Source organism: Jaculus jaculus, chromosome 1 (genome assembly GCF_020740685.1).
Source record: "Jaculus jaculus isolate mJacJac1 chromosome 1, mJacJac1.mat.Y.cur, whole genome shotgun sequence".
In the NCBI taxonomy this organism is placed as follows: Eukaryota; Metazoa; Chordata; class Mammalia; order Rodentia; family Dipodidae; genus Jaculus; species Jaculus jaculus.
The window spans coordinates 162,283,209-162,353,372 of NC_059102.1; the positions used below are offsets into that span (position 1 = coordinate 162,283,209).

Consider the following 70,164-nt stretch of genomic DNA (forward strand, 5'->3'; position numbering starts at 1 on the left):
GAACTCACAGTGATTCTCCTACCTCTGTCTCCCAAGTGCTGGGATTAAAAGCATGTGCCACCACGCCTGGTTTACCTTATTTAGTTCTTGAGCAAACCCCTGACAGGCTAGTACCCAGTGGGTGCCCAGTAATCTGTGGTGAAGTCTTCACAATGTCTATGGACACAAAGGCAGGTGTACTCATTGGAAGAGCAACCTAAATGTCCAGAAGGCCAGGTACAGAGTTAAACTGTATGGAGCCAGCCACTCCAGCATTTTCATTGGTACAGAGTCACCATGAATAGAGCAAGGGCAGAACTGGCCCTTTGCCCATGCTATCTACTGCTGTAGCATCCACAGCTGTGCCTGACACAATGCAAATTGTCAGTAAATATTTTTAAGATGAATGAATATCCCAGGTTTTTGTTGTTGTTGTTGTTTTGTTTTCGCAGTAGGGTTTCGCTTTAGCCCAGGCTGATCTGGAATTCACTATCTAGTCTCAGGGTGGCCTTGAACTCAATGGCAATCCTCTTACCTATGCCTACCAAACGTCGGGATTAAAGGCGTGCACCACCATGCCCAGCTTCCCAGTTTTAGTTTTTCTTTTTAAAATTTTTTTGTTTATTTTTATTTATCTGAAAATGACAGACAGAGAAAGAGGCAAATATAGAGAGAGAATGGGTGCACCAGGGACTCCAGCCACTGCAAACGAACTCCAGTGGGTCCTGGGGAATCGAGCCTTGAACCAGGGTCCTTAGGCTTCACAGGCAAGCGCTTAACCACTAAGCCATCTCTCCAGCCCCCAGTTTTAGTTTTTGTTGAGACAGGGTCTCATGTTGTTCAGGCTGGCGTGACTTTGAACATGTGATCCTCCTATCTCCATCATCAAGCATGTGCCATCACATCCAGCTTATGTTGTACCAGGGCTTAAACACAGGGCTTTGTGCATGCTAAGCAGGTACTCTACCAACTAAACTACAGCCTCAGTCCAAACTCAGGGCAGCCCTCCTACTTGGCCTCCCAAATGCTGGAATTTAATGTGTGTGCCACCATGCCTGGCTTTCCTTTTTTTTTTTTTTTTTTTGTAAAATTTGCTTTTAAATGTTTTCTTTATTTGTTTGCAACCACAGAGACAGAGAATAGGTGCATGTATCCGGGTCTCCAGCCACTGCAAATGAACTCCAGATGCATTTGCTACATCATGCATCTGACTTTACTTGGTAGTGGTAAAATTGAACCCAGGTCATTAGGCATTACAGGCAAGCATCTTGACTGCTAAACTATCTTTCCAGCCCTTGTTTTTTTTGTTGTTGTTGTTTGTTTTTGTTTTTCAAGATAGTGTCTCACTGTAGCCCAGGCTAACCTGGAATTCACTATGTACTCTCAGAGTGGCCTCGATTTCATGGTGATTCTCCTATCTCTGCCTCCCAAGTGCTGGAATTAAAGGTGTGCACCACCACATTCATTGCTTTTTAAAAAAATATTTTTATTTATTTTTAAGCAGAGAGGGACAGAGAGAGGGACAGAATGGGCACTCCAGGACCTCTAGCCACTGCAAATGAACTCCAGATGCATGCAGCACTTTGTGTATCTGGCTTTATGTGGGCAATGGGGGGTCAAACCTGGACTATTATGCTTTGCAGGCAATAGCCTTAACCACTGAGACATCTCTCCAGACCCTATCTATTTATCTTTATTTATTTTTGGTTTTTCGAGGTAGAGCCCAGGCCGACCTGGAATTCACTGTGTAGTCTCAGGGTGGCCTCGAACTCACGACGATCCTTCTACCTCTGACTCCAGAGTGCACCACCACACCCGGCCTATGCCTGAGTTTTTTTAAACTTGGGTTGTAGGGATTGAGGTCAGGTCCTCATGCTTACAAGGCAAGAACTTTACCTACTGAGCTATCTCCTCAGCCTTAAACTTATTTTTTAAATGTTAGCTCATAGACCAAATCAAACAAAACGCCTTTGCAGATTAAATTTGATTCAGAGTGCCAGTATGTGATCTGTGGGTCACAAGCCACTTTAGAGCTGGACAAGGTATGTGAACTCTGGTAAAGCTAAGCTCTGAATGCCATGAGGAGACACCTCTGCTTCATCACCATTGTTTACTCTACTTGGGATCAGCTAAATACTATCATGTATCCATCCCTTAATTCAGTCAACAGGTATTTCTCCAGTGCTCACCATGTGCTAGACACTGGGGATTCTGTACTGCAAAGCAAAGGAACAGGAAATAGTGCAACATGGAAGGATTAACTAGGGCAGTGTGATGGTGGCAGGTGGACTTCTGGTCCTCCTAGCCTCTACCCCCCAAGTGCCAGGATTCCAGACATGTGCCACCACACCCTGCCAGCAGCAGTTTTTCCAGCCCTGTTTGGCAGTCTGCCATGGAGGCTGAAAAGTCCCTGATGGAGCTATTCAGTGCTGTGGGTGACACTAACTCCTCTATCTTGGTGAATTCCTGCCTCGGGCTTCCCAACTCACTGCGGGAGGAAGAGAGGGAAGGGGGCAGGATCCCTGGAGCCTGTTGGAGGTGCCATGCCCTCCCCTAACCATATGACAGAAGGCTGGGAGCCAAAGAGGAACTGTCTTTTGGCCATCAAGACCTGTACAGTGGAGCTGATTGCTGTTGGCAGGTGCCAAGAAGCGGGGTGCGGCTCTACCAGAGTGGCCACAGGTACTACCTGCCAGGCTTCTGGCCAACCTCACAGTTCCCACAGCTTTCCTGCCTCAGATATTGGAGACATCAGCCTCTATGTGCTTCAGGACTGCAGCTCTGAGCCACAACCTCTCTCCCAAACCTCACTTTCCTCAGTTGCCACTTGGGCCAAGCCATAACTCACCTGCCACTGGCTCCCCAACAGCCCCATAGCCAGCCATGGATGCTATAAAAACTCATGTCCTTCCACTCCATCTTTCCTGGATAGAAAGAACATCCCCAGGCTTGGAGTGTCCCGGCCCTATAGACCTCCACCTCCCTAGCTGCTACTTGCCTGTGTGCTTAATACACGGGCCTCCTCCGTCCCCTGAGCTGACTGCAGCTTCTTCCCAGCCCAGCCCCCTCGTGCTGGGACACTTCTCCCACCTGGTAACCAGCCACCTCTGTTTATTTAGATTTCAGTCAAGTGTCCTCGCTTCCTAGAAGCCTCTGATGACCCAACTAAACTCCTCTCTACACTGTCACCTCCATTCTTTGTTTTGTTTTGTTTTCTTTCTTTTGTTCAAGGTAGGGTCTTGCTCTAACCCAGGGTGACCTGGAATTCTCTGTAGTCCCAGGCTGTCCTCAAAAGTGATCCTCCTACCTCTGCCTCCCGGGTGCTGGGATTAAACGCATGTTCCACCGCACCTGGCCAAGGGAATGTCTTACCAGGCTGACATTAATATTTTTAATAGGTTTCAGTATAACTTACACACCATGAAGTTTATCTTTTTAAAAATTTATTTGATAGAGAAAAATGGGCACTCCAGGACTTCCAGCTGCTGCAAATGAACTCCAGAAACATGCGCCACCTTGTGCATCTGGCTTACATGGGTCCTGGGGAATCGAACCTGGGTCCTTTGGCTTTACAGGCAAATGCCTTAACCACTAAGCAATTCCTCCAGCCCAAAGTTTGTCTTCTTATAAAGTGTACAGTTCAGTGGTTGTTAGTCTTCTTGGAGTGAGTGGCATGACTACCAAGTCCAGATTTTCATCATTCCAAACTAAAACTTTGTTTTCCTTAGTTAACACCCCTCCACTCCCTACCCTGGCACATATCACTGTTTTGTGGCCATGGACTTGTTTTGTAAAGCATCCCTGTATCTCAGTGTCCAGTATCCCTCTTTTTTTTTTTTTTTTAACAGATGAGCAAACTGTGGCTTAAAACCCTTTAGAAAATGGATTTTCCTTTCCCCAGCTTCATTGCTAAGGTCTCCCCAGAACTCAGCTGCATGGGGAGGAGGGAACTCGGCAGGATAGAGGGGTGAGAGAAGGGCATGAGTAGGAACTGCTTGCTCAGCTGACTGGCTGTGGAACTTACCTGGGCCTTTGTAGCAGGCGCGCTGCTTTCTCAGGAGGGCCTGATAGTGGGCTGCGGTCACTTCTCTATGCCCAGCTCGTGGCAAGGATAGAGCCAGAATCACTTCCAATAGAGGAGCAGAGCCAGGCGTGGTGGCTCGTGTTTTTAATCCCAGCTTTCTCTCGGAGGCAGAGGTAGGAGGATCGCCATGAGTTCAAGGCCACTCTGAGACTACATAGTGAATTCCAGGTCAGCCTGAGCTAGAATGAGACTCTACCTCGAAAAAAACAAAACAAAAAACAACAACAAAAAAAGGGGGTGAGCAGACACTTGGGAAGGCAGGTGAGAGCAGTATCCATCCAGGAACTTGGACAGCCAAGAGAGCTAAAAATAGTTGTGTGTGTGTGTGTGTGTGTGTGTGTGTGTGTGTGTATGCGCGCGCGAGGCAGTCAGAGAGGGGTTGCTTGCAAAAGTCCAGTTCCCCTTATGAGGAGCTCTGGAATTTTGCGCCAATGACTGCACCTTTCTGGGCTCTCTTAGTTCCACCAGTGAAGGGTACCCCAGGGCTTCTGTCGGCCCCAGTGAGTCCACTCAGATGCATCCATCATAGTGCTGGAAACCACACATGGGACATCAAAGAGCCAAGGCTCAGGAAGGCTGGAGGTTGGCAGAGGCCACACCATCAGAGGCTTGGGGCAGAGCCAGAGTCGGACTCCCTGACCCCTGGAAGCCTCTCTCCTTGTAACACGGGTTTAATAATCCTTCCTGGCTCCTGGAGAGCGGTGAGACAGGACCTGCAGTTATCAGCGCCCTCTGGGCCTCAGACAGGGAAACCAGACAGGCTCCTCCAAGCTGCCTTCCCTGCCCAGGGCTGCTCTCATCCTGGCCTCTTTCATCTTAGGCTTAATTAGCCAGGCGCCCCACCCTACAGCCCCTTGGGCAGGAGTCATCACTCCCAATTTATAGATGGGGAAACTGAGGCACCTAGAGGGAAGTGGTTTGGGGTTGCCGCCTGTGAGTCAGCTGTGGAGCCAGAGCCCAGAGGAGCCAGGACCAGGCCTTCTAGCTGGACCAGCTCCTCTGGTGGCACCCTGTCTCCATCACCATTCCTCCCCACCAGCGCTGGGCACCCTGGCACCTTTCTTTTCAGCTCCTTAACTCATCACTCCAATCTAGAGCGGGGGCAGGGTGGGGTAGGGAGGAGTTTGGGTTGCCTGGAGGAAAAAGGGAGAGGAGAGTTGGCAGCGACTGGCATAGGGGTTCAGGCTTTTCATCTTCAAAGCGGCTCATTAGAGCCCGAGGCCTTATGAAGGTGGGCGGCAAGGTTTGGATGCCCGCAGTTCTGCGCCCTGGAACCCAGCGTTCAGTAGGGCATCCACATCCTGGGCCTCTGGCATAGTTGAAGCTTCTCAGAGAGCCTAAGTCTCAGGCCCCTTGTACCCTGGAATAGCAGGGATCCAGCCCCCCGGACGCCAGTGAGTGCTTGGCCCCAGGTCTGGGTAGGCTGGACCTCTCTCTTCCAAAGCCTTGACTCTGTGCTAGAAGCGCTGCAAACGCACTGACAGCCCAATGACTCCCTAAGGCCCCGGCAACCCCGCACGTCCCAGGTCTGGATTCCGTTGTTTTCCGACTTCTGGCCCCGCCCCACCCGTCCGCTTACTCCCGCACCCACCCCCCCCCGCCCCAGTCCCCGCCCGACCCCGGTCAGTGATCTGCAAGGTCTCGGACACAGCTGAGCAGGTGCCGCCCGGCTGCGACCCTGGCGCCTGCTCCTCGCCCCCAAGCCGAACGGGTGTGGGGGGGAGGGCGGGCCGGCGTTGGGGACGCCAAGCCAAGCCCTGCGGCCCCGGTTGGACCGGTTCGCCCGCGGCCCACAAGCAAGCTCTTCCTGAAGCGCCCCGGGACCGCTCCGCGCGCACCCCCCAGCGGCCGCCGGAGGACCTGCAGCCCGCCGCAGCCCCGGGCGGCGCGTAGAGGCCCGGGCGGGCGCCGGTAGGGGGCGCGCTTGCGGGCCTGCTGGGAACACCGCCGCCCTGGGAAGCGGGCGCTGGGAGCTCGGCCCACCCGACTCGACCTCACTCCGTGCCTGCGGCAGTTTCGGGGAAGGGGGCCTGCGCGGCGGTACAGTTACTCAGCCCCAGCGAAACCGGCGAGTCGGCACCTGCCGGCCAGGCGGTGCCCCGTTACGCCCCGCCCCCGAGGCCCGCCAGGTCCCGGCCGCCCACGCGCCGCGCACCCCGCCCGGAAGGAGCCGACCGAGCGCCCGCGGCGGCTGACTCAGGCGGTGAGAGCAGCCGGCCCGTTACCACGGGCGCCAGGGGCCCGGGAGACGCCGTGGTTTCGGTGCCGGCCGTAGGCGGGCGGGCGGGCGGCCTGCCTAATGAGCTCTCGGCACGCACCTCCCAAGCGCCCCCGCCCTGATCGCTGGCGTCCCGTCCCGCAGGGGCCATGGCCGCCGCTCCCGGAATCAGCCCGGAAGCCTCTAGCTTCAGCAGAGGACCCAGACGCGGGGTTCCTGCAGTACGACCCTGGGGTGACAGCTGCCCCGGCACGGCTGGCAGAGCACCGGGGCGCCCTCTGGCGGCCGTGGGAAAGCATTGACGTTCCTTCTCCTCTGCAGAGAACTGCGTGACCTGCCTGGCCATGGGGCCCTTGAGCCGGGAAGCATGGGCCCAGCGCCTGGGTGCTTTCCGGATGAGCCCTTCTACATTCATGGCCGGCGCCGAGAGTGAAGATTTGGGTCGCGACCTGCTGAGTGACCTGAGGAATGAAAAGCTGAGCGAGCCAACCAAGGTAGGCCCTCTGAGCTGCCCCTGCCTCCTGCCATAGCCCACGTGGTCCACCCAGCCTACTGAATCATGAACCCTAAATCCCTCATCCCAGGTTTCCTTGCTGGCACTGAGCTTGGAGTACCCCGACAAATTGTGGCCTGATGCTCTTGCTGCGGAGGCTGCTGCCACCTTTCTGTTGGACACTCTCCTCCTTCTACCCCCAAGGCCCTCAGCTCTCCGACGACCCCTGCTGTTAGCAGCCACCACAACCCTGCTGGTCGGAGGTGCCCTGAGCCCCACTTCAGGAGCCTCCTGCCGGCTCCTACCCTTACTGCTTGGCTTGGCTTTAGGTCGTGATGTGGGCAGAGGCTTTGGACCCACCTCGGAACAGCGACTTCTACAGGCCACGGCGTGTGAGTGCCTTCGAGAGCTGGAAAGCTGCAAGCCCGGGCTCCTGAGAGGCTCTCTGGGGCTGCTACGGAGCCTCTCGGGGCAGGCGGGTCCCATCCAGCCACTCAGCATGCTTCTGGCACTCGTTCTGCGCAATACCTTGGTGGTACAGTCCAGGTCTGGAGCTGGCCTGCAGGATTTGCTTGTGGCTGGGGTCTTCTCCCCTGGGGGTGGCTCCTGGGACTGGACATTAGCTGAAGAGGCGGATGACCAGCTTCTGCCCCAGACACCCAGCTGGCCTGCAGCTGAGAAGGAGCCTGGTCTTGCAGGGCTGGAGCCCAGCCCTGAGGAAGCCAGGGAGCTGAGAGCTGCTGTGGCCCAGCTTTTGGATACTTCCTACCTGCTCACTACTGTGGCCCAAGCCCAACTTCTGTGGCTGCTGGGCTGGGCCCTGCGGGGTCTTCGGGGACAATCGCCTGTGATCTTTAAGCCCCAGCTGGCTCGGCTGCTCGGTACAGCGCAAGTGACCCTGCTGCACTCTGTTCTTGCTCTGAAGGCGGCCTTTGGTGAGGCCCTGTTCACCGCCCAGGATGAGGCTCTGCTGCTCCGCAGGCTCACCTTGGCTGCCCAGCACCCAGCCTTGCCCTCACCTACGCACCTCTTTTACCTGCACTGTCTCCTAAGCTTCCCCGAGAATTCACCACTGGGTTTGGAAGGGGAGGAGGCTGCCCCGCTGCTGCTGGGGCACCAGCTATGCCGCAGCCTCATGCCTGATCTCCTGAATGACCCGATGGCCTTCCTGGCCCGCCTGCATTTGCTGTGTCTGCTCTGTGCTGAGGATGAAGAACAGGAGAAAGGTCAGGTTCCAAGTCCACGGCAGTACCTGTTGGAGCTGCTGGCTGGCCTGCGGCAGAGGGCAGCCCTGGATGGTAGTCCTCAGGACTTGGCCACTCTGTGTTTCCAGGCCTCATACCTGGTGGCCAGCTGCCTGGCCATGCAACCCTCAGTTGTAAAGCCCTTGATTCATGGACTGTCCCAGCTGTACCGAGCTCGGCCTTTGCTGGCTCCCCGCTTTGTGGACCTCTTGGATCGGGTGGGCCCTGAGCTGGGGAGACCTCTCAAGGAGGTGCTGTGGCAGGAGGTGGTCACCAGACCAGGCAAGGGTGAAGCTCTTTGCTGTCACCTGCAAATTCTAGAAAAAGTGGCAGAGGGAGGTGCTCACAGGGCCACCCTCAACTTTCTGCAGGCTGCAGCCATCCACTGCACTGACTGGGGTCGACAGCAGGCCTTGCTTCGGGTCTGCCAGGCCCTGCTGCGGACAGGTGGGGGGGACGGCCTAGCAGACTTGCTTCAGGGACTGGCCAGGCAGCTAGAGGACCCTGATGGGCGGGATCATGCCCGTCTCTACTACAGTCTCTTGGTCCACCTGGCAGGGCCCAAGTTGAGAGTTGCCCTGGGCCCTTCACTTGCTACGCCTGCACTGGCCTCATCGCTGGTGGCTGAAAACCAGGGCTTTGTTGCAACACTGATGGTGCAGGAGACCCCGCCTCCCATCCGGTTAAGTGTGGAGCCCCACAGGGCCAAAGGCCCACTGCCCATGCTGCAGCTGCAGGTGGAGGTGCTGGACCCTGCCTACTCTTTGGAGCTGCGCTTCTGTGTGCAAGGACAACTCTATGCACCTTTGAAGGCCATCCACATACCCTGCCTGTGTCCAGGCCGACCTGCCCACCCTCTGTACCTGCCCTTACAGCCCCGACGTCCAGCCCCTGCTCAGCTGCATGTACAGGCCCTTTACACCACCCCCACTGGCCTCACCTGCCATGCCCACCTGCCACCCCTGACTGTCAACTTTGCTAACCTCTTTTTGCCTTTCCCACAGATCCCCAAGGGTTCTGAGAGGGACTTCTTTGAGAGGTTGTGGGACTCTTGCCTCCCAAAGGGTGTAGAAAGTTGTGTGTGGTGCCCCCTTGGGCCACAGGGCCTGGAGGCCTTGGTGTCCCACCACCTGGAGCCTTTTGTGGTGGTGGCTCAACCCCCAACCAGCTATCACATAGCTATCTGCCTGCCCCCTGACTCCATGCTGTTGCTGCGGCTAGAGGCAGCCCAGGTAGATGGAGTGCCAGTGGTCCTGAGGACCAATGATTGGGACTTGCTGCCTCTGGCAGGGGACTATATCCGTGGGCTTGCAGCCTGCTAAATAAAACCTACAAGACCAAATGGGGGCTGGAGAGATGGCTTAGTGGTTAAGCGCTTGCCTGTGAAGCCTAAGGACCCTGGTTCAAGGCTCGATTCCCCAGGACCCACGTTAGCCAGATGCACAAGGGGGTGCATGCATCTGGAGTTCATTTGCAGTGGCTAGAAGCCCTGGCGCTCTCTCTCTCTCTCTCTCTGTTGCTCTCAAATAAATAAATAAAAATAAACAACAAAAAAATTAAAAAAGAAACCTACAAGACTAAATGGGACAGGACTGTGGCTCTTGGGACTAGCCCAAGGGACTGCTAAGGGCATAAAATACTCCTGTAACTTCTGCCCCGGGGGTGGGGGGGGGGGGAGAAGCAATGTTCATCAACTTTCACTGGCTTTTTTTTTCAATTTTTGTTTAGATTTATTTGCAAGTGTGGGGGGGCAGGGTAATGAGCTTGCTGCATAGGAGCTCTAGATGCATGTGCTGCTTTGTACATCTGGCTTTATGTAGGTATTTGAGAATTGAACCCAGGCTGTCAGGCTTTGCATGCAAGCACCTTTAATCACTGAACGATCTCTTCAGCCCTGTCTTGTTTTCTTTTGTACCTAGACTAGGCATAGTCTATAGGCATACTGATGTGGGTCATAAGCCTCAAGAAAGTTCCAGGGACTGGAGAGATGGCTTAGCAGTTAAGGCACTTGCCCTTGAAGCCCAAGGACCCATGTTCAACTATCAGTACCCACATAAGCCAGATGCACAAGGTGGTGCTTGTGTCTGGAATTCGTTTGCAGTGGCAGGAGGCCCTGGTGTGGCCTTTCTTTCTCCCTCTCAAATAAATGAATATTTATATATATATATAAAGAGTTCCAGACTGGGGCTGGGGAGATGGCTTGGTGGATAAAGTGCTTGCTACACAAGAATGAGGAATTTAGATCTGCAGAATCCACACAAATGCTTCAGGGTGTGTGCCCTGCCTGTAATCCCAGCCTCTGGAAGTGGAGACGGGGAAACTGGCTAGCTAGAGTAGCCAAATCCATGAGCTCTAGTTTCAAGTAAGAGACTTCATGAATGGAGAGTGTAAGGGAAGACATCAACTTCTGGCTCCCACCTACATGCACATGCTCCTGCACATGTGTGCTTACATACGTGCATGTACCACACACACACACACACAAACACACACACAAGTTCCAGAGTAAATCCTAACATTGTAGACCTCCATAGTGAAAGAGGGTTCAAGTAAAAGGACTGAGACCACACATTTTTGGGAAACAGGGAGTTTATTAATAGCTGGGGTGGGGGGTGTAGGCTTTAGACAAAGGGAGAAAGGGGAAGGGACAAGGAGCTGGAGAACCAGTGATGATGCAAACTGCCAGCCCAGAAGTGACAGCATTGGTGGGTCAGCAGAGGAAGGGGAAGCTGGTTTGAGCTGACAGAGAAGTAAGAGAAGAGAGGGAGTGTGGCTCATAGCTGCATAGTTTGAAGGAAGAGGTTGGGGGAGGGAACCTGCTGCTAGCTGCACACGCTGGGATGTTTGTGGGTGGTGTAGCAGAGAGGGATGGCTTAGGAGTGGGGGGGGGGTTCAAGAAACTAGGGAAAAGTGCTTACCATAGTGCTCAACCAAGGGATAAAGAAATAGAGGAAGAGAAGGTGTGCATATATGAACAGAATAGGCTGATGTGAGGTTCCAGGAGCTACAGTCCTGTCCCATTTGGTCTTGTAGGTTTTATTTAGCAGGCTGCAAGCCCACGGATATAGTCCCCTGCCAAAGGCAGCAAATCCCAATCTTTGGTCCATAGGACTACTGGCACTCCATCTACCTGGGCTGTCTCTAGCCATAGCAACAGCATGGAGTCAGGGGGCAGGCAGATGGCTATGTGGTAGCTGGTTGGGGGCCGAGCCACCACCACAAAAGGCTCTAGGTGGTGGGACACATATATGTGGGCTCAAAATTTCATCAAACGATTAGACTTAAGATCACAGAGATCATCAAGCTCAATTGTAGTGGATACCTTCAATACCCCACTCTTATCAACTGACAGGTCATCCCAGCAAAAAAATAAACAAATATCTAGGTTGAATGAGTTCATACAACAAATGGACCTAACAGATATCTACATCCATCCAAATGCTGCATAATACACATTATTTTCAGCAGCATATGGAACATTCTCAAATAGACCATATATTAAGACACAAATACAGGAAAATTGAAAGAATTCCTTGCATTCCATATGATCACAATGGGATTAAATTACAAATCAGCAGCAAGAAAAGCTATACACCATGCACAAAATCATGGAAACTAAACAGTATACTACTAAATGATGGAATGAATAAATCAAGAAGGAAATAAAAAAATTCATACAATCAAATGATAATGAGAACACAGCATACCTTTGGGACAAAATGAAGGCAACAGCCCTAATAGGGAAATTTATAGCTTTAAATGCCTATATTAAAAAATTAGAAAGGTCACAAGTAAACAACTTAATGCTTCACCTTAAGGCCTTGGAAAAAGAAGAATAAGGAAAGCCAAAACTCAGTAGATGGGAAGAAAAAGATTAGGGCAGAAATTAATGAAATAGAAACAACAAAAGAAAGAATTAATGAAACAAAGAGTTGGTTCTTTGAAAGGATAAATAAGATTGAAAAACCCTTAACCCTTAGCAAATCTGACCAAAAGAAAGAGGGAAGAGACACAATAAAATTAGAGATGAAAAGGGCACCACTACAACAGATACCAAAGAAATTCAGATAATCATGAGGACATATTTTTTTTAATGTATTTTATTTATTTATTTAAGACAGAAAGAGGCAGAGAGAAAGAGAGAGAGAGAATGGGCACGCCAGGGCCTCCAGCCACTGCAAAGGAACTCTAGATGCATGTGCCCCCTTGTGCATCAGGCTAACATGGGTCCTGGAGAGTTGAACCGGGATCCTTTGGCTTTGCAGACAAACACCTTAACCTCTATGCCATCTCTCCAGCCCATGAGGACATATTTTAAGAACATATACTCCACTGCTTGAAAATCTGAAAGAAATGGATGATTTCCTTGATTTATATGACCTACCAAAATTAAATCAAGATGAGATAAACCATTTAAACAGACCTATAACAAGCATGGAGATCAAAACAGCTATAAAAAAATCTCCCAACTAAAGTTCAGGCACAGATGGCTTCATAAGTGAATTTTACCAGACCTTCACAGAAGAAATAACAACAGTGCTTCTTAAACTTTTCCATCAAATACAAAAGGAAGGAATTCTAACAAACAAGCTCCTTCTCTGAAGCCAGCAACACCCTGATACCAAAACCAAAGACAGAACAAAAAAAAATTACAGATAAATCTCTCTCATGAAAATTGATGTAAAAATTCTTTATAAAATACTGGCAAACAGGGCTGGAGAGATGGCCTAGTGGTTAAGGGGCTTGCCTGTGAAGCCTGAGGACCTAGATTCAATTTCCTAGTACCTACGTAAGTCAGATGCACAAGGTGGTTCATGACTTTGTTTGCAGTCACTGGAGGTCCTGGTAGGCCCATTCTCTCCCTCTCTCTCTCTCTCTCTCTCTCTCTCTCTCTCTCTCTCTCTCTCTAATAAATAAATAAAAAAATTTAAAATACTGACGGAATATAAGAACATATCAAAAAGATCAGCCAGGCGTGGTGGCACATGCCTTTAATCCCAGCATTTGGCAGGCTGAGACACACATAAAAAGGATACAAATTGGAAAGGAAGAGATCAAATTATCATTTACAGGTGATGTGATTCTATATACATAAAGGACCCTAAAGACTCTACCAGAAAACTGTTAGAGCTGATACTTTTAGCAGCATAGCAGAATACAAAATAAACACACAGAAATCAGTAGCCTTCCTATAAACTAACAACAAACATGCAGAGGATGAAATCAGGGAATCACTCCCATTCACAATGGCCACAAAATAATAATAATAATAAACCTTGTAATAAACCTAACCAAGGAAGTGAGGAACCTCTAAATGAAAACCTTAAAAAATATATGTTTTAATTTTATTTATTTACTTGAGAGAGAGAAAATGGGCATGCCAGGGCCTCCAGCCACTGCAAATGAACTCCAGATACATGAGTGTGGTAGTTTGAATAGATGGCCCCGATATATTTACTATTTTATTAGTTTGTAGTTTGCATCTGCAGCCAACTGGCTGGAGGTGGTGTCATTGGGTAGATCTTAGGGTCCAGCCCTAAGGTGTGGTGGTGGGTGTGGGATTTCAATCTAAAGATATGCAAAGTGTGCCCAGTTGGAATTCCTGAAGTGTGCTGTGCTGTGCGACTTTTCTCTGTGTGTGTTTGGTCCTGTGAAGTCAAGGCCAGCTTCTTCTGCCATTATGGAACTTCCCCTGGATCTGTAAACTTCAATAAATGTAAGCTTCCATAACTGTGCCTGGTCTGGAAGTTCATCTCAGCAAACCTGAAACTGTCTACTACAGTGAACCACCTTGTGCATTTGGCTTACAGGGTTCTGGGGAATTGAACCTGGGTCCTTTGGCTTTGCAGGCAAGAGCTTTAACCACTAAGCTATCTCTCTAGCCCTAAATGAAACTTTAAACACTCAAGAGAGAAATCGGAATGGAGAGATGGCTAAGTGGTTAAGGTGTTTGCCTGTGAAGCAAAAGTACCCAGGTTCGATTCCCCAGGACCCACATAGGCCAGATGCACAAGGTGGCACATGTGTCTGGAGTTCATTTGCAGTGGCTGAAGGCCCTGGTGTGCTCATTTTCTATCTACCTCTTTCTCTTTCTCTCAAATACATAAAATAAATAATTTAAAAAAGAAAATAGAAATAAAAAAAGAAAGAAATTGCAGAAGACACTAGGAAATGGAAAGACATACCATGTTCTTGGATTGGAAGAATCAATATTGTGAAACTGTCAATCTTACCGAAAGCAATCTACACATTTAATGCAATCCACATCAAAATTTCAATGGCATTCTTCATGGAAATTTAAAAAAAAAAATCCTAAAATTCATTTGGAAGAAAAAAAGAAAAGCTGGAATAAGCCAGGTATGGTGGCTCACACCTTTAATCCCAGCACTTGGGAGGCAGAGGTAGGAGGATCACCATGAGTTTGAGGCATGAGACTACATAGTCAATTCTAGGACAGCCTGTGCTAGAGTGAGACCCTATCTTGGGGGGTGGGGAGGTGGGAAGACAATATAAATACTGGCAAGAATGCAGAAAAAGAGGAACCTTTCTACACTATTGGTGGAAATGTAAACTGGTACAGCCATTGTAGAAATCAGTGTGGAGGTTCCTGAGACAGCTAAAAATAGATTTATCATATGACCCAGCTATACCACTCCTAGGGATCTATCCTAAGGACTCGTCTCTCTATTTTAGAGATACTTGCACATCTATGTTTATTGTCACTCTATTCACAATACCTGGATGTCCCTTGACTGATGAGTGGATAATGAAGATGTGGTACATTTATACAATGGAATTGTTCTGTTCAGCAGCAAAGAAAAATGAAATTATGAATTTTTCAGGGAAATGGATGGATCTGGAAAGGGTTATACTAAATGAGGTAACACAGGCTTAGAAAGCCAAACATCGCATGTTCTCTCTCATATGTAGGTCCTAGCTACAAATGTTCAGACTTGTGTATGAGTTGGGGTAAAAATCAGTAGCAAAGGCCAGTAAGTTAGAAGGGAGGGAGGACAGGGGAGGACTTAAGGGGATTGTATTGAATATATGTAAATAGATGAACAGATTACTTGGGGTGGAATGGCTTAAGTGAGGTCAGAGGAAGAGACTGAATAAAGGAAGTGTGGTGGGCAGGTTAATCAAAATAATAAAACAAAACAAAACAGGTGTGGTGGCACATGCCTTTAATGCCAGCACTCGGGAGGCAGAGGTAGGAGGACCACTGTTAGTTCAAGAGGTCACCCTGAGACTGCATAATGAATTCCAGGTCAGCCTGGACTAGAGGGAGACCCTACCTTGAAACAGGAAAAAAAAAAAGAATAATAATAATAAATATAAATAAAATAAAAACCACCCAAAAGTTTCTTATAGGAGGAAAGAGTTTATTTCAGACTTACAAATTCCAGGAGAATAGCATTAATGGCAGAAGAAGCTGGGTCATGTCCATAGATGAGACAGAGAAAGAGAGAGACATTGGAGAATGGGTATGCCAGGGATCCTCTTGCTACTGCATATGAACTCAAATGAACATACCACTTTGTGCATCTGGCTTTACATGGGTACTGGGGATTCGGACATGGGCCATCAGATTTTGCAAGCAAGCACCTTTAATGGCTGAGTCATTTCCCCTGCCCACAAGCTCAACAATAATAATAACTTTTTTGTTTTTATTTTTTCAAGGTAGGGTCTCACTCTAGCCCAGGCTGACCTGAAATTCTTTATGTAATCTTAGGGAATTCTCTATGTATTCTTACGGTGTTCTCAAACTCACAGAAATCCTACCTCTGCCTCTAGAGTGCTGGGATTAAAGGTTGTGCCACCATGCCTGGCTCCTTATAAGCCTTTGCCAAACCGGGAAGGTGTTAGTTCTAAGAAACAGAAACTTGTCTAGCTGTTTTCAATATCTATAAAACACAATGTCAGGTCCTTAAACAGTCTCTGGCCAGACTGAAAAGTAGGTCTTAGAAAAGCCACCACTGGAGCTGTTGAATTCCTGCCTGCAGTCCAGCCCCTCTCAGTTATACTGATTAAGAGCAAGACAACTTTTTCTGATAGGTAGTTACCTAGGGACTGACCCACAGAAACATGGATGCTAAGCCCTGGCAAGACTAGAACCCACATCTTATTCAGTCTCATCCAAGATGGCTATAAGCAGCAATTTCCTAATCCCTCCTCAGAAACACCTTCCTGTTTCTTCCTCAATTTTTGTGGTTTAGCACTCCCTCCCCACCTTCGGGTGGGTCCTTCCTAAGTCGTGTTCTTCCTGGGCCCACCAATCAATCAGGTGATGATTGACGAGGCTCATTCTAGTTGCATGCCTGATTCATGTGGATGGACTTGAACCATGTCAGGGTGAGCCCCTTCCTCCAGAGACTGCTATTCTCTGTGTGAGGGAAATTCTTCCCTGGTTTTTTCCTCTCCCTTCCCAGCATTGCTGGCAGGTGTGTGTGGGGGGCGGGGGGCGTTCTCTTTCTTGCTTTTTTCGTTTTCTGTTCTTTTCTTTCCTTTTTTTTTTTTTTTTTTGAGGCAAGCCCAACAGAGTACTGGTGGCAAGGAAATTCAGACATGCAGTTATTTTCATACAGATGCAAAACGTGATGTTAATCCTTAGTCTTAGAATAAGATAATTGGCCCATGTAAGGACTGACCATCGTGTATGCCCATCTTTCTATCCATCCATGTACCCATCCACTTTGTCCATTCACTATTACGGTGCTAGACACCAGATGACTTTCAACTTCCCTCACCAAAGCAGGCCTAAGTGTTCTGTCCCACAATTTAGACCAACAGTAAGTACCAGGTTGTGACCTGATTCTGACCAACAGGCTATAAGGCAGGTTTCCACAGTGCTTCTCTGGGTTTGATCATTTCTAGGATCGTTACAGAACTCAAGGAAACAAATTAGAATTCTGGTTTCCAGATCCTCTCCTCTCAAAAACAGCCTGTTTCAAAAGCTGGGTGTGGTGGCACACGCCTTTAATCCCAGCACTCAGGAGACAGAAGTAAGGAGATCGCCAAGAGTTTGAGGTCACCCTGAGACTGCCAGGTCAGCTTGGGCTAGTGTGAGACTCTACTTCAAAAACAAAACAAAACAAAACACAAAGTCTATTTCTCTGTGCTGTTTCACTTCTGGGTTTTTTTTTTTTTAACTTATTTATTTATTTTTTTATTTTTCGAGGTAGTGTCTTGCTGTAGCCCAGGCTGACCTGGAATTCACTATGTAGTCTCAAGGTGGCCTTGAACACACGGCGATCCTCCTACCTCTGCCTCCCGAGTGCTGGGATTAAAGATGTGCACCACCACGTCCGGCTCACTTCTGTTTTTGAATAAACTTTGCTCTGCTTTATCTTAAAAAAAAATATTGAGGGTGAGGTGGCGAGGCCAGCAACTACAGCCCTGACAGAGGCTGATCTTAATCCAAAGGCCTATCTGCTCGTAGATGCCACCTTGCCAAGAAACTATTGGACCTTTGCTGAGACTACATAGTGAATTCCAGGCCAGCCTGAACTAGAATGAGACCCTACCTCAGAAAACTGAAAAAAAAAAAAAAAAAAGAAGAAGAAAAGAAAAGAAAGAAAAAAAATACTGAACCTTGTTTAGCAACCGTGTAACTACAAACAGCTTTGGAAAGGAGCCAATGAGGCCACCAGAACACTGACCGGACATCTGCGAGTTCATCATGATGGCAGTGGATGTTGAGCCCTTGGAGATCATCCTGCACCTCCCATTGCTGTGTGAAGACGAGAATGTCCCCTGTGTGTTTGTGCATCCCAAGCAGGCCCTGGGCCCAGCCTGTGGGGTCTCAAGGTCTGTCACTGCCTGTCTGTCACCATCAAAGAAGGCTCTCAGCTCATGCAGTGGATCCAGTCCATTCAGCAGTCTATTGAAAGGCTCTTGGTCTAAGCCTGTGACCCTGGCCATCCCCTGACACCCTACCCCTTGTTTATCATATTGTCAGTGTTAGCATATAGTATTTTCAGCAGCTCCCTTATAAACTATATATGTATAAAATGTATAAAAATATTGTACTACAAAAAAAAGATATTGAGCTTGAGAGGTGGTTTAGCAGTTAAGACACTTGTCTGCAAAGCCAAAGAACCAAGGTTCAATTCCCCAGGGCCCATGTAGGCCAGATGCACAAGGTGGCACATGCATCTAGGGTTTATTTGTAGCGGCTTGAGGCCCTGCCACACACATTCTCTCTTTCTCTTGCCCTCTCTCTCTCTCTTCCTCATATCAAATAAATAAATAAAAATAAGATATTGAGGGCTGGAGAGATGGCTTAGCGGTTAAGCGCTTGCCTGTGAAGCCTAAGGACCCCGGTTCGAGGCTCGGTTCCCCAGGTCCCACGTTAGCCAGATGCACAAGGGGACGCACGCGTCTGGAGTTCGTTTGCAGAGGCTGGAAGCCCTGGCGCGCCCATTCTCTCTCTCCCTCTATCTGTCTTTCTCTCTGTGTCTGTCACTCTCAAATAAATAAATAAATTAATTAAAAAATTAAAAAAAAATAAGATATTGAAAAAAAGCCAGTGTGTTGGGCTTGCCTCCAAAAATAAATAAATAAATAAAAAGGATATTTTATCACCAGTCATAGTGGTTCTTGCCCGTAATCCCAACACTGCAGAGCTGGAAGCAGGACGATCACCTGGCAGAGCTACCTAGTGAGACTCTATCTCAAACAACAGAGGGTATGGATGAACAGACACATGGGCAAAGCATATGCGAGGTGGTACAGAGGGTAGCATCTCTGCCCTCTGTGGGGCATGCCGCCATCCAGATGTTGAGCTCTCTCTGATCAGCCAATGTGGTGGTGCACTCCTTTAGTCCGACCATTTAGGAGGCAGAGGTAGAAGGATCAGAGGATCGCCATGAGCATACATATTAGTGGTAAAATAGTCAAGTCTCCACATAAAGGTACAGAGTGGTAAAACAACTTTAAACAACATGAACATTGTCTGGTGTAATTGCCCATTCCACAGAGTTCATGAACATCAGAAAACCAAAAGACAAAGGGCAGGCCTAGGCGGCCGGATGCCAATGCTGACGTGCAGGTGAAGAGGGGCCCCGTTCCTTTCCAGCCCTACCGAGGTGGCAACTGCGGGGGTGGGGGGGTGGATGGGCTATTTTTTAATTTATTTGACAGAGAAGGAGGGAGAATGGGCGCGCCAGGACCTCTAGCCACTGCAAACCAACTCCAGACGTGTGCGCACCCTTGTGCATTTGGCTAACGTGGGTCCTGGAGAATTGAATCTGTGTCCTTTGGCTTTGCAGGCAAATGCCTTAACCGCTAAGCCATCCTTCAGCCCCATTTATAGCCTTTTTAAGAAGCATTGATCAGTTTGCTAACAGTGCTACATCAGACTGTGAAGTGTATTTACGTGGGCAAAAAGTATAGCAATATTCCTTGGGGGATTTTTTGTTTGTTTGTTTGGTTGGTTTTTCGAGGTAGGGTCCTACTTGAGCTCAGGGTGACCCGGAATTCACTATGTAATCTCAAGGTGGCCTCGAATTTTGCAATCCTACCTGTGCCTCCGGAATACTGGGATTAAAGGCGTGCGCCACCGGCTTCTCGGGGGATTTTTGTAGGAAGAAAATGTGGTCCTAGTAGGAGAAATAGATTTGGGAAAGGAGAATGACACGCCCCTCCAGCAAGTGTTTATTGAAGGAATCCTAGAAGAACAAAGGGTGAACAGCAGACCAAACTAAGCAGAGAAGCTGAAAGTTTGACCCTTAAATACAGGGGTCTTGGGTTGGAGAAATGGCTTAGTCGTTAAGGCGCTTGCCTGCAAATCCAAAAGACCCAGGTTCAATTCCCCAGGACCCACGTAAGCCAGATGCACAAGGGGCACATGCCTCTGGAGTTCCTTTGAAGTGGCTGGAGGTCCTGGTGCACCCATTCTCTCTCTCTCTCTCTCTCTCTCTCTCTCTCTCCCTGCCTATCCTCTCTCTCTCAAGAAACGAGAAAAAAAAAAAAAAAAAGATCAGGGTCTCTCTATTCCTCGAGCAGATAGTCTAAATGCATACTGAGTCCTTTGCTCAAATGCTCTTGTCTTGGAGAGGACTGTCACTGAATGGAAGTGACATCCTTTTCACCTCATACATTTGGCCAGACTGAAGTTGAGAACGTTTTTTTTTTTTTTTTTAGTTCTTGCACATAATCATGGTATTTTTTTTTCTTTTTAACAAAATCATTATAGATTTTGGTTTTATTCCTGTTTTTGAAATAGTCTCTCTATGTAACCCTATCTGGCTTGGAACTCAACTCAGTAGACGAGGCTGGACTTCTTGCTATGATCCTGCCTCTGCCTCCCAAGCACTGGGATTACTGGTGTGTGTTACCACACCAATTTCCTACTTTGAAGAAACAGTGGCATGAACTCCTTCCACACATACATCACTGCAGAGCCAGTGGTTTTCTTACATTGCTTTAGACTTTATAGGGGACATTTCCTAATTTATTTGTAAGTAAAAGATGAATCTCAAAACAAAAATGACAACAAACAACACAAAGAGTTTATGAAGCCATGGTGGTACACTCCTTTTTTTTTTTTTTTTTTTTCGAGATAGGGTCTCACTCTAGCCCAGGCTGACCTGGAATTCACTCTGTAGTCTCAGGCTGGCCTTGAACTCACTGAGATCAGCCTACCTCTGCCTCCCGAGTGCTGGGATTAAAGGTGTGTGCCACCACGCCTGGCTGATGGTACACTCCTTTAATCCTTATCACTCAGGAGACAGAGGTAGGCTGATCTCAGTGAGTTCGAGGCCAGCCTCAGACTACAGAGTGAATTCCAGGTCAGCCTGGGCTAGAGTGAAACCTTACTTCAAAAAAAAAAAAAAAAAAAAAAAGCTGGGAAAATGGCTTAGCAGTTAAGGCATTTGCCTGCAAAGCCTAAGGACCCCTGTTTAATTTCCCAGGTACAACGTAAGCTATGGGGGGCACATGTGTCTGGAGTTGGTTTGCAGTAGAGGTCCTGCTGTGCCCATTCTCTCTATCTGACGATCCTCTCTTTCCCTCCCTCTCTCTCTCAAATAAATAATAATTTTTTTTAAAAAGTTCATGAAATAAATTACCTTGCTCTATATTGGGAGAATTAAGCAGTGAATAGTATACCACACTTACCATAGGTATAGATATAGCTATAGATTTTCTATAGCTACATATTACTATGTAGTAATTTTCAGATTTATGTTGTACTTTAAGTTATTTTATGTCAAGTAGAAAACAAAAAATTCAAAAAGGAAATTATCTCCTAGGCTTTAAAAGCATCAACAAGCCCGGCATGGTGGTGTACACATTTAATTCTTTAATCCCAGCACTTGGGAGGCAGAGGTTGGAGGATCGACATGAGTTCAAAGCCACCCTGAGACTATGTAGTGAATCCTAGGTCAGCCTGAGCTAGAGTAAAACTCTACCCTGAAAAACTAAAAACTAAAATAAAAAAAAAAAAGAAAAGAAAAAGAAAAAGGGAAGAAAAGCAGCTGGGACAACTCAGGAGAGACGGTGTGGGGAGCGTCATCAGACCCCACTTGAGATCTCAGCACCCCCTGTGTCACCTATATGTAAGGATGGATGAGGTCTCTTGGCCTCATAGGGAGGTGGAGTATATAGAGAGTAAAAGATTGAGGGACAATGAGCTTCATTGAAGTGGCTTCTTTGGGGTCTCCATGCTCTGTAAGTAAGCCCTGTCTCAGTGACTGAGGGAGGAGCATTTGTGGAGGTAATCTCGATATAGTGAGCCCCACTGAAGTGCTGCTCTGGGGTTCCATACTCCTGGACAGAGACAAAGAGCTCCTTGAAGCGGCTGTTACAGGGAAGTTGTCATTCAGGGTAGGATGAGACTTCTCCATGGTGCGCCCACTCTGGAGTGCTGATGCTCTGTAAGTAAGCCTTCATCCTGAGGCAAAGGGAGGATCATCCAAGGAGTAATCTTGATTCTGAGAGTCCCATCAAAGCTGTTGCTTTGGGGGCCCCACATTCCTGTAAAGAACCCCTTTCTTGGCTCTGAAAGTAACCCTAGTAAATGCATTGGTTCACCAAACTGGTATCGATACAATGGTACTTTGGTCTGCCATCTGAGCCCTATTTAGGGTGAAAGTGTGTTCACATTTCCCCAGGGAAGAAGTTTTTTTTGTGACAAGCTACAGAAGAAATGCAGCATGATGTCAATATGTTTAGAAAAGAAATTTAACAAAATCCAACATTCATTCATTGTAAAAAAAAAAAAAAAAATCAGGCTGGAGAGATGGCTTAGCAGTTAAGCGCTTGCCTGTGAAGCCTAAGAATCCTGGTTTGAGGCTTGATTCCTCAGGACCCACGTAGGCCAGATGCACAAGGGGGCACACGCGTCAGAAGTTCATTTGCAGTGGCTGGAAGCCCTGGCACACCCATTCTCTCTCTCTCTCTCTGTCTGTAGCTGTCAAATAAATAAATAAAATAAAATAATTAAAAAAAAATCAAGGTTAGCCAGGTGTGATGGCGTACACCTTTAACCCCAGCACTCAGGAGGCTGAGGTAGGAGGATCACTGTGAGTTCAAGGCCACCCTGAGACTCCATAGTGAATTCCAGGTCAGCCTGGGTTAGAGTAAAACCCTATCTTGAAAAACAAAACAAAACAACAACAACAACAACAAAAATTCAGGGCTGGAGAGATGGCTTAGTGGTTATGGCACTTGCCTGCAAAGCCAAAGGACCCAGGTTCAATTCCCCAGGACCCATGTAAGCAAGATGCATAAGGTGAAATATGTGTCTGGAATTCATTTGCAGTGCCTAGAGGCCCTAGCATGCCCATTCTCTCTCTCTCTCTGTCTCTTTCTCTCTCTCAAATAAACAAATATATAAAAATAAAAAAATCATGGGGAGGGGATATGATGGATAATGGAGTGTCAAAGGGAAAAGTGGGCGGAGGGAGAGTATTACCATGGGATATTTTTTATAGTCATGGAGGTTGTTAATAAAAATTTGAAAAAAAAATAAAAAAAATTAGAGCTGGAGAGATTGCTCAGTGGTCAAAGTGCTTGCCTGCAGATGATACTGAAAACCTACAACAGGGGTAGTCATGAGCCCTAGGAGTATAACGTCATCTGCTATCTGGTTAAAAGTATATACTATGCTCATGAAACTGCCTAGTAAGCACTTCTCTTAATGTTCATACCCATATATTAATGCTACTCTCACTTTTGTTTAGAGAACCCTCTCTTTCAGATGTCAGTGACCTTGGGATGACTCAGAAGGCATCATGGTGCTGAGAAGAAGTGACAGAGGATTAATATCTATAAGTATATATACTTACTGTTAATAAAACAATGATTCCACAGTGAATTATAAGCATTAAAAAAAAAAAAAGAAGTGACAGAGGAGTGCTCAGCACTGAAATATCTCAATCACACCTTCTGAAAGACCCCCAGGGGGAGACCTTCACTCAAGTCTCGAGATAGCACGCACCCAAAGACACACGGGAGACCAAACTTGCTGCAAAAGCATGAGGCTTTATTCGGGAAACCAGAGCTCTGGGGTCGACACGTATCTCATGCAGGAGACAGAGGAGTCGACCCTGAGCCCTATTGGGTGCTTCTTTTTATAGGGTTTTTAGCAAGGAAGGGAAAGGGGAGGGGGTTTCACAAGGGTATTTGCCAACCTTGAACAGTTATGTCTACATATCTTATTTGTGCATAACCAGAGTCCTTGGTCAGGCTGTCTTGGGAAACTATTTTATTATTTTGGTTTTTCTCAAATCTGTATTTTTGTTTTTCCCCTTCCCGGGACATAAAGTTTAGGTTGACCCGACCAACCCTTATCTTGGGCCATTCGCAGCCTATCTTTTAGCCTATTTTTGATTTACTTTTGAATATACAGTTCAGGCTGTCCCCTACCTGTAGCAACCAGCTGTTTCTTCACTAAGTTTACTTGAAAATTTTCTTTCCTGCCTTTCACTTCCAAGGCTCAGGGTCCCTTGCGGAAGAGGAGGCAGAAAGAATGTAAGAGCCAGGGCTGGAGAGATGGCTTAGCGGTTAAGTGCTTGCCTGTGAAGCCTAAGTTCAAGGCTCGATTCCCCAGGTACGTTAGCCAGATGCACAAGGGGGTGCATGCATCGTTTGCAGTGGTTGGCGGCCCTGGCACGCCCTCTCTCTCTCTCTCTCTCTCTCTCTTTCTCTGCCTCTTTCTGTCTGTCACTCTCAAATAAATAAAATAAACAAAAAAATTTACAAAAAAAGAATGTAAGAGCCAAAGGAAGGGTAGGACTCCTTACAATGTGCTCCTTCAGACACAAAATGGCCTGGATATCCATGACCTCATAGTTCCTGATACTACCTACACAAGACCATCATAGTAGGAAGAAAAGATCATGACATCAAAATAAAAGAGAGACTGATTGAAGGGGGGGAGGTATGATGGAGTGGAGTTTCAAAGGGTAAAGTGGGGGGAGGGAGGAAATTACCATGAGATATTGTTTACAATTATGGAAGTTCTCAATAAAAAGTACTTAAATAAAAAATAAAATTAAAAAAAAGATAAAAAAAAGTGCTTGCCTGCAGAGCCTAATGACCCAGGTTTGATTCCCCAGTACTCACATAAAGCCAGATGCACAAAGTGGCACATGCATCTGGAATTTGCTTGCTTGCTCCCTCTCATAACTAAATATTCCAAAAAAAGAACATCTGGCTGGGTGTGGTGATGCAAGCCTTTAATATTAGCACTCCAGAGGCAGAGGTAGGAGGATCACTGTGAGCAAGGCCATCCTGAGACTACATAATGAATTCCAGGTCAGCCTGGGCTAGAGGAAGACACTACCTCAAAAAAAAAAAAAAAAAAAATCGGGCTGGAGAGATGGCTTAGCAGTTAAGCGCTTGCCTGTGAAGCCTAAGGACCCCGGTTTGAGGCTTGATTCCCCAGGACCCACGTTAGCCAGATGCACAAGGGGGCGCACGCGTCTGGAGTTCGTTTGCAGTGGCTGGAGGCCCTGGCATGCCCATTCTCTCTCTCTCTTCTCTCTTTCGCCTCTTTCTCTCTGTGTGTGTTGCTCTCAAGTAAATAAATAAAAATAATTTAAAAAAAATCAATTTTTAAGCCCTCTAAATATTTGTTGTTTATGCCTATTAATGCTGCTCTCACCCTCACCTGTGGTTAGATAAGTTTCCTTTTCTTTTCCTTTTTTAAAATTTTATTTTTATTTATTAATAGAGAGAGGGAGGGAGAGGGAGAGAATGGGCGCGCCAGGGCCTCTAGCCACTGCAAATGAACTCCAGTTGTGTGCATCCTCTAATGCATCTGACTTACATAGGTCCTGGGGAGTTGAACCTGGGTCCTTTGGCTTTGCAGGCAAGCACTGTAACTGCTAAGCCATCTCTCCAGCTCCCTTCTTTTTCTTTGTTTGGTTTTTCGAGGTAGGGTCTTGCTGTAGCCCAGGCTGACCTGGAATTCACTATGTAGTCTCAGGCTGGCCTTGAACTCAGTGATCTGCCTACCTCTATCTCCTGGAGTGCTGGGATTAAAGGTGTGCGCCACCACACCTGGTGAGGTTTCTTTTTGCAGCTGACGGCTACTGAAAAGACTTAAAACCCATCAAAGTGCTGGGAATAAGTGTTGAGTGCTCAGGGCTAAATGAGACATCTATATCATCACCTCCGAGCCTCATGGAACACTGCACAAGAGTGGACATAAAGAATGTAAGAGGAAGGGAGGAGGGTACTTAATAGGTTGATATTGTATATATGTAAGTACAATGATTGAGTTGGGGAGGTAATATGATGGAGAATGGAATTTCAAAGGGGAAAGTGTGGGGGGGGGAGGGAGGGAATTACCATGGGATATATTTTTATAATCATGGAAAATGTTAATAAAAATTAAAAAAAAATAAAAATAATAAACACAAAAATAAAAATACATGAGACTTAAAAAAAAAAAAAAAGAATGTAAGAGCCAGAAAGATGATGGGAAGGAGTGCTTTGGACGCCTGTTTTTCAGACATAATTTGCCCTTGTATTCATGACCTCACAGTAGCTGTCTTTGCCTGCACAATATTAGGCCAATCAATATTTCATCATGGCCATCCAGTTTAATTCCATAGCTAAGACTTGAAAGCAGAAGAACTAGTTGGAAAGAAGGGATTGAATAGAAAGGAGATGAGGGGGAGGTAGGACAAGTGAAAGTACAATTTAAAAATACAACTACCAGGGCTGGAGAGATGGCTAAGTGGTTAAGAACTTGCCTGTGAAGCCTAAGGACCCCAGTTCGAGGCTCGGTTCTCCAGGACCCATGTAAGCCAGATGTACAAGGTGGCGCATGTGTCTGGAGTTGCAGTGGCTGGAGCCCTGCTGTGCTCATTCTCTCTGTCTCTCTCTCTCTGTCTCTTTGTCTGTCGCTCTCAAATAAATAAATAAATAAAAATAACAAAAAAAATTTTTTTACAACTACCAGCAGCTGCAAAGATGGCTTAGTGGTTAAGGTGCTTGCCTGTAAAGTCTAAGGACTCAGGTTTGATTCTCCAGTACCTAAGTAAGCCAGATGATGCACAAAGTAGTGCATGCGCCTGGTGTTCGTTTGCAGTGGCTAGAGGCCCTGGTGCACCCATTCTCTTTCTCTGTCTCAAGTAAATAAAAATTTAATTAAAAAATATGACTGCTAGGCGGGGCATGGTGGTGCCTTTAATCTCAGCACTTGGGAGGCAGAGGTAGGACAATCGCTGTGAATTCGAGGCCGGCCCGAGACTACATAGTGAATTTCAGGTCAGCCTGGGCTGAGACCCTACCTCAAAAAAAAAAAGAAAAAAAATTATGACTGCCACATGATCTAGCTATATTGCTCGTGGGTATACACCAGAAGGAATGAATCTAAATCAGCCTGTCGTAGACATGCTGCGTATTCAGCCTGTCGTAGACAAGCTGTGTATTTACGTTTATTTTGGCACTATTCATAGTAGTCAAATTATGCATGAAATCAGTTTAGGGATGCATCAACAGATAGAGAGTAAATTGTGATATATTACGCCAGCATTAAGGAGGCTGAAGTAGAGTATTGCCATGAGTTTGAGAGGCTCGCCTGGAATACAATGAGAAACCTTGTCTCAAAATAAAAAAAAAAAAAAAATGAAAAGGCCTTGACTGCAAGGAGGCGTGGCTTGCACCGGGCTTCCGGGAAAAGACTACGCTTCCCACAAGGCTCCGCGCCGACTTGTCCCGCCTCCCGATAGGCTCCGCGCTTTCTGCCCGCCAGCTTTGGCGTGAGCGGGAGGATGGAGAGCGGCGGAGAGGAGCCGCTCGAGAAGCAGCGCGTTCACCTGCGCCCAGCCTCGCTGCGGGACGCCGCCCCCGCCACGCTGCATCTCCTGCCCTGCGAGGTCCTGGTGAGCAGGCCCGCCCCCGTGGAGCGCTTCTTCACGCCCGCCATTCGCCAGGGTGGCGACGGTGAGCCTCCCAGACCGCAGCTCCCGGCAGTCCCCGCGGAAGCTGCGAGGTGGGCCCCGCGGGGTTGGGGCGCCCGGCCCTGCCTGATGCCTCTGCACGTTCCTCCTGCAGGACTCCAGGTGTCGTTTCGGGGCCGCAGTCTACGGGGCGAGGAGGTGGCCGTGCCGCCCGGCCTCGCGGGATACGTGATGGTCACGGAGAAAGGAGAAGGGCTGATGGGGAAGCAGAACTCCTCGGGGCGTTCGGAGAACGTCGAAGAGGAGCAGGAGTCTCTAGAACGGGACTTCGTGAGCAGAGGGACAGGGCTGCCGGGTAGGGGTGGTAGTGGCCGTCCTGATCCTGAGCCAGGCCCCTTTCACAGGATCGCTTTATCAGAGCCACCGGCAGTTTCAGCCGCTTCACCCTGTGGGGCCTGGAGTCCATCCCTGGCCCGGATGCCAAAGTGCATGGGGCTCTGGCTTGGCCCAGCCTTGCTGCAGCGGTAAGTAAATACAGGACCCTCCCCAACCCCGCTAGCCTCCTCCCTTAGTCTTATCCCTAGAGATTTGGGGGGCTTTAGGGTGGGGCAAGGCTCGGGAGGACCAGACTGGGAAGCTGCGGTGTCTTTTAAGTCTCACAGTAGAGGTGACCCCTGTTGCAGATTCACAAGCAAGTGCCTGAGGACTGAGAACCAAAGCATGGAAATAAAAGCCATAGATCATGCCACACCAGCCCACTAACAACAAGGTCACTTTGGAGCCCCAATAAACGAAGTCTTCACAGCACCTGTGAGTCTGTGGGCACTTTGGTGCCCCAAAGCGAACATGATTTCCACTCTCACACAAGCACCTTTGTTAGATCTGGTCTATAGAAACAATTTATTTCTGGAGGCAAGAGGGGCCAGAATTTTGTAGCCAGCACCCACTTAACCCCCCAGTTCCTACTTTACAAAAAAACTTTTTACAACCAACAGCCTTCTTCTGTCCACAGTGCTCCCACCCCTGTCGCTGTACTCAAGCTGCCTGCCTCCTTCTGGTCCCTTGTTCAGAACAGATCTGGGCCTGTAGCCAGCTGACCTAGGAGCTGGCTTAGCCCTGAGCTAGCCTTGGTACTGGCCAATGACTGGCCTATCAGAGGCCTGTCCTATCCTTTTGGAGTTGTCCTCAGCCTTGTCTCCCTGGGCATGCCTCTTGGGAGCCCCAGTGGGGGTGGATTAGACCATTAGAGGCCCAGTTCTGTTAGCTTTCTTGGCGCTGCAATGGGTAGTGCCTGGTCACCATTTTCCTCTCTTGCTCCAGTCCTTGGGAGTGAAGTGCAGACACTTGGAGTCGATTCGAAGGAGCCGCTTAAGCATAGCCCGCTCATGCCCATCCACGATGTCCTCTGACAGAGTGAGGATATACTGGCCCTGGGCAAAAGATGGACCCAGCAGGTGGTCAGCCACGTAGGGTCTGCAACCTGCACTCCACTCACTTGTCCCCCAGCATGCCTCCTAACCTTGTAGTAATTGATGAGGTTGAGATACTGCAGGGTGGAGATGACATCCTCTTTCTTAATGCTGGTGATTTCACTGATCTCACTGTGGAAGGGTAAAAGTCAGGTACCTAGGGGGCCTTCATCTGTTCCCAGGAGCCCCAGAAACAGGCCATGCCATGCACCCCAGGTAGGCAGAGCCAGGCTCACTTGATGGTGATCTGTGGCCTCTCCCCACTTTCTGACTTCAGCCCCATCAGGATCTCCAAGATGGTCTGGGACCAGTAACTTCGATAGGATAGAAGGCCAAGATCTGACAGGGGCTTCTCAGGGGTCCCCGTCTTGCCTTCCACTTTAGAGAGTTCATAGCCTAGAGCAATGGAGAGGCTGGGTAAGCAAGCAAAGTGTCCACAAGCAGAGGTAGGCTGCCTCATTCTCTTTCGGATTCTCACTCATGGTAGTGAGCATGTGCTGAACACAGGAGGGAGCCAAAGGCACTGAGTGGGGTGCTTGGCAGCCAGTAAAGGCTGTTGAACAGGGATGCAACCAGTTCTCCTTTGCCATCCCAGCTTTTGTCTGAAACAGCCTTTTGTCTTTGGCCTGGGCCTGAGAATGTTCGGATCTACAGTCAGTCTTCCTAGCTTTGACCTTTGGTGTGTCGTTGATCTAAGACTAGCATGAGTTGAGGATCAATGGTAAGGGTACCAAGGTGTTTCCCAAGCCTGATAGTTCATTCCTCAGAGACAAGTGGCAGACCTCTACAGAAGTCCTTTCCCTCCTGCATGTGCTGACACTGGGCACTGCTAGGCAGTTCCTGAAGAGACTTGAGACACTACAAAACTGAGGGGCTTCATTCTCCTGTCGGGGCCCTGGGGTATCCCTAGTACTTAGTCGAAGCTGTTCCTTTGCCTTACTGGCCTCATAATGGGCCTTGGCCCTTGCCATATCCCTACTAGTCAGTATGGTTCTCTTGTTCAGTTTCATGTGACTTCAGGAAAGTATTCTGGGATAAGAGGGCCAAGGAAGCCAGGCATGGTGATGCATGCCTTTAATCCTAGCACTCTGGAGGTAGAGGTAGAAGGATCCTTGTGAGTCTGAGGCCAGCCAGAAACTACGTAGTGATTTCCAGCTCAGTCTGGGTTCGAGTGAGACCCTACCTTGAAACTTGCCCAAAAAAGGGGGGGGACAAGAAGGCTGATGTTTTGAAAAAGGAAGCAAAAAAGAAGGGATAGCACCCTCAGGTTCCTATTCAGTTCTGCTGGATCCACTAGAATCCCAAAGAACTCCCTACGAGCCATACTTACCTCTATAGCTTTAAGTGCCTGCCCTCACTCTTGGAGATGCTTGGAATGGAGCTTCTAGTTCCCCATTAGACTGCTGGGCAACAGCAAGTTAAAGTGCTCAACTGAGTTTCCAGAGAAATGTGGCCTTTGTTCAACAAATAAATTATCTCAAAGGGGCTGGAAAGATGGCTCATTGGTTAAAGGCACTTGCTTGCCAAGCCTGATGGCCCAGATTCAATTCCTTAGTACTCATGTAAAGCCAGATGAACAGGGTAGTGAATGAATCTGGAGTTCATTTGCAGTGATAGGAAGCCCTGGCACGCCCATACTCACTCTGTTTTCTGTCTGTCTCTCTGACAAATAATTTAGAAAAGTATCTAAAATAAGTCATGACCTTGAACAAGTTAAGCTTTTGTGTCTCTGCCAAGCCAATAGCAAAGCCCCTCCCCAACTCTACAGTCACAGCTTATTTTGAAGATTCAGAGAATGATGAGTGAGTAAAATGGGGATGGATTAGGCTATTAAGCAGAATGTGGTCTCAGGAGTGGTGCTTAGGAAGACTGGCTTTAAGCAGGGCACAAGTGCAGGGCATTCTGCACCTGCTTAGTGAGTTAATAGCCTTTGGTCAACTACTGCCTGCAAGACTCAGGGCACAGCTGGGTACATGATCACTGGTCCTTCCCCAAGAACTGTTATGGCACAGGCCCAGAGAAGAGCAACAGGAGCTTACAAAGCTGCCCAAAAGCTCTGCTGAGTGCCAGGATGCTGGTCAGGCAGCCACATACTCACTGAACTCAATCAGCAGCTTGCCATAACCCCGCCGTTGGTAAGGAGGCAAGGTCAGGATGCAAGCCACGTTGTAATCTTCTGTGGACTCCTTTTCCTGGGAAAGAGGAAGAGGCCTGGGTCAGGACAGGGTCAAGGTGCCTCCCTCTCTCCCCTATGACTCCACAGTCTCCATGGGCTTCACATTGCTCTTTCCTACTGGTAGGCCCAAACCCAAATCTGCTCTATGCCCCACTCCCTGGATAAGCACTGACCTTGGAGAAGTAGCCCACAATGTGGAAGCCCTTGCAGTCATACTCTGTCATCACATAGAAGAGGAAGGGGTCTGTGTCATAGTACAACGTTTTGTGATCAAGGAAACACTTGGCCAAAAGACACAGATTCTGTGAGTAACTCTGCAAAGGAGAAAAAAACCTGTAACTACTCTGGGTAGCATCTGTGCTATTCCTAGGTGTATGTATGATGAGCATCACTCCCTGGGACCTGACCCTGCCTAGCAGTCAGTCTCACCACTGCTTAGACAACAAACCACATTAAAAACAAAAATCATTTGGAGTCAGGCGTGGTACATACCTTAAATCCCAGCACTTGGGAGGCAGAGGTAGGAGGATCACTGAATTCAAGGCCACCTTGAGACTGGAGTCAATTCAAGGTCAACCTGGGCTAGAGTGAAACCCTACCTCAACCTCCCACCCCCAAAAAATCATTTGTGGGCTGGAGAGATGGCTTAGTGGTTAAGGTGCTTGCCCGTGAAGCCTAAGGACCCATGTGTGACTCAGGTCTCCACGTAAGCCAGACTCACAAAGTGACGCAAGCATGCAAGGTTGTAAATGCACACAAAAATGCATTTAGTGCATGCATCTGGAGTTTGATTACGGTGGCTGGAGGCCCTGGTACACCAATTCATGCTCACACATTAAAAAGAAATCATTTCCATCTGTGTGTATGGGCGTGCCATTGCAAATAAATGCAAGGATGCCTGAACTAATTTTTGCAACCAGTTTTATGTGGGTGACTTGGGAATTAAACCCCAGACTGGCAGTCTTTGCAAGTAAGTGCCCTCAACCACGGAGCCATCTTCCCAGCACCAATAACCACTTAAATGTCCACAAGCTCACGCATGGGTGTCCAACTGCCTGCCTCCCTGCAAAGTTAGACAGGTTTCCTACATGTGCTTCCCATACTTGTACCTAAGCATGGTCTGGAGCCTCCACTGGCCTCTGCTCTTTTTACCAACAGTCAGAATGATGCTTCTGGGCTGGAGGGATGGCTTAGCAGCTAATGCCCTTGTTGACAATGCCAAAGGACCGCAGTTTGATTCGCCAGTACCCACGTAAGCCAGATGCACAAGGGGGCACATGCATCTGGAGTTTTTTTGTAGTGGCCTTGGCATGGCAATTCTCTATCTCATCTCTCTCTGCTTTCAAATAAAAAGTTGTTTTTATTTATTTTTTTTCAAGGCAGGGTCTTGCTCTGGCTCAGACTGGCCTGGAATTAACTATATAGTCTCAGGGTGGCCTTGAACTCACGGTGGTCCTCCTACCTCTGCCTCCTGAGTGCTGGGATTAAAGGCTTGTGTCATCACACCCAGCTCTGTTTTTTTTTTTTTTTAAAGAAAGAATGATGCTTCCACCTTGGAGCCTGGGTTTTCAACTTTGAACTCTTAAATAGTGGCAGGGTTCAGTCACAGCACAAATTTCACTTAGTCAATTCAAGGATTGAAGTCTTCAAAAGCCCTGGTCTCAGGAGACAATTAACTTTCATATTGGGGTAGTGGTTCACTTGAAAAAGCAATTGTTAAATCATTTTAGGCATGTGGTAGATGTCTGAAAATGTTTAAATGTAAACTTCAAGCTGGGCATGGTGGTGCACCTATTTAATCCTAGCACTTGGGAGGCAGAGGTAGGAGGATCACTATGAATTCAAGGCCAGCCTGAGACTACATAGTGAATTTTAGGTCAGCCTGGCCTAGAGTGAGACCCTACCTTGAAAAATCAAGAAAAAAAAAAGGTTGGAGAGATGGCTTAACTATTAAGGCACTTCCTGAGAAGCCTAAGGACTCATGTTTGACTCTCCAGGTCCTATGTAAGCCAGGTGCATAAGGTGATGCAAGATTGCCTATGTACATAAGGCGGCACACACATATGGGAATTTGATTACAGAGGCTGGAGGCCCTGGCATGCCAATTCACTTATCTCTCACATTAAAAAAAAAAAAGCCCTGGGCTGGAGAGATGGCCTAGCGGTTAAGCACTTGCCTGTGAAGCCTAAGGACTCCAGTTCGAGGCTCTATTACCCAGTACCCACGTGAGCTAGATGTGGTGGTGCATGCATCTGGAGTTTGTGTGCAGTGGCTAGAGGCCCTGGTACGCCCATTCTCTCTCTCTGCCTTCTTCTGTCTGTTGCTCTCAAATAAATAAATAAAAATAAACAAACAAAAATTTAAAAAGCCCACTCTGTTGGGCTTGGCTCAAAATAAACAAACCAAACCATACTGTCAATTTTTGTCTTAATAAAACTATGGATTCAGGGCTGGAGATGGATCAGTGGTTAAGGCATTTGTCTGCAAAGCCAAAGAACCCAGGTTTGATTCCCCAGGACCCACATAAGCCAGATGCACAAGGTGGTGCATGTGTTTGGAGTTCATTTGCAGTGGCTGGAGGCCTTGGTGTATCCATTCCTCCTACTTCTCAAATAAATAAAAAAAAAAATAAAACATATGTGAATAAATAAATGATAGATTAAAATAAAAGTTTCCAACTTGGGTGCATGTCTTTAATTCCAGAGTTAAATGGAGGTAGAGGCAGAAGAGTTAATTCTAAGTTTGAGGCCAGCCTTGTCAATAATAGGGAGGGAGGGGCTCATGAGGCTCCACCCCTCCCTGAGGACTCAGAGATTGCTGTGGGTTAGAGACATTTTCTTCAGTGGTGTAGACAAGTTGCCCATGTTCCTGTAAATACCCACCTCCTCGCTACAAGTTTCCCCATTGAGGTTAGACTATAACTAAGGCTAAGAAAGCCCCATGAGCTGTACTATCAAGACCCTGATGCTTTTGTCTGGCATGGTTACATATGCATTTAATCCCACTCAAGAGGCAGAGGTAGGAGAACTGCTGAGTTCGAGGCTACCCTGAGACTACAGTGAATTCCAGGTCAGCCTGGGCTAGAGTGAAACCCTACCTTGAAAAAAAAGGGGGGGGGCTGGAGAGATGGCTTAGTGGTTAAGGGGCTTGCATGCGAAGCTAACAACCAATGCTCTCTCCAGTTCCCACTTAAGCCAGACGCACAAAGGTGAGGCAAGCACGAGGTCACATATGCCCGATAGATGGTACAAGCATCTGGATATCGCCTGCAAGTAGCTGAGAGGCCCTGTCATGCCAATTCTCCATGTCTTCTCTCTGTGTCTCATTCCCTCTAAAATTAAAAAAAAAAACAACCCTCAAATTAAAAACAAAACTTTGATGCTCTGGCCTGCAATGACACCTCCTGAGAACTAAGGCATGGGACTCAGTAAACTATCTTAGGGGTTACCAATTTAGGGACTTTGCTGCTTTACCTCCACACACGATTGTGTCTGGTTTGTTGTTTTTGTGGTGATGGGAAATGGATCAAAGCCTTGCACATAGTAGGCAAGTACTCTCTACCACGGAGCCACATCTCTAATCCCCATGTATTCATGTGTGTGCTGGTGCAAATGGAAGCCAAAAGCCAACTCTATTCCCCAAGAACACTGTTCATCTTTGAGACAGGGTTTCTCACTGGCCTAGAGTTCACCAATTAGGCTCAGCCAGTGAGCCCCAGGAATGCTTTTGTATCTGCCTCTCCAGTGCTGGGATTATAGGCTTATGCCACTACACCCAGTATTTTACATGGGTACTGGGAATCCAACTCAAGTCCTTGGGTTTGCAAGACAAGCATTTTACCAACTGAGCTATCTCCCTACCCCCTCAGACTTTTAACTACCTGCTGAGAATAGCCATTTGGATACCCAAGTCTCCACTTAACAATATGCAACAGTGCTTAGCTGAGTGTCTTCCTCTTCATATCCACTATACCCAAGCCAGGGCTCCTCCAATAGTCCAGGTGCCTGCCTCTCCCTCATTACCTTGAAGGTACAACAACAGCAAAGTCTACCTTGATAGGCTCCAATATTTCTCCTTCCCACTGGCACAAATCCAAATCTACCTTATTTCCCAACTCCTCCTATTGACCTTATTCCTGACACCTGAGCTCTGTAAGTCTTGTCCCTTCTCGTTCATCACAAGTGAGCTTCACCTTTCACAAACTACTCTGGGTAGGTTTGTGCCAGCCGCTCAGAACTCAATTACTTGGAATTCCTTTATCCACTTCCCTTCATGTCCAGGCTCAAAGGTCACCTCCTCTGGAAACTTTTTTTTAAAAAAATATTTTATTTGTATTAGAGATTGAGAAAGAATGGGCATGCCAGGGCCTCCAGCCACTGCAAACGAACTTCAGATGAATGCACTACCTTGTGCACCTGGCTTATGTGAATCCTGGGAAATCAAACCTGGGTCCTTAGGCTTTACAGGCAAACACTTAACTGCTGAGCCATCTCTCCAGCCCTAATAAATATATTTTTTAAAAGTTTCCAGATGACTGGAGAGATGGCTCAGCAGTTAAAGTGCTTGTCTGTGAAGCCTAAGGATCAGAGTTTGATTCCCCAGGACCCACGTAACACTAGATGTACCAGGGCACACATGTGTCTGGAGTTTGTTTGCAGAGGCTGCAGGTATGTCATTCTCTCTCTTCTAGCTCTGCTTACAAATAAATAGAAATATTAAAAATAAATAAATAGCAGGGCATGGTGGTGCATGCATTTAACCCCAGCACTTGGGAAGCAGAGGTAGGAGGATCACCAAGAGTTCGAGGCCACCCTGAGACTACATAGTGCATTCCAGGTCAGCCTGAGCTAGAGTGAGACCCTACCTCACAAAACCAAAAAAAAAAAAAGTAAATAATAAGCAAATAAAAGCTCTTAAGAAAAGGAATGAGAACAGAGAGCTCCTGCCCATGAGAAGGCAGCAGTAAGGTAAAGCCCCTAAACTGTTCTTTAAATTTACCTCTACTTTTAATTTACATTTGACCTTCCCATTTGACCCTTTAAGACTATTTGAGGGGGTGGGGGTCTTTTGAGATGGGAGCTCATTTTGTTGGCCAGGAACTCAAGATCCTCTTGCCTTAGTTCTAGTGCTAGGGTTAAGGGCACGTACCACCTCAAAGCTTTGAGGACAGCTGCCTATGAACCCTGTTCACCCACCCTTTGTTTCCTAACACAATCCAGTGTGATTGGAGAAGCTGTGCTTGTTTGTCCCTGCCATGGTCCATGACCTCTCTCTCCAATCTGTGCATCTCCTGAGCAGGAAGAAGCTATCCATTTGACTTACTCTAGGCCAATTACTCTTAGCTACTGACCTTATTTTTCCGTCCATCAATTTCAAAGAAGGAGATGGTGCCTTTGCGGTAAATCTCATTGCCTGGAGGGTGCCGCAGGTCACACTTGGTCTAAGGAAGAAAGGAGGATCAGGGATGAGGGCCAGTGTGAATTTGCTGGGAGGGCAGCCTCACAGTACCCCTCATACCAAGTGGCGCTGCAGACACTTGAGGCTACGACCATACTTGAGGCAGAACTCGCACAGGTAGAGGACAGGCAGTGTGGTGAGCTCTTGTGGGTATGGTGAGAAGTACCATGGCTTGAGGCGGTGCCGGCCCAGCTCAATGCATTCAATGTTCTTCATCCGGGTGACAATGTCGTCGTGGCTCCGGTCAGACACCAGGCTGCCAGTCATGCGTGGTGCTGATGGTATTCCATCTGAACTGTCCTGGGAGTCCTGCCCGGGCCAATGGAAGATACCAGGTTACAGGAGACAGCTCAGCAGGCCATTACTGCTCATACTCCTGCCACAGTGTTTCTTCCTTCAAGCCTAACAGCAACTACTAGAAAATCTCTTAATGCCCACGTTACAAAATAAACCTAAACTGGGAAACTGATGACTTAGGAATGACTAATGTGAATCATGCCCTGCCTGGCTCTTAATCCCAACACCATCACTGACTACCACCACTTGTTTACTCTTTATTTTAAAACAGGGTTTCACCTACCCCTGACTTGCCTTGAACTCCCGATATGACCTTGAACTTTGGTCCCTCCTGAGAGCTGGGATTGTAAGCATGCACAACCTTGCCCAATTTACTCTTGCTTACTTTTATGAGACTGACACACTGCCTACTATGCCAAGGAGGCACCTTGTTTATTTTTATAGTCACTGGTAAAACTCCCCTTGTCCACATCCCTCCTTTTCACCAGCTTCCCTATACCCCAGCTCCTCCACATACCACCTACCTCATCAGTGCCCAAGCAATTTGATTTCCGCTTCCGTCCTGGTTGAGCTGCCACTGCCCTACGGGCTGATCCATTCTGCAAATGACATAGAAGGGGTGGCTGTGAGATGAGCCTGAAAGATGTTGCTAGACAGAAGAGAGGAAGGGAAGGAGAGAGAACTGGAAGACTCACCTGGGGGAAAACTGAGGCTGGGGCTGTCTCGCTGGGCACTGGAGTTGCTGGTGAAACCACCTCCACCTTTCGTTTCTGCAGAGAGAAACCAAGAAAGGTGGGTCAGAAGGTAGAGAAGGTGGGACCTGAGAAGAAAGCAAGGTCCCTGGAATTGCTGAGGGTACCGTTGAGCGGTGGTTGGGTTGCAGGCAGGAGCTGGAGGAGAGCGGCTGGTCAGGCTCACCACCGGGAATGGCCTCCCGCTCCTTGGGCAGGTTGAAGCGGAGTGTGATCTGGACCGGGATTGGCAAGGTCTTCCCGCTGGCCTGTGCGGAGGCCGGCTGTAGAGATAGGTCCAGGGTCTTCCTCTGGGGTGGGGGTGGTGGTGGGATGGCGAAGGGGAGCAGGGTCCCCTCAGCATGGAATGATTAAACCCGACCCTCTGCTTTCTCAAGGACTCAGAAATAGCCACTGGACTCTGTAATCTATATCTGCAATTTGGACCCCATCCTTTGCAAGCTGAAGTCAGGATGAGAGAATGCCACCTCCTGCCCATCCAGGAGCTCCTAAGGCCAAGAGATGAGAGAAGGAAGAGGCAGGAGAGGTGAAATGGGGGACCTACTCACCACCTCTCTCTCTGGAGAGCCGGGGCGGGACCCAGGAAGTCCGTTCTTGGTGGGGGTCTTGGCCTCTTTCTTGGGAAATTGAATCTTCTTTAGATCCAGCCGCTCATGGGTCACCCATTCATCCAGACGTTTATTGACTGCAGCATTAGAAATGGCTCAGGAGGTCATGCCAGACACTGCCTCCCACCCTACCCTGACCAGGGCCCAGAACTCACAGTCAATGTAATGGACGTAGAAAAGCTTCCGGCCACTGATGTCCTTCACGCTCAGGATCTCAGCCAGAGCTATGGGAACACCGCAGACAGGGGTCTTAGGCAGGCCAGGTCAAGAGACTCCACCCGTCTACGACCTGAGCCCCACCCCCAGGCCGGATCTCTATGCCCCATCACTTAGAAGCTCTTGCTCAAGACCCCTTCAGTCACCAAAGTGACACCTCTCTCCAAGCCCCGCCCTGTCCATCTCGGTACGGCTAATAGCCACGCCCTCCTCCCGAGCATCCGCGCGCCCGCCCCAGGATGCCCGAAGCCCCTCCCCTCTCACGGAATCCTTCGCTCCCTCCCGCCCCTCGCCCTCGGGTCCCTTGGTCCCGCCCCCCGACGTCACTCACGCCACTCATCTTCGTTGTCCTGGTTGCGCCGCAGCACGGGTAGGCGGCAGCCCTCGATTATCTCCCCCTGGGGAGACAGCGCGGCGCCAGGGTCGGTTACTGGGGGGCCTCGGGCTCTACCCACCTCCCCTGGCTCCCTCCGCCCCGCCCCGGGCACCGGACTCACCACCTCCGCCATCTTCCCTCCCTCCACTGCCACTTCCGGCCCCTCTGGGAGACGTCACTTCCGGAGCCGAGTGCTCGCGGGTCAGGGACCCTCGAAGCCGCTGTGGAAGAGGATTCTTGGGAGGCGCTGCTCAGCGAGGTGGAGGCGAGGAGCCGGCCGGTTTGGCTGAAGGAAGCATAGGGAGTTCTAAAACTTCGGGCCGGATCTTGGGTGGAATCACCAAAACGTGCGCAGCGATTGGAGGGAAAGCGAGTCTGTCACGTGACGCCGCGGCGTCACGTGGGGCTCGTGTTTGGGCTTCCACGCGCAGGACTGGGGAGGTCTCCAGTGGCGGTGGGGGGCCTTACAGAGACAGCCCTGGGGGTATTTTGGAAGCTGAAGGAGTGGATGGGAATAAAGGAATTTCAGGTGGTATGGTCTTAATTGCATAGTTTCTTTTGTATATGGAGTGTATGATTTTTTAAAATCCCAGGGGTGGCTTCGAGTTCACAGCGATCCTCCCACCTCTGCCTCCCGAGTGCTGGGATTAAAGGTGTGCGGCACCACACCCGGTTTATGGTGCACGCTTTTAATCCCAGCACTCGGGAGGCAGAGGTAGGAGGATCGCCGTGAGTTCAAGGCCACCCTGAGACTACAGAGTTAATTCCAGGTCAGCCTGGACCAGAGTGAGACCCTACCTCGAAAAACCAAAAAATAAAAAAAATAAAATAAAAGCGTGCACCACCATGCCCTGCTTTAAGAGTTCAAGGCCAGCCTGGGCTAGCGCAAGACCCTACCTCAAAAAAACCCACAAAATTAATTGTAAATAAATAATTAAAAAAAATAAAAGCAGGCGTGAAGGCTTAAAAATACCCCCCCAAAATTGCCAAGATAAACTGTCACATTTGTTACCAGTTGTTGCCCCTGACTGGCTCCCAACCTGCTCCACTCAAAGTTGTGGAACCAGTAACAAAGTGAATAGTGAAGAGACTATGTTTTAAAAATTATTTTTACTGGTTTACAATATGGAGGAGGCTAAGAATGGCACACTAGGGCTTCTTGTTGCTGCAAATTAACTCCAGACACATGTGTCACGTTGTGCATCTGGCTTTACTGTGTTGCAGTCAGGTTCGCATTACTGGTAGAAATCACCCAACCAAGAGCAGCTTATGGGGAAAAGGTTTATTTTGGCTTACAGACTTGAGGAGAAGCTCCACGATGGCAAGGGGAAATGATGCCATGAGCAGAGGGTGGACATCACCCCCTGGGCTACATAAGTTGGACAACAGGAACAGGAGAGTGTGCCAAACACTGTAATGGGGAAACTGGCTATAACACCCGTAAGCCCATCCCCAACTGCCTCCAGAAGGCGTTAATTCTCAAATCTCCCATCAGCTGGGAACCTAGCATTCAGAACACCTAAGTTTATGGGGGACACCTGAATCAAACCACCACAAGTGGGTACTGGGGAATCGAACCTGGGCAAGCAAGTGCCATTAGCTGCTCAGCCATCTCGCCAGCCTGAAGAGACTTTTTTATTCTTGGCCAATATAGAAATGAAAGATAAACTCCTAGGCCAACTTTTCAACACTCTGGAATAGGGAGGGTATAGTGTAAAAGAAACTAGAAACATGGTGTGGGAGCACTTCAGAGGCTGAGTATGGTAAATGGGAGAGGGGAGAGTCACAAGACCCTTACTTGGGATTCTAGCTATTATTCTCTCCTAAGCTCCCTTCACCTCCAACTGGTGCTAGATGTGGTGGTTTGATTCAGGTGTTCCACATTTTGACACAACAGTAGATGACATTGGAAGTAGGTTAGCTAGAAGTAGGACTTGATTATGCAGCTTCTGAAACAGTGTAGGGCCCTGAAAGTAAAATGAAGGAATGTTTTAAGCCTGTCCTGCAGTCTCTACTTTGTTCAGAGTACGATCTGGTTTCTCATCTCTTTCTGCCTAAAGGCTATTTTTCCTTAAATCTAACCTGGGTCCCTCCTTAGAAAGGGTTCCCCAGATCTGTTTCTCCTTAAAGTCAATCTGAGTCCATCCCTAGAAAAGAATTCTTTCCTACAGGAACAAGATTCCTGGAAGGATTAAACCTGATCTCCTAGTAGAAATGTGGTGTCCTGGCAGGTCAGTTCCACCCCCATCCAGAACCTAGAAAAGAACACAGATGGATGTGGATTTTCCATTTTCCAGAGTCCCCTTTTACCATCTCTTGGGCAAGAGCTATGCATTGCTTAAGTTCTGGGCTTTTCCATTCCTGGGATCCCCACTCCTGCCTTCTGGGCAAGAACACTGAACTTTTTCCTCTTTCCTTATCTTAAACTCTATAAATTCTAAAAGGCCCCAATTTGGGTCTCTACTGGGCCTTTTTATTTTCTAAAACCCTATCTTGCCATTTCTCAGGCTTTGCGTTTCTTCTTTTAACTTTTGGGCTTTCTCATTTCCAAGAACCCTGCTCCTGCCTGGAAACTTCTATATTCTTTCCTTCTTTTTAAGTGCTCTAAGCTCTAGAATCCTTATAATGAAATGTCTCACCAGGCATGGTGGTGCACCCCTTTAATCCTAGCACTCAGGAGGCAGAGGTATGAGGATCACAGTGAGGTCAACCTGCGTTAGAATGAGACCCTACCCTTAATCTCAACACTCAGGAATCTGAGGTAGGAGAATTGCTGTGAGTCTGAGGCCAGCCTGATACTACACAGTGAATTCCAGGTCAGCATGCGCTAGAGCAAGCCCCTACCTTGAAAAGACAAAAAAAAAAAAAAAAAATCTTTCCTTCAACCGAGGTGAGACCTGCTTCTTGGTTGTTTTTTTTTGTTCATTTTTATTTATTTATTAGAGAGAGAGTCAGATAGAGAGAGAGAGAATGGGCACGCCAGGGCTTCCAGCCACTGTAAACGAACTCCAGACGCATGCGCCCCCTTGTGCATCTGGCTAACATGGGTCCTGGAGAATCCAGCCTCGAACCAGGGTCCTTAGGCTTCACAGGCAAGCGCTTAACCACTCAGCCATCTCTCCAGCCTTTCTTGGTGTTTTTTAACCCTCATTTTTTTTTTTAATTTTTGGTCTTTTGAGGTACCATCTCACTGAGCCCAGGCTGACCTAGAGTTCCCTATGTAGTCTCGGGCTGGCTTGCAACTCAAGATGATCCTCCTACCTCTGCCTCCAGAGTGCTGAGATTAAAGGCATGTCACCACGCCCATCTCTTTCTTTTAAAAAAATATTATTTTATTTAAAAAAATTTTTTGGTTTATTTTTATTTATTTATTTTTTGGGTTTTTTTTGCTTTTTTTTTTTTTTTAGAAAGCTTAACTTTATTTTTTAAAATTTTTATTAGCATTTTCCATGATTATAAAAAAATCCCATAGTAATTCCCTCCCTCCCCCCCCACACTTTCCCCTTTGAAATTCCATTCTCCATCATATTACCTCCCCATCACAATCATTGTACTTACATATATACAATATCAACCTATTAAGTACCCTCCTCCCTTCCTTTCTCTTCCCTTTATGTCTCCTTTTAAATTTACTGGCCTCTGCTACTAAGTATTTTCATTCTCACACAGAAGCCCAATCATCTGTAGCTAGGATCCACATATGAGAGAGAATATGTGGCGCTTGGCTTTCTGGGTCTGGGTTACCTCACTTAGAATAATCCTTTCCAGGTCCATCCATTTTCCTGCAAATTTCATAACTTCATTTTTCTTTACCGCTGAGTAGAACTCCACTGTATAAATGTGCCATATCTTCATTATCCACTCATCAGTTGAGGGACATCTAGGCTGGTTCCATTTCCCAGCTATTATAAATTGAGCAGCAATAAACATGGTTGAGCATGTACTTCTAAGGAAATGAGATGAGTCCTTCGGATATATGCCTAGGAGTGCTATAGCTGGGTCATATGGTAGATCAATGTTTAGCTGTTTTAGGAACCTCCACACTGAGACTCTATAGTGAATTCCAGGTCAGCCTGGGCTAGAGTGAGACCCTACCTAGAAAAACCAAAATAAATAAATAAATAAAGTTTTTGATCCATTTGGACTTAATTCTTGTGTATGGAGAGAGATAAGGATTTATTTTCATTTTTCTAAAGATACATATCCAGTTTTCCCAGCACCATTTATTGAAGAGACTGTCTTTTCTTCAATGAGTATTTTTGACATTTTTGTTGAAGATTAGGTGGCTGTACCTACCCGGACTTCCATCTGGGTCCCCTATTGTGTGCTATTGATCTACATGGCTGTTTTTGTGCCAGTACCATGCTGTTTTGTAAATATGGCTCTGTAATATAGGTTAAAATCAGGTATGGTGATACAACCAGCCTTATATTTGTTGTTCAAAATTGTTTTGGCTATTTGAGGTTTTTTTTTTTTTTTTGTGCTTCCAAATGAATTTTAGATTTTTTTTTTCTATTGCCACAAAGAATGCCTTTGGAATTTTGATGGAAATTGCTTTAAGTATATAGATTTCCTTTGGTAAGATTGCTATTTTCACAATATTGATTCTTCTAATCTAATAACATGGGATGTCTTTCTATTTCCTAGTGTCTTCTGCAATTTCTCTCTTGAGTGTTTTTAAATTTTGATTGTAGAGACCCTTCACTTCCTTGGTTAGGTTTACTCCAAGGTGCTTTTTTTTTTTTTTTTTTTTTTTTTGATGCAGTTGTGAATGGGAGTGATCCTCTGATTTCATCCTCTGTGTGTTTGTTGCTAGCATATAGGAAGGCTACTGATTTCTGGGTGTTTATTTTGTATTCTGCTACATGGCTATAAGTGTTTATCAGCTCTAACAGTTTTCTGGTAGAGTCTTTACAGTCCTTTATATATAGAATCATATCATCTGCAAATAATGATAAGTTGACCTCTTCCTTTCCAATTTGTATCCCTTTTATGTATATCTCTTGCCTTAGTGCTATCTATACTTCCAGTACTATATTAAATTAAAGTGGGGACAGTGGACACCCTTGTCTTATTCCCGATTTTAGTGGAAAAGCTTCCAGTTTTTCTCCATTTAGTATCATGTTAGTTGTAGGTTTGTCATAAACTGCCTTTGTTATGTTGAGATATGTTCCTTCTGTTCCAATTTTCTGCTTTCTCTGCATCTAATGAGATGATCATGTGATTTTTGTTCTTCATTCCATTTATATAATGTATTATATTTATCGATTTGCATATGTTGAACCATTCCTGCATCTCAGGGATAAAGCCTACTTGGTCGGGATAAATGATCTTTCTGATATATTCTTTTTTGTTTGTTTGTTCTGTTTTTGTTTTTTGAGGTAGAGTTTCACTCTAGTCCAAGCTGACCTGGAATTCACTATGTAGTCTCAGGATGGCCTTGAACTCATAATGATCCTCCTACCTCTGCCCCCTGGGTGCTGGGATTAAAGGCGTGCGCCACCATGCCTGGCTTCTGATATATTCTTGTATTCTGTTTGCCAATATTTTGTTGAGAATTTTTGCATCTATGTTCATGGGTGAAATTGGTCTGTAATTTTCTTTCTTTGGTCTATTTTTGTTTGGTTTTGGTACCAGAGTGATGATGGCTTCATAGAAGGAATTTGGTAGAATTCCTTCCTTTTGTATTTTATGGAAAAACTTAAGAAGTACAGGTGTTAGTTCTTCTGTAAAGGTCAGGTAAAATTCACTTATGAATCTATCTGGGCCTGGATTTTTTTTTTTTTTTTAGTTGGGAGATTTTTTTAAAAAAACTGTTTTGATCTCCATGCTTGTTATAGGTCTATTTAAATGGTTTATCTCATCTTGATTTAATTTTGGTAGGTCATATAAATCAAGGAAATCATCAATTTCTTTAATCCAAGCACTTGGGAGGTAGAAGGATTGCCATGAGTTCAAGGCTAACCTGAGACTACATAGTGAATTCCAGGTCAGCCTGGGCTAGTGTGAGACCCTACCTGAAGATGCCAAATAAATAAATGAAAGCCTGAGTCTACAGCCCTGTTCTAGTCACAATCCTGGAAGCTGACTGATCCACACACAGCAGAAGCCTGAGAAATTCAACATGGATACTGAAGAAAATGGACACAATGTATACCAGTCCTACTGGTGTGTGCTGTTCCTGGTTGGAAACATTATCTACCTCTTATATTAGCTTGTGCTCTATAAGTTAATAATAGTCAGGCACTTGGTAAAGATCCTGGCTTCAGGCTGGAAAGATGGCTTAGTGGTTAAGGTGGTTGCCTGCAAAGCCTAAGGACCCATGTTTGACTTTCCAGATACCATGTAACTCAGACATACAGTGACACAAGCACACAATGTCACACATGTACACAAGGGGTGCATGTGTCTGGAGTTCCTTTGCATCGGGCTGAAATTCCTGGTGTGTCCATTCTCTCAAAAAAAAAAAAAAAAAAAAAGCCAGTAATGCCAGCTGGAGAGATGGCTTAGCAGTTAAGGCACTGCCTGAAAATCCTAGTGACCAGAATTCAATTCCCTAGTGCCAGATCAGTCTGGATAGAATTATACCTTACTTCAAAAAAAAAAAAAAAAAATCAGGGCTGGAGAGATGGTTTAGTGGATAAGCGCTTGCCTATGAAGCCTAAGGACCCTGGTTCAAGGCTCGATTCCCAGTACCCATGTAAGCCAGATGCACAAGGTGGAGCAACTTGTGGGAAAAAAGAGGTTTATTTTGGCTTACAGGCTTGAGGGGGAAGCTCCATTATATCAGGGAAAACGATGGCATGAGCAGAGGGTGGACATCACCCCCTGGCCCACACATAAGGTGGACAACAGGAACAGGAGAGTATGCCAAACCCTGGCATGGGGAAACTGGCTATAACATCCATAAGCCCACCCCCAAAAATATACTGCCTGCAGGAGGCTTTAATTTCCAATTGCCATCAGCTGGGGAACCTAGCATCCAGAACACCTAAGCTTATGGGGTACACCTGAATCAGACCACTATACTAGTCAATAGGTATTTGTCCAGGGTTTGGTAAATATTACAGTGAACCCAGTTTTGGTCCCCACTGTTTTCAGTCAAAAATATCAGTGACCCCTGGTGGTAGTTTGAATTTATGTCTCCCAGAATAGACTCAAATGTTTTATTAAAATGTAAGTTGGTTTTCCAGCCACGCAGACAGAAGAGGTGTCACTATGGGTGGATCCTGGGGTCCCTCTCTAAGGAGTTACTGGGGGCAGATCTGAATTCTAGCCTATGGTATGCAGAGTGCTTGAACTCTGCCTGGGTGCCTGCTGTTTTTGCTGTTGGAATGTGCTTGCTTGTGGTGGTGCTGGTGATTTTTCTCCCTGTATGGATCTGTGAGAGGGGCCAGCTTCTTCTGCCATTATGGAACTTCCCCTGGATCTGTAAGCTTCAAATCAATCCCTTCCTCCCATAAATTGTATCTGGTTTGGAGGTTCATCCTAGCAATGTGGAGCTGATTAGGACACTCCCCCCCTTCCTCCATATTGCTAACCTTCCAGCCTTCAACACAACTGGCATATTAGCCATACATTCTTCCTTGAAAGGCTTCTAGGTCATCAAATCCTCCTCCAGTTTCCTTCCTCCTGTGCTTAATCCTTTTGTTTTTCAAGGTAGGGTTTCACTCAGGAATTCACTATCTCAGGGTGGCCTCAAACTCACAGCGATCCTCCTACCTCTGCCTCCCAAGTGCTTGGATTAAAGGCATGTGATGCTCCTTAAATCTGTTTTTCAACTCAGATCTCTATCCTGAACTACATTCTCACTGTCTGCTCTTCATCTATATTTCCATATGTCCAGACCCAAATTCCTGGCTTTCCTTCCCAACCTGCTTGGCACTACCATCTTTTTGGTCCCTGTCAGTGATATCATCCCCTCAGGTATTTTCCCCCCTTTTTGGTTTTTTCAAGGTAGGGTGTTGCTCTCTCCCAGACTGACCTGGAATTCAATTTGTGGCCTTGAACTCACAGATCCTCCTGCTTCTGCTTCCTGAATGCCTAGATTAAAGGTGTGTGCCACCATGCCTGGCTCCTCCCAGTTTTTCAGGCCCAAAATCATACCTGACTCCCACATACACTCCATCAGCAAATGCTCTTGGTGCTACCACTTCTCTTTGCCTTTGTCACTGCCACTCCAGTACTAACTGTTACCTTCTGACATTGTACAACTTTATACAAAACAGGAAAGACCGCTCTTTCCCTGCCTCCGCCGGGTGGCGCGGAGGCGGAGGCTCGCGTGCGTTCAAGATTCGGCTCCACCGCCATGGCCGAGGAAGGCATTGCTGCTGGAGGTGCAATGGACGTGAACACTGCTCTGCAAGAGGTGCTGAAGAGCGCCCTCATCCACAACGGCCTAGCACGTGGAATCCGTGAAGCCGCCAAAGCCGTAGACAAACGCCAAGCCCATCTCTGTGTGCTTGAATCCAATTGTGATGAGCCCATGTATGTCAAGCTGGTGGAGGCCCTTTGTGCTGAGCACCAAATCAACCTAATTAAGGTTGATGACAACAAGAAACTAGGGGAATGGGTAGGCCTCTGCAAAATTGATCACTAGGGGAAATCGCGCAAGGTGGTTGGCTGTAGCTGTGTAGTTGTCAAGGGCTATGGCAAGGAATCTCAGGCCAAGGATGTCATCGAAGAGTACTTCAAATACAAGAAATGAACAAATAAAAATATGGCTCATTTTCTTAAAAAGCAAAACAAAACAAGAAAGACCATATTTTTGTTGTTGTTGTTTTATTTTTAGGAAGGAGCTATTGTCCTCTTAACATGGCAGCATAGAAACCAAGCCAAAGCAGCCTAGGGGGAGAAAAAGCCAAAAGAAGAAAGAAAGAAAGGAAGAAAGAAAGAAAGGAAGAGAATGAAAGAAAACCCAGCAAAATACACTCTTCTACTAAAAAGTGAGGTGTATAAAAAATGTCAAAAATAAATACACACCTTTCAATAATAACACTTATATCAACAGCCTCAATGCCCCAACCAAAAGACATAGGTTTTCAGACTAGGTTACAACAGCAGGATCCTTCAATTTGTTGCCACCAACAAAGGCTGGACACTATTTTAGGATGGAAGTTTGGAAAATGGTGCTTCAAGCAAATGGGGCCAGAAAACAAGCAGGGGTTGCTATTCTAATATCTGACAAGGTAGATTTCAGTCCAACATTGGTTAACAAAGATAAGGAAGGTCACTTTATATTGATTAAATGCACACTTCAACAGGAGGACATTACAATCCTAAACATATATGCACCTAACATGGGGGCTTCCAACTTCATCAAACAAACACTATTAGAACTAAGGTCACAGATAACACCAAACACAGTTGTAGTGGGTGACTTCAACACCCCACTCTCATCAATTGACAGGTCATCCCAGCAAAAATATAAACAGAGATGCATCTGGATTAAATGAGATCATAGAAGATGGACATAAGAGATATATACAGGATATTTCATTCAAATGCTGCAGTGTACACATTCTTTTCAGCAGCACATGGAACATTCTCCACAATAGATCATATATTAGGACACAAAGCAAATCTCAATAAATACAGGAAAATTGAAATAATTCCTTGCACTCTATTTGGTCACAATTGGATCAAACTACAAATCAATAGCAAGAAAAGCTATAGAGCATACACAAAATCATGGACACTAAACAATACACCACTAAATGATGAATTTGTCAATGAAGAAATCAAGAAGGAAATCAAAAACTTTACAGAGTTAAATGGTAATGAGAACACAACATACCAAAACCTTTGGGGCACAATGAAGGTAGTCCTAAGATGTAAATTTATAGCTTTGAGTGCCTATATTAAGAAATTAGAAGCCAGGTGTGGTGGTGCACGCCTTTAATCCCAGCACTCGGGAGGCAGAGGTAGGAGGATTGCCATGAGTTCAAGGCCACCCTGAGATGACAGAGTTAATTCCAGGTCAGCCTGGACCAGAGTGAGATCCTACCTCGAAAAACCAAAAAAAAAAAAAAAAAAAAAAGAAAAAAAGAAAAGAAATTAGAAAGGTCTCAAGTAAACGACCTAATACTTCAGCTTAAAGCCTTGGAAAAAGAAGAACAAGGCAAACCGAACATCAGTAGATGGGAAGAAATAACAAAGATTAGGACAAAAAATAATGAAATAGAAACCAAAAAAAATCCAAAGAATCAAACAAAGAGTTGGTTCTTTGAAAGGATAAACAAGATTGATAAACCCTTAGCAAATCTGACCAAAAGAAAGAGAGAAGAGACACAAAATAATAAAATTAGAGATGAAAAAGGTAACATCACAACAGATACCAGAGAAATTCAAAAAAATCACAGGGACATACTATAAAAACATATACTCCACCAAGTATGAAAATCTGAAAGAAATGGATGATATTCTTGATTTATATGACCTACCTAAATTAAATCAAGATGAGATTAATCACTTAAAAAGACCTATAACAATTATGGAGATCCAAGCAGTCATCAAAAATCTCCCAACTAAAGTTGGAGGCGGAGACACATACTGGTGTTGAGGAAAGCATAGAGGTTGTCTTCTGGGCTGGAGGGATGGCTTAGCAGTTAAGGCATTTGTCTGCAAAGCCAAAGGATCCCGGATCAACTCTCTGGGACTCACTTGAGTCAGATGCACAAGAGGGTGCGTGTATCTGGAGTTCATTTGCAATGGCTGGAGGCCCTGGTGTGCCCATTCTCTCTCCCTCCCTCTCTTTCTCTCAAATAAATGAATAAAATATATTAAAAAAAAAAATCTCCCAACTAAAAAAAGCCCAGACCCAGATGGATTCACTGGTGAATTTTATCAGACCTTCAGAGAAGAACTAACACCATTGTTTCTTAAGCTTTTCTATAAAATAGAAAAAGAAGGAATCCTACCAGACTCCTTCTATGAAGCCAGTGTCACCCAGATACCAAAACCAGGCAAAGACAGAACAAATAAAGAAAATTAGAGACTAATCTCCCTCATGAACATAGATGCAAAAATTCTCAACAAAATATTGGCAAACAGAATACAAGAATATATCACAAAGATCATTCACCCTGTCCAAGTAGGCTTTATCCCAGAGATGCAGGGATGGTTCAACATATGCAAATCAATAAATGTAATGCATTATATAAATGGACTGAAGGATAAAAATTACATGTTCATCTCATTAGATGCAAAAAAAGAGCATTTGACAAAATCCAACATCCCTTCATGATAAAAGTCCCACAGAGACTGGGAATAGAAGAAACATATCTCAACATAATAAAGGCTATTTATGACAAGCCTACAGCCAACATATTACTAAATGGGGAAAAACTGGAAGCTTTTCCACTAAAATAAGGAACAAGACAAGGGTGTCCACATCCCCACTTTTATTTAATATAGTAGTGGAAGTCTTGGCCATAACAATAAGGCAAGAGATGCACATAAAAGGGATACAAATTGGAAAGGAAGAGATCAAGTTATCATTATTTGCATATGACATGATTCTATACATAAGGGACCCTAATGACTCTACCAGCAAGCTGTTAGAGCTGATAAACACCTATAGTCATATAGCATAGCAGGATGCAAAATAAACACTCAGAAATCAATAGCCTTCCTATATGCTAGCAACAGACACACAGAAGATGAAATCAGATAATCACTCCCATTCACAAATGCATAATAAATAAATAAATAAATAAAGTACCTTGGAATAAACCTAACCAAGGATGTGAAGGACCTCTACAATGAAAATTTTAAAACACTCAAGCAAGAAATTGCAGAAGACACTAGGAAACGGAAAAACATCCCTTGTTCCTGGATTGGAAGAATCAATATTGTGAAAATTGAAATTTTACCAAAAGCAATCTACACATTTAAGGCAATTCCCATCAAAATTCCAATGGCATTCTTCACAGAAATATAAAAAATAATCCCAAAATTCATTTGGAATCACAAAAAACCCTCAAATATCTAAAACAATGCTGTGCGACAAAAATAAGACTGGTGGTATCACCATACCTGATTTTAACCTATACTACAGAGCCATAGTAACGAAAACAGCATGGTACTGGCACAAAAGCAGACATGTAGTTCAATGGAAAAGAATAGAGGACCCAGATATAAGTCCAGGTAGCTATAGCTACCTGATATTCTATAAAAATGCCAAAAATACTCATTGGAGAAAAGTCAGGCTCTTCAGCAAATGGTGCTGGGAAAACTGGATATGTATCTGTAGAAGGATGAAAATAGATTCTTCTCTCTCTCCATGCACAAGAATTAAGTCCAAATGGACTAAAGACCTTAACATCAGACCTGAAACTCTGAAACTGCTAGAGGAAAAAGTAGGGGAAATCCTTCAACATATTGGCCTTGGCAAAGACTTTCTTAATGTTACCCCAATTGCTCAGGCAATAAAACCACAGACTAACCACTGGGACCTTATGAAATTACAAAGATTTTGCACTGCAAAGGACACTAGGAATAAAGCAAAGAGACAACCTACAGAATAGGAAAAAATCTTTGCCAGCTATATATCTGATAGAGGATTAATATCTAGGATATACAAAGCACTCAAAAATTAAATAATAAGAAATCAAACAAGCCAATTAAAAAATGGGCTATGGGGCTGGAGAGATGGCTTAGCCATTAAACGCTTACCTGTGAAGCCTAAGGACCCCCGTTCAAGGCTCGGTTCCCCAGGTCCCATGTTAGCCAGATGCACAAGGGGGCGCATGCGTCTGGAGTTCGTTTGCAGACTGGAAGCCCTGGCGCGCCCATTCTCTCTCTCTCCCTCTATCTGTCTTTCCCTCTGTGTCTGTCACTCTCAAATAAATAAATAAAAAATTAAAAAAAAAAACTAGTAAACCATTGTTTAAAAAAATGGGCTATGTAACTAAATAGAGAATTCTCAAAAGAAAAAGTATGGATGGCGTATAAGCATCTAAAAAAATGTTCTAGATCCTTACTCATCAGGGAAATGCAGATTAAAACTACATTGAGATTCCATCTCCTGTCAGATTGGCTATCATCATGAAAACAAATGATCATAAATGGTGGCAGGGATGTGGAAAAAGAGGAACCCTTCTACACTGTTGGTGGGAATGCACTCTGGTCCAGCCATTGTGGAAATCAGTGTGGAGGTTCCTATGACAGCTAAAAATTGATCTACCATATGACCCAATTATAGCACTCCTAGGTATATATCCTAAGGGTTCATCTCATTTCCTTAGAAGTACATGCTCAACCATGTTTATTGCTGCTCAATTCATAATAGCTAGGAAATGGAACCAGCCTAGATGTCCCTCAACTGATGAGTGAATAATGAAGATATGGCACATTTATACAGTGGAGTTCTACTCAGTGGTAAAGAAAAATAATGTTATGAAATTTGCAGGAAAATGGATGGATCTGGAAAGGATTATACTAAGTGAGGTAACCCAGGCTCAGAAAGCCAAGTGTTGCATGTTCTCCCTCATATGTGGATCCTAGCTAAAGATGATTGGGCTTCTGTGTGAGAAGGAAGTAGCAGAGGCCAGTAAGTTAAAAAGGAGATATAAAGGGAAGAGAAAGGAAAGGAAGAGGGTACTTAATAGGTTAGTATTGTATATATGTAAGTAGAAGAATAGATTAATGGGGGTGAAAAGGCCCAAAGTGAGGTCAGGGAAAGACATTGAGTCAAGGAAAGGTGGAGGGAGGGCTAATCAAAATCTAAGAGGGTGCAAATACATCATATGGAATCCTCTGGTTTCAGACAATGAAACACTAAGGAGCCATACATAGATCATTGTTAGAAAATTTTCAGTGGCAGGGATGGGATACCTCCAGTGAGTTGTTGGTCAGGGAGGTCCCTGATGCCCCCAAAACATTATAGGCCATTGCTGAGGCCCTTGGTTTCCCACCAGGAATAGATGGTAAGACCCTATTGCTGAAGATTCCACATGCTTGGGCTGCAAGGCCACTGAAAAATCCTGCTGGAACTGAGCTGATAACCTCCTCCATGTAGACCAGCTGATAGAAAGCTGGAAGAAGCCATTCTACATGTAGTTCAATGGAAGAAAGAGATACCACAAGTGAAGATACTCAACAGTGGACACTGCAAGCCTTATAATTGGCCAGCCAGGCCAAATGAGCCAACAGGTGCAATAGTGGCACATCTGTCATGGTGGAAACCAACTGCCCTCCAATTGGTCTGGAGGCCTGCTCCATGGGAGGGAATACATCCCTGATACTGAAAATGTAAAACAGGGGTAGTCATGAGCCCTAGGGGTGTAACGTCTGCTGATGTCTGGAAAAATGTATATACTATGCTTATCAAACTGCCCAGTAAGCACTTCTCTTAATAGTTATACTTTTATATTAATGCTACTCTCACTTTGGGTAGAGAATCTTCTCTTTTCAGATGACAGTGACATTAGGATGACTCAGAAGATATCATAGTGCTAGAAAGAAGTGACTGGAGTACCGAGTAACATCTTGATCACACCTTCCAAGGCTCAGGGTCTAATGTGGAAGAGGTGGCAGAAAGAATGTAAGAGCCAAAGGAAGGGTAGGACTCCTTACAACGTGCTCCCTCCAGACATAAAATGGCCTGGATATCCATGACCTCATACCTACCCAAGACCATCATAAGAGGAGGAAAAGACCATGACATCAAAATAAAAGAGAGACTGATTGGGATGGGGAGGGGAAATGATGGAGAATGGAATTTCAAAGGGGAAAGTTAGGGGAGGGAGGGTATTACCGTGGGATATTTTTTATAATCATGGAAAATGTTAATAAAAATTGAGAAATTAAAAAAAAAAACTTTAAAAAGAAGAAAGAAGGAAAGAAAGAAAGGCAGGCAGGAAGGAAACTGCCCGAGAATTAAAAACTTCATTCTAGGGCTAGAGAAATGGATTAACAGTTAAGGAGCTTGCCTGTAAAGCCACAGGACCTAGGTTCAATTCCCCTGGACCTATGTAAGCTGGATGCACTAGGTGGTGCATGCATCAGGAGTTCATTTACAGTGGCTGGAGTCCCTGATGCACCCATTCTCATTCTCTCTCTCTCTCTTCTTTCTCTCTCTCAAATAAATAAAAATTTTAAAAAATCTCATTCTATTAAAGAAAAAAAAAACCAGACATAGCAAGGCATTGTGGTGCACACCTTTAATGTCAGCACATGGGAGGTTGAGGTAGGAGGATCACTGTGAGTTCACAGCCAGCCTGGAGCTACAGAATGAGTGCCAACTCAGCTTTGGAGTTCATTTGGCAGGGGCCCCTGCCATACTAATACTCCTCTCAAAAAAAAAAAATTGTTGTCGTTTTTTTGTTTTTTGAGGTTGGGTCTCTCTTAAGCCCAGACTAACCTGGAATTCACTATGTCATCTCAGGGTACCTTCAGACCTCCAGTGGTCCTTCTATCTCTGCCTCCCAAATGCTGGTATTAAAGGAGCATGGCACTGTGCCTGGAAAATATAAATACTTTTTACTTTTATTTATTTATTTTAGAGAGAGAGGAAGAGAAAGATAGAATGAGGCAGATAGAGGAAGAGAGAATGGACATGCCAGAGATAAAGAAAGGTGGATCCACCCACATTCTTGCCCCCCCCCACATGTCCTTCCTCCATGTGGCCACTCTGATCTTCCAATCCTCTTCCTGTCTTAGGCATGGGTCTCTGTCTTGTCCTATCTCAGCTTAGATACCACTTCCTCCAGGAAGTCTCCAGGCCTCACAGCCCCAGCTGTTGTCCCACATGAGCTGAGTGCTGGGGGAGGTGTTGGCTAAACTGAGAGCTTAGGCTACTGAAATGGCCTGATTTCCCATCTTGATTTCCACTTCACATGGGATGCTCTTGCTGGCCATTTGACATGAATGAAGTGGACCCTGATGTCATGTCACCTTGTGCTCTACCTGTCTGGCAAGTGAACCATAGAGGCTCATACAGTACAGTGAACACACAAGTGTGTGGAGGCCCGAGGTCAATGTCAGGTACATAGGGTGGCATGTTCACCTGGGGTTCCTTTGCAGATGCAAGAGGCCCTGGTGTGCCCATTTGCCCATTCTCTCTCTCTCTCTCTCTCTCTCTCTCTCTCTCACTCTGTCTCCCTCTCTGTTTACAAATTAAAAAAACATGGGCTGGAAAGATTGCTTAGTGGTTAAGGTGCTTGCCTGCAAAGCCTAAGGACCCAGATTCAATTCTCAAAGTCCCACATAAGCCAAATGCACATGCTGGCACATGCTTCTGGAGTTCATTTGCAGTGGCTAGAGGCCCTGGTGTGCCCATTCTCCCTTTCTCTCTCTCTCCTGTCTCTAATAAATAAATAAAAATAAAATTAAAGGAAAAACTAGTCCAATTGTGGTGGCACACACGTTTAATACCAGCACTTGAGAGGCAGAGGTAGGAGGGTCACCATGAGTTCAAGGCCACCATGAAATTACATAGTGAATTCCAGGTCAGCCTGGGCTAGAGCAAAACACTACTTCAAAAAGAACAAAAACAAAAACAAACAAACAAACAAAAAACAGAATCAGAAGGCTGAAGTAGGAGGATCAATATGAATTTGAGACTGAACTGGGCTACAGAGTGAATTCTAACTTACCCTAGGCTAGAGTGAGACTTTGCTTCAACCCTCCCTCTTAATAAACAAACTCATAGGCCCTTGGTTTCCCACCAGGAATAGATGGTAAGACCCTAATGCTGAAGACTCCACATACTTGTGCTGCAAGGCCACTGAAAAATCCTGCTGGAACTGAGCTGATAACCTCCTCCATGTAGACCAGCTGACAGAAAGCTGGAACAAGCCATTGTGCATGCAGTTCAATGGGAGGAAGACATACCACCAGTGAAGATTCTCAACAGTGGACACTGCAAGCCTTATAATTGGCTAGCCAGGCCAAATGAGCCAATCAGTGCAATAGTGGCACGTCTGTCATGGTGGAAACCAACTGCCCTCCAATTGGTCTGGAGGCCTGCTCCATGGGGGGCGGGGGGCATACATCCCTGATACTGAAAACTTAAAACAGGGGTAGTCTAGATCCCTAGGAGTGTAACATCTGGTTATGTCTGGATAAGTGTATATACTATGCTTATCAAACTGCCCAGTAAGCACTTCTCTTAATAGTTATATACTTATATTAATGCTACTCTCAATTTGGGTAGAGAATCTTCTCTTTTCAGATGGCAGTGACTTTGGGACGACTCAGAAGGTATCATAGTGCCAGAAAGAAGTGACTGGAGTACTGAGTAACACCTCGATCACACCTTCCAAGGCTCAGGGTCTAATGCGGAAGAGGTGGCAGAAAGAATGTAAGAGCCAAAGGAAGGGTAGGACTCCTTAATAAAACATGCTCCTCCAGACACAAAATGGCCTGCATATCCATGACCTCATAGTGCCTGACACTACTACACAAGACCATCAGAAGAGGAGGAAAAGATCATGACATCAAAATAAAAGAGAGATTGATTGAGATGGGGAGGGGAAATGATGGAGAATGGAATTTCAAAGGGGAAAGTGTGTGTGGGGGGTATTACCATGGGATACTTTTTTTTTTTTTTTAATTGTTTATTTTTACTTATTTGAGAGCAAGGGTGAGGTGGGGAGAGAATAGTTGTGCCAGGGCTTCCAGCCACTGCAAATGAACTCCAGATGCATGTGCCCCCTTGTGCATCTGGCTAATGTGGGTCCTGGGGAATTAAGCCTCGAACCAGGGTCCTTAGGCTTCACAGGCAAGCACTTAACTGCTAAGCCATTTCTCTAGCCCATGGGATACTTTTTATAATCATGGAAAATGTTAATAAAAATTGAGGAAAAAAAAAAGAAAAAAAACCTCATAGTCAGCGTGGTAGTGCATGCCTTTAATCCCAACACTTGGGAGGCAGAGGTAGGAGGATCACCATGAGTTCGAGGCCACCCTGAGACTACATAGTGAGTTCCAGGTCAGCTTGGACTAGAGTGAGACCCTACCTTGAAAAACAAAAACAAAAACAAAAACAAAAACAAACAAAACAAAACAAAACAAAACAAAACAAAACAAAACAAAAAACAACTCATTGCACTCTCATGTATGAGAGCTGTGGGGTATGTCTCATTGGTAGAGTACCTGCCTAGTATGGGCAATGCCCTGAGCCCTCAGCATCACAAAAATCAAAAGCAAACACATTTATATGCATTTATATAAGTATATATTTTTAATTTTTTGTTTATTTTTATTTATTAATGAAAGAGAGAGAGAATGTGCACCAGGACCTCTAGCCACTGCAAGTGAACTCCAGACACATGTGCCACCTTGTGCCTATGGCTTATGTGGGTACTTTGGAACTAAACCCAGGTCCTTAGACTTCACAGACAAGCACCTTACCCACTAAGTCATCTCTCCAGCCCTTATGTAAGTATACCTTATTTATTTAAGAGAGGGAGGGAGGAACAGAATGGGCATATCCGGGCCTTCAGCCTCTGCAAAGGAACTCTAGATGCATGCGCCACCTGTGTGTCTGACTTATGTGGGTCTTGGGGAATCAAACCTGGTCCTTTGGCTTTGCAGGCAAGTGCTTTAACCACTGAACAGTCTCTCCAGCCATGTGTATCTTAACAAAACTGATTTTTGCCAGTTTGCTTCCTACCCTGCCATTTCTTAGCTGTATCTATAAAAACACCTTGGTAAGAGGTATAATAGAAGTTAAGTGGAGCCGGGCGTGGTGGCACACGCCTTTAATCCCAGCACTCAGGAGGCCAAAGAAGGAGGATCGCCATGAGTTCGAGGCCACCCTGAGACTTTTTTTGTGTGTTTATTTTTATTTATTTATTTGAGAGTGACAGACAGACAAAGAGGCAGATAGAGAGAGAGAGAGAGGGAGGGAGAGAATAGGCGTGCCAGGGCCTCCAGCCACTGCAAACGAACTCCAGATGTATGCGCCACTTTATGTATCTGGCTTACGTGGGTCCTGGGGAACCAAGCCTCCAACAGGGGTCCTTCGGCTTCACAGGAAAGTGCTTAACCACTAAGCCATCTCTCCAGCCCTCTTTCTTTTCTTTTTCTTTTTTTGACAATCTTTGGAATTGAACACAGGCCCTTGTGTATGCTAGACAAATGCTCTGCCACGAGCCGGGTGTGGTGGTGCACGCCCTTAATCCCAGCACTTGGGAGGCAGAGGTAAGGAGTATCTCTGTGAGTTTGAGGCCACCCTAACACTACATAGTACATTCCAGGCTAGTCTGGGCTAGAGTGAGACCCTACCCTGAAAAACCAAAATAAAAATAAAAAAAAGCTCTGCTACTGAGTTACATCTCTAGCCCTTCTGTCACTCCCCTCCCTCTATTGAGCTCTCTGGCTATGTGGCTCAGGCTGGCCTGGAACTCACTTGATAACCCAGGCTTGGCCTCAAATTCACAATTCACCTACCTCCACCTCCTGAGTGTTAGAATTATATGTGTATGCCAAGACTCCCCTTTGCTCTTTTAAAACTTCTAATATTCCTCGCCTCATCCTTTCTTTCTTCTTTCCAGCTTAAAAGAGAAAATTGTTTTTCAATTTTTAACATATTTTTTGTTCGTTTTTATTTATTTATTTGAGAGTGACAGAGAGAGAAAGAGGCAGATAGATAGAGAGAGAGAATGGGCGTGGCAGGGGCTCCAGCCACTGAAAATGAACTCTAGAGGCATGCGCCCCCTCGTGTATCTGGCTTACGTGGGTCCTGGGGAATTGAGCCTTGAACCGAGGTCCTTAAGCTTCACAGGCAAGCGCTTAAACATTAAGCCATCTCTCCAGCCCTCCATTTTTTTTCAGAGTCTCACACTATAGCTAAGGATAGCCTGGAACCACTATATAGACCGGGTCAGCCTCAAATTCACAGTGATTCTCCCACCTTATAACTGTGGTATATAGAAGTACAAGGACTGGCTCAATATCTGACCATTTATTCTTCCAATCTATTGTTATCAACTCCTAAAAACAACATCATAACTTCCTCTGTTCCAGTGTGTCCTGAGTCAGTTACTAGAGAGGGAGGGTCATGGGACAACAGGAAATAAGTGTCTGGGTGTGGGTATGCATGACCTGTGATACAATCTCAAGATACATTTTATTCCAAATACCTATTAGAACAGGGTTGGCAAGGGATGAGGAGGGAGGGGCAGCACTGACGCTCGGCCCTGGCTGCACTGGGGAGAGCTTTGGCAGGATAATGGAGGTGTCTGAGAAGGAGAAAGGACAGTTCTCTAGGAACAGGCAGGCACTGGGGCTAGAGAAGAGCAAGTCTGGGTTTCGGGAGTAGTGCCAGCAGAGGCAGCTCTGGGGTTTGGAAGAGAAAGGGAAGCCATGGGTTGAGCTTGTATTGCTGGCTGCTTACTTGGTCCTGATGGGAAAGTAGAATTTTCTCTCCTTTTTACCTGGGATTTGGCCAGAATGAAGAGCTGAGATTGTCCTGGACACGTAAGCATGTAAGCAAGCAATTTTAACCACTGAGTCATCTCTCCAGCCCCCATCCTGGACATGTGGCCACTCAGAGTCCCTGGGGCATGGCAGGGTATCCTACACAGGGTCAGCCCAGCCAGCCCCACGGTCCTGCTCTTTGTGTGGCCACCCTGAGACTACATGTCCAAAGGGTCTCGAATCTGAACTACTGGAATGATCCAGAAAGTGCAAACATGACACTTACTGTCTGTTTCCCAACCCTTTTTTTTTTTTTGTTTCCCCTTTTAAAATGCCATCTCTGGGGCTGGAGGGATGGCTTAACAGTTAAGGTGTTTGCCTGCAAAGCCAAAGGACCCAGATTTGATTCCCCAGGACCCACATTAGGCAGATGTGCAAGAGGGTCCACACGTCTGGAGTTCGTTTGCAGTGGCTGGAGGCCCTGGTACACCCATTCTCTCTCTCTGCCTCTGTCTCTCTGTCAAATAAATAAATAACTAAATAAAAATACTAAAAATGTCATCTTTGGGATGGGGCAGTAGCTCAGTGGGCAAAGTACTTGTCTCATAAGCACGAGGAACCAAATTTGATTCCCAGAACCCACGTAAAAATGTCAGATGTGGTAGCTTGTACCTGTAATCCCAACACTCAGGAGGTATAGACATATGAATCCCTGGGCTCTGTGGTCAGCTATTCTACACTAATTTGTGAGCTCTGGGCCAGTGAAAGTCTCTATCTCAAAAAAGACTGCCTGGTGTGGTGGCGCATGACTTTAATCTCAGCACTTGGGAGGCAAAGGTAGGAGGATCACTGTCAGTTTGAGACTACATAGTGAATTCCAGGTCAGCCTGGGCTAGAGTGAGACCATACCTTAAAAAACCAAATAAATGAATAAATAAAATTTCACCTCTATCCAGATGTGGTGGTCCACATTTGTATGAGGTCTGGTGTGGCACAAGTAAGACCACCAACTCACGGAATACAAAGCAAAGTTTTAATGGGCAAGGGCTGATGCATCAGGACTGCACCCCTGAGGTCCGGATCTCTGAGTGCTGCCCCAAACTGCTGGAGGAGTCAGCTTTTATTTTAAGAAAAACATAAGTTATTAGTTACAAAAGCAAAATCACAAAGGTAGTTTTAAACAAAAGAGTCATGGTACATTGCATCAAGGACATTTCATACAGTGTAGATAGCAGGAAACACCTGTGTACAAGTAAGGCTTAGGGTCTGGATCCTCCTTGGATCTTTCTAATCTATCTGTCAAGAGAATCATCTTCGGTAATCATCCCCATTGTGTGTGCCCTGAAGGCAAGGGTTGCATAGGAGAATGTTTAACTTGGTTTATTGTTTGTCCCTTTACAAAGCTAGCATTATCAAGGCTAAAACAAGGAAATGTCGAGGCTAGTTGGGGCTGTATGGTAACAGTCCCATCTCAAATAACATACTGTCAGGCCAGGTGTTGTGTCGCACGCTTTTAATCCCAGCACATGGGAGGCAGAGGTAGGAGGATTGCTATGAGTTCGAGGCTACTCTGAGACTACATAGTGAATTCCAGGTCAGCTTGGGCTACAGAGTGAACTCTACCTTGAAAAACCAAAGTAAATAAAATAAAATAAAATAAAATAAAATAAAATAAAATAAAATAAAATAAAATAAAATAAAATAAAATAAAATACTGTCAGACTGCAATAAAATAAGTCACTCCCACCAGGGTGATCATATATCTTGTCCAGTGCTTTATCTGGGCACATAGTAAATATTTGTTGACTAAATGAATCAAGCTCTGCAGCTTCCCTAAGAGAGGAGAAGTTTGTGCCCTCTATAAATCCCCATAGGGCAGAAAGAGACCATCTCAGGAAGCCAAAGAGAGGCAGATTTTGACCTTGCATCATAAAGGACTTTGATCAGTCAGCTGCTGTTACCTGAGTACCATGGGGCCAGGGGACAAAAAGGGACACTGGGGAGCATCAAGGAAAACCTGAAGGACCCTTTGAGGGTCTTTCTAGCCTTGTGTCTTGGTGACATTGGAACAAGCAACTACAACTGATATAGCAGTTCCTTCATTCAAATTTATTTTTCTGTTTCCTGAGCAATGTTGACCTGGAAGTCATCCTACATGAAAGCAAGCCTCTCTGGCGCCAGAGATCTCGATTCTTCCTGCTGTCTTGATTTGGTATTGTGCTGGGAACATCAGTGTGAAAATAAGCTGTTCTGTGGGTTGGGTGCTGGTCTCAGCCCATCTACTTAAGACAGAATTCGTCTGTACATATTTTCTGGTGAATTGTTTCTTTCTGGGACTGGGCTGCCCTGTGCCTTGGATACAAACATATTTACACCATTCTGTATGCCCTGCTTATTACTGTGGCATCAGGACAAAGGTTTTTTCAGAGGATCCAGTCTTTTTTATTTTTTTTAAAATAGGTTTTTAAAGGTAGGGTCTCATTCTAGGCCAGGCTAACCTGGAATTCATGATGTAATCTCAGGGTGGCCTTGAACTAACTCATAGCGATCCTCCTACCTCTGCTTCCTAAGAGCTGGGATTAGAGGCCTGCGCCACTACACTCAGCTTCAAGTCCTTTTTCAAACTGAGGCATACTTTACTCCAAGGAATATTCACTGTGACCCTCAGCAAGTTACATGGAGAGCTCTGCCTCTCAGACATCAGTATGGTTCTCATCATTTTCTACTGATAATAAAATAAATTGGAGTCAAGTCTCTTTATTGATGACTTTGAAACAATGCCAGAGGAGTGAGCATTATTAAATTTTCATCAAGATGCCTTCTGCTTAAAGGAGAAGTGGAATTTCAGTGTCACAAATTTTGTTGTAAAACAACATTTTTTTTTTTTTTTTTGCCTTTTTTTGAGGTAGAGTCTCACTTTAGCTCAGGCTGACCTGGAACTCTGTAGTCCCAGGCTGGCCTAGAATTCAAGTGATCCTCCTACTTCTGCCTCCCAAGAACTGGAATTAAAGGCATGCACCACCATGTCCTGCTAAAATTCTTTATTTTTTAATTTTTATTTATTTATTTGAGATGAGAGAGAGAGAAGCAAATATATATAGAAAGAATGGGTGCTCCAGGGCTTCAAACCACTACAAATAAACTCCAGACGCATGTGCCCCCCCTTGTGCATCTGACTTACATGGGTCCTGGAGCACTGAACCCGGGTTCTTAGGCTTTGCAGGCAAACGCCTTAACAGCTAAGCCACTTCCCCAGCCCCGAATTCTTTATTTTTGAGACAAGGTCTCTCTACATAGCCCAGGCTGGTCTTGAATGCCTGATTTTCTTGTTTCAGCCTCCCAAATGCTACATTACTGAGAGCCCACTTGGCTAGAAATGGCAGCTTTTGAGTCAGACAAAACTGGGCTTAGATACGGCATCCCTTCATTAGGCTGTGTGATTTGGGCATATTATTCAATGACTCTAAAAGTGTCATCTTATCTGTAATAGTATAATATTAACAGTATTAAGACAAAGGCCATGGCTGTAGAAATGGCTTACAGTTAAGGCATATGCCTGCGAAGCCTAAGGACCCAGGTACCATTCTCCATGTCCCACATAAGCCAGATGCACAAGGTGCTGCATACATGTGGAGTTTGTTTGCAGTGGCTAGGAGCCCTGGTGCACCCATTCTCTCTCTCTCATAAATAAATAAAAATAAATCTTTTTTTTAAAAAGACAAAAGACAGCTATAAGCTTCAGATTCAAAAATAACATTTGTGCAGTATTTAGCTTGGCATTTGGCACAGAGCCCATTCCAATAAAAATAGGCTATTGTTACAGTGCTGGAGATGGGCCCAGGCACTGGTTCTCAGGGCCTAGGAAACTAAGATGAAACAAGTGCAAAGTAAATCAACCAGTCGGCAGGCTGAAAAGTGCATGGCTGTGTTTTCTTTAAATATCCAAAGTGCATTCTTCTAGAATAGTACAATTTAGGTTCATGCATTTCCCTACTAGTACTAGGAGAGAATACTCAGAGACAAGGAAGGTGGCATTTTGAGGAGAGCTACCGAGATCACTATTAAATCCACAGATGTTTCTCATACTCATAAGCAAAACTGACAAGTTGTTTGGGTCCATAGTCGGTAACCTAAATAGAAGGGCTACAGGCTGATTTTGCTATTTTCTTTTATTATTTTCATTATTGGTAACTTCCATAATAATAGAAAACAAACCACAATAATTTGTTTCCCCTCACTTTCCCCTTCACAACTCCACTCTCCATTCATGTTTCCTCCCCCTTTCAATCAGGCTTTCTCTCTCTATAAAAATTTTTAACTTTTATTTTATTTGAGGGAGAGAAAGAGGCAGAGGGAGAGAAAGAGAAAGGGTGCACCAGGGCCTTCAGCCACTCTAAATGAACTCCAGAAGCATGTGCCACCTTGTACATCTGGCTTACGTGGGTCCTAGAGAATCAAACCTGGGCCCTTTGGCTTTGCAAGCAAGTGCCTTAAGTGCTAAACCCTCCTTCTCTTTATTTTGATGTTGTTATCCTTTCCTCCTATTATGCTGGTCTTGTGTAGGTAGTGCCAGGCACTGTGAGGTCATGGATAACCAGACCATTTTGTGTCTAGAAGAGTGCATTGTAAGGAGTCCTATCCTTCCTTTGGATTTTACATTCTTTCTGCCACCTCTTCTGCAATGGACCCTGAGTCTTGAAAGGTGTGATAGAGATGTTTCAGTGCTAAGCTCTCCTCTGTCACTTCTTCTCAGTACTATGGTGCCTTTTGAGTCATCCCAGAGGTCACCAACATCTGAAAAGAAAAGCTTCTCTAACCAAAAGCAAAAGCACTATTAACATATGGGTTATGAACATTAAGAGAAGTGCTCACTGAGCAGTTTGGTGAGCATAATATATGCATTTAGCCAGACACCAGTAGGCGTTATACCCCTAAGACTCATGACCTCCCCCCATCATAGGTTTCCAGTATCGAGCATGTATTCCCTCCTATGGAGCAGGCCTCCAGTCCAATAAGAGAGTGCTTGGTTCCCCCACAACAGACATGCCACTATTGCAGCCATTGGCTCATTTGGCCTTGCTGGCTAAACTTAAGGCTTGCAGTGTCCACTGTTGTTTATCTCCGCTGATGACTTCTCTCTTTCCCCCGAAGCTGAATGCTGCATATTTTTTTTCCTGCTTTCTGTCAGTTGGTTTATATGGAGAAGGTTTTCAGCTCAGCTCCAGGAAGATTTCTCAGTGACTCTGCAGCACAGGCATGTGGAGTCTTAAGCAATAGGGTCTTACCATCTATTCCTGGTGGGAAATCAAGAGCCTCAGTAATGGCCTGTAATGTTTTGGGGGCACTAGGGACCTCTCTAACCAACAACTCACTGAAAGGTATTCCTTTCTGGCATTGAATTTTTTCTAGTAACAATCTAGGCTTCTGGATGTACCATTGTCCAAAAAAGTAGATTTCCATATGGCTTATTCGTGCCCTCTTAGATTTTGATTAACCCTCCCCCAACCCTTCCTTTACTCAATCTCTTTTCCTGACCTCACTTAGACCTTTCCACCCCCAATAAGCTATTTTTCCATTTACATATATCCAATACCATTCCCTTAAGTCCTCCCTTCTCCTCCCTTCCTTATAGTCCTTTTTCAGCTTATTGGCCTCTGCTACCGCGTTTTATTCTAACTCACATACAAGTCCAAACATTTGTAGCTAGGATCCACATATAAGAGAGAACATGTGCTTGCCTCCAGATCGCCGCCGCAACCTGCAGCGCCACCATCATGGACACGAGTCGCGCGCAGCCCGTCAAGCTCGCCCGGATACCAAGGTGCTGGGCAGAACCCGCTCGCAGGGACAGTGCACGCAGGTGCGTGTGGAATTTATGGATGACACAAGCCGCTCCATCATCCGCAATGTGAAAGGCCCTGTGCGTGAAGGGGATGCTCACCCTTTTGGAGTCAGAGAGAGAGGCTTGGAGATTGCGCTGAATATGTTGTGTCCTGGATCCACCATTTGGCCCTCAAGATGACCTGCAATGTCAAATAAAGCGTTTGTATTGTTAAAGAGAGAGAGAGAGAGACAGAGGGAGGGAGGGAGGGAGGGAGGGAGGGAGGGAGGGAGGGAGGGAGGGAGGGAGGGAGGGAGGGAGGGAGGGAGGGAGGGAGAGAACATGTGGCACTTAGCTTTCTGGACCTGGGTTGCCCCACTAGGTATAATCCTTTCCAGGTCCATCCATTTCCCTGAAAATTTTCACAATTGATTTTTCTTTACTACTGAATAGAGCTCAATGTATAAATGTACCACATCTTCATTATCCACTCATCAGTTGAGGGATATCTAGGCTGGTTCCATTTTCTAGGTATTGTGAATAAAGTGGCACTAAACATGGTTGTGCAAGTATCTCTAAGGTAGTGTGATAAGTCCTTAGGATATATGCCTAGAAATGGTATAGCTGGGACATATGGTAAATCTATTTTTAGCTGTCTCAGGAACCTCTACACTGTTTTCCTCAATGGCTGGACCAGATTGCATTCCCACCAACAGGATAGAAGGGTTCCTCTACACTGCATTTGTTGTCATTTGATTTCTTGATAATAGCCATTCTGACAGGAGTGAGATGGAATCTCAAAGTTTTAATTTGCATTTCTCTGGTGGCTAAGGATGTAGAACAGTTTTCAGATGTTTATATGCCGTCTGTATTTATTCTTTTGAGAACTCTCTATTTAGTTCCATAACTCATTTTTAAAAAGTTTTAAAAAATGATTTCTAACTTTATTTATTTATTTGTAAGCAGACAGTAAGAGAGATAGAGAAAAGAGACAGACAGAGAGAGCATGGGCACTTCAGGGCCTGTAAGCAATGCAAACAAACTCCTGATGCATGTGCCCCCTGTGCATCCGGCTTATGTGGGTCCTGAGGAATTGAACCTGGGTCCTTTGGCTTCACAGGCAAGTGCCTTAACTGCTAAGCCATCTCTCCAGCCCCATAGCTCATTGTTTTAATTTGCATTGTTTGATTTCTTATTATTTAGTTTTTGAGTTCTTTGTATATGCTAGATATTAATCCTCTGTCAGATGTACAACTGGCAAAGATTTTCTCCCATTCTGTAGGTTGCTTCTTTGCTCTATTAAGTGTTATTTGCTGTAGAAAAGCTTTAAAATTTCATGAGGTCCCAGTGGTTGATTAGTGGTTTTATTTCCTGAGCAACTGGGGTTATATTCAGAAAGTCATTGCCTATACCTATATGTTGAACAGTTGCTCCTACTTTTTCCTCTGGCAGTGTCAGACATTCAGGTCTGATATTAAAGTCTTTGATCCATCTGAACTTGATTCTTGTGCATGGATCTATTTTCATCCTTCTACATATAGATATCCAGCTTTCCCAGCACCATTTGTTGAAGAGGCTGTCCTTTCTCCAGTGACTATTTTGGCATTTTTGTCAAAGATCAGGTGGCTGTAACTACCCAGACTTACATTTGGCTCCTCTATTCTGTCCCTTGATCTACATCTCTCTTTTTGTGCCAGTACCATGCTGTTTTTGTTGCTATGGCTCTGTAATATAAATTAAAATCATGTATGGTTATACCAGCCAGCCTTATTTTTGTTGCTCAAAATTGTTTTGGATGTTTAAGATTTTGGGGGGCTTCTCCCTGCCTCTTTCTCTCTCTCAAATAAATAAATAAAATATATTTTTAAAATACCTACTATGCCTTCAGAGTAAAATTTTTCTCCTTCTACTATGCCCCGAATTCTTATGTTTGATTTTTTTTTTTTTTCAAGGTAGGGTCTCACTCTAGCCCAGGCTGATCTGGAATTCACTATGGAGTCTCAGGGTGGCCTCGAACTCACAGTAATCCTCTTACCTCTGCCTCCCAAGTGCAGGATTAAAGGTATGCACCACCATGTCCAGTTTATGTTTGATCTTTTCATAGTGTCCTGAATGTCTTGAAATTCCCATTAATGCCTTCCTATTATTATTATTATTATTATTTTTCTTTTTTAGACTGTATTAGATCAGCTACTTGGTCTTCTAGTTTAGATAGTCTGTCTTCTCCTTGATCCATTCTACTGGTCAGACTTTCCACAGAAATTTCTATTTGACTTACTCCTTCATTTCTAATATTTTTGATTAGTATTTTTTCATTATTTCTCTTTCCTTACTCATGTATTGACCTCCTTATTTCATTAAGTTGGTTTCTTATGTTCTCCTTCAGGAGTTTTTCTTATTTGATTCCTTTGATTTATTTGAGCATAGATATAATCTTTTTTTAAGTCTTTGTCAGAAATTTCATCTAAAACAGTCTCACTAGGGGTCATTTCTGATGGAATTATAATTTTTAATGGGATTGTATTGTCTTATTTTTGTGTGTTTTGTATTAGAATGTTGATATTTTTGCATCTTGAGTTAATTTGATGCTTGGATTTTCTAATTATCTGTAGTGTTCTTAGCCATGTAAATCTGACTTTATATAGCTTCAGGGTAGGAGTTTAAGGTGCCAAGTATAGCTCTTATACTCCAAGAAAACAGCAGGAGTCTCCCTAGATGTTGAGTTTGCCTGCTATTCAAGTGTTCTAGTATACTGGGTGGAGTGTAAGGGTCCAAAAATTGCTGAAGAAAGACCCCAGACTCAAATAGTATGTAAAAGCAAAGAGCATTTATTCTGCAGAATCTGCCAGCATGTGGGGGGTCAACCATTCATACAAAATGGTGACCCTTAGAGGAGCTCATAGGCTCCTTTTAAGCACAGCGAGGGGAAATTTAGCAGGCTTAGTGTATTTTAACATGATTGGCTAATTTGAACAGTATTTGTACTTGTATTTCTCTGATTGGTCCTAAAGTTTTGGCAGGCTAGGTGGGCAGTTGGTGGAGGATGGCCTGTAGCTGAGGCCAAAGATGTTCTTGCACCTGAAATAAAGCTTATAAGGAGGACAGAAATCTTTTATCATCAAATTCAGTTAACATTTCTGCTTTTATATTAGGCAACAATGGTGGGATCTTGCATACAAGATTTCAAAGGGAGTCAGTCCCATAGTATAGGGGAGTTTAGAACTCAGAAAAGGGTAAAGGGAAGGAGTGACATCCAGTCACCACCAGTTTCAAGGGTTAATTTAGTTAGGGTCTCCTTTAGGGTCCGATTTATTCTTTCTACCTGTCCTGAACTCTGGGGATGATACACACAGTGGAGTTTCCAATTTGTCCCCACAGTTTTAACTATAGCCTGGGTTACCTGTGAGATGAAGGCTGGTCCATTGTCTGACCCCAAAAGAACAGGTAAACCATACCTTGGAATGATGTCATCTAATAGCTTCTTGGCCACAGTTGTGGCAGTCTCATTCTTGTTGGAAAAGCCTCGGTCCATCCTGAAAAGGTGTCTGGAGGGAGGGCTTCTGACCATACAGTTGTCTCTTCAGTTGTCACTGCAGCTGCTGCATACCGGACACCATCCTAAGGAAGCTGCTACCATCTGTACACCAGGTCAGCTCTGCCCCTTCAGGGGGAACATCCTTGAGATCTGGTCAGGTCCTTTGTAAACTGTTCAAGATCTCCAAGCAGTCATGTATGGGACTGTCCAGATCTGGATCAGGTAACAGGGTTGCAGGATTGAGGGCCTGACTGGTGGCAAATTGGATCCATGGGGGGTTGAGGAGAAGAGCTTGGTAATGAGTCAGTCTGGCATTGGTCAGCCACCTGTCAGGGACTGCTTTAGCACTCCTTCAATACTGTGAGGAGGAGTCACTCTCAGGGTTTGGCCCAAAGTCAGTTTATCTGAGTCTTTGACCAATAAGGCTGTGGCTGCTATTATTCGGAGGCATGGGGGCCATCCCATTGCCACTGGGTCTAATTTCTTTGATAAATAAGAAACTGGCCTCTTCTAAGGGCCGAGAGTTTGAGTCAATACCCATTTGGCTATTCCCTTGTTTTCAGGCACATAAAGATGGAAAGGTTTGTGGATATCTGGCAAAGTCAATGCTGGAGATTCAAGGAGGACCTCTTTCAATTGGAGGAAGGCCTTCTCCATTTTTGGGGTCCATTCTAGGGAGCTTTCTTGTCCCCCTCGTGGCCTCATAGAGAGGCTTGGCAATTTCTGTGAATCTGGGAATCCAAAGTCTACAAAACCCCGTCAACCCCAAGAACTCACATACCTGTCACTGGGTTCTGGGGGGGGGGGTTGATTGTCTCTTTGTGGGATTAAAACAACAGGCGTTTGCCCTCCTTGAGCATGTACCCAAGGTAAGTTACTTCCCTCTGGCAGAGCTGCGCCTTTCTGGCTGAAACTCAGTATCCCATGCAGTCCAATTCTCTCAGCAAGGCCTCTGTGACTGAGCAGCAGGCTTCTTCATCTGGGGCCGCTATAAGGAAGTCGTCTACATACTGCAAGAGGGTTATCTGGGGATGGGCCTGGTGGTACTCACCCAAATCCTCATGGAGTGCTTCACCAAAAATAGTGGGTGACACATAAGCCATATGTACAAGGTGGTGCGTGCATCTGGAGTTCATTTGCAGTGGCTGGAGACCCTGGTGCACCCATTCTCTTTCTCTCTGTGTCTCTCTCAAATAAATAAATAGAAATAAAATTTTTAAAAAGAATATAGAACGAGTTCAGGGCTACCTTGGACAACTTAACAAGATCTTGTCTCGAAATTTCAGGCTGAAATAGGAGGATTACCATGAGTTCAAGGTCAGCCTGGGCTACTGACTCAAGGAGAAAATATACCTCAGAGGGCAAAGCACTTTTAGCTCTCAATACCAAAACAAACACACAAACAAACAAACAAACAAAAAATCTGAACACACACATACACAGGCTTCAGATCAAGGGAGAAGATACAGCTCTTGTCTTGGAAGCCTCCAAACTGCAAGGCTTAGCCTTTAGAGGAGTCCCCAGAAGACAGTCTGTTAACTTGGACCAGAGTGAGATTGGAACAGGGCAATGTGATAATCCTGAAAAAGTACAGTTCCTAGGAAGAACTACTGTGTGAGACATTGCAGTTTAACCTGATGGGTTTGATAATTGATAGGATTAAGGGAGAAGGAAGGTGCTGGAGAGATGGCTCAGTGGTTGGGGCACTTGCCTG

At 45.6% G+C, this 70,164-nt stretch overlaps 3 protein-coding genes and 3 pseudogenes across 7 annotated transcripts; 5 read left to right on the forward strand and 1 right to left on the reverse strand.

Moving 5' to 3' along the window:
* The first annotated feature begins 6,236 nt into the window (after positions 1–6,236).
* On the forward strand, positions 6,237–9,360 carry Ap5b1 (adaptor related protein complex 5 subunit beta 1). The gene is made up of 3 exons (XM_004656465.2): positions 6,237–6,266; positions 6,603–6,775; positions 6,866–9,360. The coding sequence occupies exons 2-3, from the start codon at positions 6,626–6,628 to the stop codon at positions 9,338–9,340; spliced, it is 2,625 nt and encodes an 874-aa protein (XP_004656522.2). The 5' UTR covers positions 6,237–6,266; positions 6,603–6,625; the 3' UTR covers positions 9,341–9,360.
* Positions 9,361–16,343: 6,983 nt separating this feature from the next.
* LOC101598965 lies at positions 16,344–17,921 on the forward strand (annotated as a pseudogene).
* Positions 17,922–27,207: 9,286 nt separating this feature from the next.
* Rnaseh2c (ribonuclease H2 subunit C) lies at positions 27,208–28,183 on the forward strand. Its single transcript, XM_004656686.2, has 4 exons — positions 27,208–27,419; positions 27,531–27,706; positions 27,781–27,900; positions 28,060–28,183. The coding sequence occupies exons 1-4, from the start codon at positions 27,248–27,250 to the stop codon at positions 28,084–28,086; spliced, it is 495 nt and encodes a 164-aa protein (XP_004656743.2). The 5' UTR covers positions 27,208–27,247; the 3' UTR covers positions 28,087–28,183.
* Positions 28,184–28,248: 65 nt separating this feature from the next.
* Kat5 (lysine acetyltransferase 5) lies at positions 28,249–38,993 on the reverse strand. Of its 5 annotated transcripts, none has more exons than XM_045152492.1 (14): positions 38,849–38,993; positions 38,683–38,749; positions 38,291–38,359; positions 38,076–38,212; positions 37,635–37,775; positions 37,471–37,545; positions 37,300–37,374; positions 36,539–36,787; positions 36,372–36,461; positions 31,195–31,335; positions 30,944–31,037; positions 29,082–29,241; positions 28,896–28,977; positions 28,249–28,806 (listed from the first exon to the last, which is right to left on the reverse strand). In XM_045152492.1, the coding sequence occupies exons 1-14, from the start codon at positions 38,858–38,860 to the stop codon at positions 28,672–28,674; spliced, it is 1,527 nt and encodes a 508-aa protein (XP_045008427.1). In that variant the 5' UTR covers positions 38,861–38,993; the 3' UTR covers positions 28,249–28,671. The 5 variants fall into 5 exon arrangements, with proteins under 5 accessions (XP_045008427.1, XP_004656740.1, XP_004656742.1 ...); XM_004656683.2 differs by having other exon boundaries at positions 37,635–37,790; XM_004656685.2 differs by lacking the exon at positions 37,635–37,775 and having other exon boundaries at positions 38,849–38,991.
* An 8,041-nt stretch (positions 38,994–47,034) lies between these two features.
* LOC101597595 lies at positions 47,035–47,445 on the forward strand (annotated as a pseudogene).
* A 17,423-nt stretch (positions 47,446–64,868) lies between these two features.
* Positions 64,869–65,151, forward strand: LOC101597294 (annotated as a pseudogene).
* Positions 65,152–70,164: the final 5,013 nt, after the last annotated feature.

Coding starts and splice junctions, on each gene's coding strand:
- Ap5b1 (XM_004656465.2), top strand. CDS start 6,626: ATGGGGCCCTTGAGCCGGGAAGCATGGGCCCAGCGCCTGGGTGCTTTC. Junction 6,776..6,865: donor AGCTGAGCGAGCCAACCAAG/GTAGGCCCTCTG, acceptor CCCTCATCCCAG/GTTTCCTTGCTGGCACTGAG.
- Rnaseh2c (XM_004656686.2), top strand. CDS start 27,248: ATGGAGAGCGGCGGAGAGGAGCCGCTCGAGAAGCAGCGCGTTCACCTG. Junction 27,420..27,530: donor CATTCGCCAGGGTGGCGACG/GTGAGCCTCCCA, acceptor TTCCTCCTGCAG/GACTCCAGGTGTCGTTTCGG. Junction 27,901..28,059: donor GGCCCAGCCTTGCTGCAGCG/GTAAGTAAATAC, acceptor CCCCTGTTGCAG/ATTCACAAGCAAGTGCCTGA.
- Kat5 (XM_004656682.2), bottom strand. CDS start 38,860: ATGGCGGAGGTGGTGAGTCCGGTGCCCGGGGCGGGGCGGAGGGAGCCA. Junction 37,791..38,075: donor GCTCTCCAGAGAGAGAGGTG/GTGAGTAGGTCC, acceptor CTATCTCTACAG/CCGGCCTCCGCACAGGCCAG. Junction 28,807..28,895: donor ACCTCATCAATTACTACAAG/GTTAGGAGGCAT, acceptor TCTTTTGCCCAG/GGCCAGTATATCCTCACTCT.